The sequence below is a fragment of the Mizuhopecten yessoensis genome, unplaced genomic scaffold (assembly GCF_002113885.1).
Source record: "Mizuhopecten yessoensis strain PY_sf001 unplaced genomic scaffold, ASM211388v2 scaffold716013, whole genome shotgun sequence".
Classification (NCBI taxonomy): Eukaryota; Metazoa; Mollusca; class Bivalvia; order Pectinida; family Pectinidae; genus Mizuhopecten; species Mizuhopecten yessoensis.
This window is the reverse complement of record NW_018479904.1, coordinates 42665-108278: the sequence shown is the minus strand read 5'-3', so window position 1 is coordinate 108278 and position 65614 is coordinate 42665. Positions and strand designations below refer to the sequence as shown.

The following is a 65614-nucleotide window of genomic DNA, read 5'->3' as shown; positions in this document are numbered from 1 at the left end:
CTTTACACTTAAACCATGCTTTTCTGGTACCATTCCAGGCAGTTGGCAAGCGCACCCATAGTCCTGTTGTTATAGTGCGGCGATACAACCTTCTAGTTCGGGGATATGGTGTCTGATCCTTCAGGGTGTTTAGTATTGAGAATGTTGTCGATAACATCTTCGATTGTCGATATTATTGAAGTTGTCGATAACATCTTCGATTGTCGGTAGTATCAATTCGGCAGTTCGACGGTAACTCGTCGGCAGTGGTTCGAACTACAGATATCGACGAGATTTTACAGTAGTACTAAGTAAGTACTATCGAAGTACAATATAGTGGTTATATTTACCCAATCGTAGTAAGTACTATCGAAGTACAATATAGTGGTTAAATTTACCCAATCATAGTAAGTACTATCGAAGTACAATATAGTGGTTAAATTTAATCAAGCAACGCCAGTACTATCGAAGTACTATATATTGGTTATATTTACTCAATCAAAGCTAGTACTGTCGGAGTACAAAATATTGGTTATATTTGCTCAATCAAAGCTAGTATTATCGGAGTACAATAAAGTGGTTACATTTACTCAATCAAAGCCAGTTTTATCGGAGTACAATATAGTGGTTATATTTATTGTATATGAATGAATGCTAGTAAAACCACTCCAAATCATGTAACAAAGACACCTGGACTGACCACTGACAAAAACAAGGTAACTCCTATATTGGGAACAATTATCTTATATTTGTAATAGGACTGTACTCTAAATGTTATGTGTCAAATGTTAACCATGGTTCGAATTGAGTTAGTTCGCCCGAGGTTCCGTCAAGTTTAGGTAAATGAAATAAACTACTCAACAAAAGATATACAGTACAGGGTAGATACTTTTATTGCACCCGCAGATGCTGCTCAAATATTCGACATGTTTCCAACACTATATAATACAAAACATAGGCCCTACCACTGGTTACCGTATCCTAACCCTACATAACTAACCCCACAGTCAGGAAAGATAAATAGAAATAGGTAGAGAGAGAGGTGAGCCTACCAGCAAGTCAGTGCTATTATAGACTGCTGAAACATCGATTGATTGATTGATTGGTTGGTTGATTGATTGATTGATTGATTGATTGATTGATTGATTGATTGATTGATTGATTGATTGATTGATTGATTGATTGATTGATTGATTGGTTGATTGATTGATGGATTGGTTGATTGGTTGATTGGTTGATTGATTGGTTGATTGATTGATTGGTTGATTGATATGTTGATTGGTTGATTGATTGATTGATTGATTGATTGATTGATTGATTGATTGATTGATTGATTGATTGATTGATTGATTGATTGATTGATTGATTGATTGATTGATTGATTGATTGATTGATTGATTGATTGATTGATTGATTGATTGATTGATTGATTGATTGATTGATTGATTGATTGATTGATTGATTGATTGATTGATTGATTGATTGATTGATTGATTGGTTGATTGATTGATTGATTGATTGATTGATTGATTGATTGATTGATTGATTGATTGATTGATTGATTGATTGATTGATTGATTGATTGATTGATTGATTGATTGATTGATTGATTGATTGATTGATTGATTGATTGATTGATTGATTGATTGATTGATTGATTGATTGATTGATTGATTGATTGATTGATTGATTGATTGGTTGATTGATTGATTGATTGATTGATTGATTGATTGATTGATTGATTGATTGATTGATTGATTGATTGATTGATTGATTGATTGATTGATTGATTGATTGATTGATTGATTGATTGATTGATTGATTGATTGATTGATTGATTGATTGATTGATTGATTGATTGATTGATTGATTGATTGATTGATTGATTGATTGATTGATTGATTGATTGATTGATTGATTGATTGATTGATTGATTGATTGATTGATTGATTGATTGATTGATTGATTGATTGATTGATTGATTGATTGATTGATTGATTGATTGATTGATTGATTGATTGATTGATTGATTGATTGATTGATTGATTGATTGATTGATTGATTGATTGATTGATTGATTGATTGATTGATTGATTGAATGATTCGTTGATTAGTTGATTGATATTGTGATTAGTTGATTGATTGATTGGTTGATTGATTGATTGATTGATAGGTTCAACGTCCGCTTCACTACCTTTAGTTCGGTTATCCAGCAGACGAGGAAAAGACGGAAAAATGAGTAAAGGGATAGAGTATGGAATGAATAACCTTTAACACCGAATTCCTTTTGTAACTCTAGTGATAAGTATGCAACACAAACTGTTATTTAACACGACATGTGTTAGCGATTCGCCCCAGGCTGTTTATAAACGGATAAAATAACACAGAATCATTATCACGTACTTATTATCAAGTATCAAAGAGCAAAACCAGCACCTGCCATTGACTCATATTTATTATAAACTATCTATCACGTAGTACAGTCCCGAACCTGGTAGCTGTGTTTTTCCCTTATCAAGATCCTTTGTGATTTTCGGTCTGTGTAAACAGTTAATATTAAGTAGGTGGTATTTTTTCCCTACACCAGCATCTCGCGTCATGTTGTTTAATCTCCATGGAAACATCGTAACTTATATCTTATTTGCCATATTCCATTTCGTATTCATAACAAATATGGATGCCAGCAGAAAGCTGCTCAATGCACATATTTACCATATTTATTTCAAATATCATAATAAATTTCACATGGCTGAATACCGATAACTTTTTGCGTCTGACTAGAAATTCTACGGTTTCGACTGCATGACCGTACAGCAACAACAGTGAGTCCTGCACACCGGGACAGATATAGTTTTGTTTATTTATTACAGTATCAGAATATCATTTTTATCAAGTTGATAGAATCCAACAGCAAAGCTAAATAAAAGTAAATATTTTTAAATCATGCCTTATACTGGTAGAGAAAAAATAAAAATAAAACAAAGAGATGTCATCAAAACAGCAATTCGAACTCGAATCGATTAAACTATGGCAAAATGTGAAGAAAAAAAAGATAAAAAAGAAAGATTATACCAGGCTTGTTTTCCAAAATAAGTGCTAGTAAAATGGAAAAAAACGTTCACCTTCATATCACGAAAAATAAATGTCATATTTTCGAAATAAAATCAAAATGGCCACCATAAATCGTTTTCCTAATCTTCCTTAACCTACGTCTTTCGAAAACGTGTTGTAAATCTGGCACTGAGCAGTCGACATATATTACAGAAACAATGTATTTGGAGCAGTTTACTGAATACTGAATCAACTGCTACATGTAAACACTTAGACATGATCAGGAAAACTTATCTAAACGCTTGATTATAGATCGGAGGTCATCCACACTGGACGATACTTTATAACAATAACATGCTAAGTACAGTTATACATGTAGCGCTACTGTTTTGATTGCCATGAAAACGAGATTTCTTTATAGAATCACCCACTCACCAATTCCAAATTAGTTGTCATTAACATCCTTGACGCCGAATAGGAAATATATATTAAAAAAAGGAAGAGAGAGAAAGGTTCAGACATATTTTGGAGGTGGAATTTTTAAACGTGTTCAAATGTTCCTTCATTGGTACACATCACCCGTTCGACAAAGGTCGTAAATAATACAACATTCACTCCCCTTATTTTGATGTTTCCGATTACATATTCCCCCGTATCCCATTATTAGCTGCAACCACTTTCATTTCAGTTTCCGACTGCATTTGATATCGTTTAATAAGAAATCATATTCACACAATTACAACCAAATAGGATTCAACTAGCTTGGTATATCCATGACCGACTTCAACTTCAGGCTAGAGATCGTATCAGAAGCAGCTAGTTTCTTATCTATGTTCCACTGTGAGATCAAAGCCATACGTTGTCGTTGATTACAGACCTGTATTTGGTTTGAGTATGAAGTAATTTGCCACGAATATTGTAATTGAATATTTGTTAGACGCCATTTCTATCCTATCTCCTTTTCTCCGTGTTCCGTGGTGGCACGAGTGTGACCGTTACAGTTGTTATCACGTATCGTTTCACTGCAACATTGCACACAGCTATATACAAGCAACACATTAATGGTAGTGTGTAAACCATTGCAATCTCTGCTTTAATAACAAATTAATCGGTTTTCTGATTTTCTAAAAGTAAATGCTATGTTTTTAACTTGAGGTATAACATAACGTTTCAGTAATACATTAACGCACCACTCCATTGATAACGTGCAATGTTTTACCTCCGTGGTGTGAGCTCTTATCGTTGAGCTAAAAGCTGTAGCATCGGGTTCCTTGCAGATATGTCATGTTGACCAATAACTTGCTCCACGAGAATGTTCTTGTTTGTGTACAATGCTTTTGAGTAGAATTATGATAAGGGGAGCTGCTTGAAGCAGAGGAAACACCTCCCCTTCTGGTAGTTTGGGTTTCCTCCCAAATCCTTTGTTCCATTTTTTATCGAATTATACTTAAAATTTGGTCGCTCTGCTCTGATTATTACATACAGGTTTTTTTTCTCTTCAAACAGACAAGACACAAGGGGAAATGTCCCCGAAGCAAAAGTATATTTTCGTTTTGTCATAGTCTTTTTTATTTGTATATAGAGCACTAGGCAGACGATCCTTGCTTAGAAATGTACGTCTTCTCAAAAATATTCCTACTGCCATAAGACACATTAACGTTACCAGAGACTGTTGCACAGATAAGTGAGCTAAGGCCTTGTCAATAGCCGATGTATTAGTTGTTTCATCAATATGATTACTGGTTACATCAGTTACATGAAGAGTTTTCCTCTTGGTGACATATGATAGTGCCATACAAGTTTTACTAAGTTTTTCCCTGTAAACTGCAGCCTTTGACCAGGACCAAAAAAATATGAAAATGAGATAATTACATGAATCTGTACTTAATTCGATATTTTAACGTCTCGGTGTCAGCTGTACTGGGATAAATCGGTATGTAAATACAACACTTCAAAGAAATCTGCAACCACATCTGAAACGTTCCTCCGTGATCTATTAACAAAAGTCATTATGCTCCTCGTCATCTAAGTAAGCAAAATCTTATTGTATGTTAATCATTGATATCAAATTGATATTTTGAAAGATTTGAGATTTAAAGATGATCCGGCGCTATGTTCTTCAGCTCTGGAGGTCTTAACACCTTTCCAATCCACATCTGGAGTTATAAGTTTGTTGTTTTGAAATCACTTACCTGAGAAAAGATATAAACTGCAAAAAACAAACACTGCATGTGGTCCAGCGTTGGCAGTTACACATTTAATAATATATAACAGCTTTGCACGTGGTACAATGGTGACATTTTCCCTTACATAATAATGTTAGAGATTGCTGTCGCTCTACCTGAGTATTCATTCATTCCGGTTAAGCAACAACTATATTGTCTCGTACTTCAGACAAAGTTCAGCTTATTATTGTAATACTAAGACATACTCCTGTATAATTTTAACAACCTACGCTTTCAGGTATGTTTATAATCTAAGCCTGCCAACTCACAATGTACACATGTAACGGACAACAAAACACATGTCTTCCCGTTTGTAATTTTTTGAGTAACAAGTTCAGACCGCTCCTTTGAAGAATACACCAAACCACCCATCAGCTACAATGTATAGTACATACATTTGCTATACCCCCATGTTATAATTTACTGTACATTTTCTCAACTACAATGAACATTTTAAAACAATTTAAGCTGAACTGCACAAGTGTGCGGGACATAAAACAAAATCAGCAATGAAGAGAACGTAAACAACCTCAGTGTACAGTACTCACAAACTATCAACAGTATGTACAAAACCTCAGAGTTGAGTACTCACAAACTATAGACAGTACGTACAAAACATCAGTGTACAGTACTCACAAACTATAGACAGTACGTATAAAACATCAGTGTACAGTACTCACAAACGATAGACAATACGTATAAAACATCAGTGTACAGTACTCACAAACTATAGACAGTACGTATAAAACATCAGTGTACAGTACTCACTAACTATAGACAGAACGTACACAACCTCAGCGTTGAGTACTCACAAACTATAGACAGTACATACAAAACCACAGTGTACACTACTCATAAACTATAGAAAGTACGTATAAAACATCAGTGTACAGTACTCACTAACTATAGACAGAACGTACACAACCTCAGTGTACAGTACTCGCTAACTATAGACAGAACGTACACAACCTCAGAGTTGAGTACTCACAAACTATAGACAAAACATACAAAACATCAGTGTACAGTACTCACAAACTAAAGACAGTACGTAGACAACCTCAGTGTACAGTACTCACTAACTATAGACAGTAGGTACAAAACCTCATTGTACAGTACTCATAAACTATAGACAATACGTATAAAACATCAGTGTACAGTACTCACTAACTATAGACAGAACGTACACAACCTCAGTGTACAGTACTCACAAAATATAGACAGTACGTACAAAACCTCAGAGTTGAGTACTCACAAACTATAGACAGTACATACAAAACATCAGTGTACAGTACTCACAAACTATAGACAGTACGTACACAACCTCAGAGTTGAGTACCCACAAACTTTACACAGTACAAACGAAACCTCATTGTACAGTACTCACAAACTTTAGACAGTACATACGAAACCTCATTGTACAGTACTCACAAACTATAGACAGTACGTATAAAACATCAGTGTACAGTACTCACAAACGATAGACAGAACGTACACAACCTCAGTGTACAGTACTCGCTAACTATAGACAGTACGTACACAACCTCAGAGTTGAGTACTCACAAACTATAGACAGTACGTACACAACCTCAGAGTTGAGTACCCACAAACTTTGCACAGTACAAACGAAACCTCATTGTACAGTTCTCACAAACTATAGACAGTACTTATAAAACATCAGTGTATAGTACTCACTAACTATATACAGAACGTACACAACCTCAGTCTACAGTACTCGCTAACTATAGACAGTACGGACAAAACAGCAGTGTACAGTACTCATAAACTATAGACCGTACGTATAAAACATCATTGTACAGTACTCATAAACTATAGTACGTATAAAACATCAGTGTCCAGTACTCACTAACTATATACAGAACGTACACAACCTCAGCGTACAGTACTCACAAACTTTAGACAGTACATACGAAACCTCATTGTACAGTTCTCACAAACTATAGACAGTATGTACAAAACCTCAGAGTTGAGTACCCACAAACTTTACACAGTACAAACGAAACCTCATTGTACAGAACTCACAAACTATAGACAGAACGTACACAACCTCAGTGTACAGTACTCACAAACTATAGACAGTACATACAAGACATCAGTGTACAGTACTCACAAACTATAGACAGTACGTACAAAACCTCAGAGTTGAGTACTCACAAACTATACACAGTACATACGAAACCTCATTGTACATTACTCACAAACTATAGACAGTACATACAAGACATCAGTGTAAAGTACTCACAAACTATAGACAGTACGTATAAAACATCAGTGTACAGTACTCACAAACGATAGACACTACGTATAAAACATCAGTGTACAGTACTCACAAACTATAGAGAGTACGTATAAAACATCAGTGTACAGTACTCACTAACTATAGACAAAACGTACACAACCTCAGCGTTGAGTACTTACAAACTATAGACAGTACATACAAAACATCAGTGTACAGTACTCACAAACTATAGACAGTACGTACAAAACCTCAGAGTTGAGTACTCACAAACTATAGACAGTACATACGAAACCTCAGTGTACAGTACTCACAAACTTTAGACTGTACATACGAAACCTCATTGTACAGTACTCACAAACTATAGACAGTACGTACAAAACATCAGAGTTGAGTACTCACAAACTATAGACAGTACATACAAAACCTCAGTGTACAGTACTCATACACTATGGACAGTACGTACACAACCTCAGTGTACAGTACTCACAAACTATAGACAGTACGTACACAACCTCAGTGTACAGTCCTCACAACATATAGACAGTACATACAAAACCTCGGTGTATAATACTCATAAAGTATAGACGTTAGGTACAAAACCTCAGTGTATAGTACTCACAAATTATAGACAGTATTTATAAAACATCAGTACACAGTACTCACAAATTATAGATAGTACGTACAAATTCTCAGTGAATAGTACTCACAAATTATAGACAGTACGTACAAAACCTCAGTGTATAGTACTCACAAACTATAGACAGTACGTACAAAACATCAGTGTACAGTATTCACAAACTATAGACAGTACGTACAAAACATCAGTGTACAGTACTCACAAACTATAGACAGTACGTACAAAACCTCAGTGTACAGTACTCAAAAACTATAGACGATACGTACAAATCCACAGTGTACAGTACTCATAAACTATAGACAGTACGTATAAAACATCAGTGTACAGTACTCATAAACTATAGACAGTATGTACATAACCTCATTGTACAGTACTCCCTAACTATAGACAGAACGTACACAACATCAGTGTACAGTACTCACAAACTATAGACAGTACGTACAAAACCTCAGTTACAGTACTCAGAAACTATAGACAGTACGTATAAAACATCAGTGTACAGTACTCACAAACTATAGACAGTACGTAAAAAACATCAATGTACAGTACTCACTAACTATAGACAGTACGTACACAGCCTCAGTGTACAGTACTCACTAACTATAGACAGTACGTACACAACATCAGTGTATAATACTCATAAACTATAGACAGTACGTACACAACCTCAGTGTATAATACTCACAAACGATAGACACTACGTATAAAACATCAGTGTACAGTACTCACTAACTATAGACAGTACATAAAAAACCTCAGTGTAGAGTACTCACTAACTATAGACAGTACGTGCACAGCCCCAGTGTACAGTACTCACAAACTATAGACAGTACGTACAAAACCTCAGTGTACAGTACTCACAGACTATAGACAGTACGTACACAGCCTCAGTGTACAGTACTCACAAACTATAGACAGTACGTATACAACATCAGTATACAGTACTCATAAACTATAGACAGTACGTACACAACCTCAGTATACAGTACTCACAAACTATAGACAGTACGTAAATTGTACATACCCTCAGTGTACATAACTCATAAACTATTTACAAACTGGATATTACATAGATGGTCAACGCTAATTGATAACACACCCCAGCATCAATGAATGGGTCACTGAACCATGACATAGCCTTTTATACATGTACGTCTAGTGATTTCGATATAAATCAGGAAGGATTATGAACAAGTTATAAAACAATGATAGCACTTTTTTGAAAACATACTCAAATCTGATCTTGAGGAAAAGAAAGATCCAAGAACTCAGAGCAGTTATCATTTATGGTTTATTTATCATTTTGTAAGACAGAATTACACACACACACACACATATACATGTACGTATCATCTCTACGGTATTCTTTATCCATAGATCATCTACTACTAGATAGGTGATCTGACAATATCATGAGTTTATTTTGAATGGAAAATAATAAACACTTTTTAGACATTTTTAAAGTTTATTCTTATATTTTATTTTCATAGTAGACATGTAGTTAAATATACTTCCGTACTACATGTAGAAGACCAAACACTTCCTTGAATTTTTTTTTTTTTTTAATTTATCTATTTTTATCTGAAAGTCTAAAATTACTTAATAATTTAAAAAAAAATAAAAAAAAATGGGGACAATTGAAGAAATAATGGCATCCCCCTGCTAATACATATCTTTGGTGCATCTTTGGTGCATAGGATATCTTTAGGGTCAGGAGCCTCCAACCCTGCGTTTGCAGAGATTGAGAGAGAGAAACATGGTGTGTATACAGTAGTTGATCTTTCCTCCCCCCTACCTTCTACTCAGATTTGACCGCGGGGCTCTGATGAGGAGATAAATGTGATTTGACATCAGCCCCTATACCTAGTGTAAACACACACCCTCAGGACATTTCAACCCCTGCAGTTTCTCCTGTTCTAGCTACAGGTTTCACACAGGTTAAATTTACCTGTAATTATTTAAAAGTCAAATTGGATACATGTACCTACATATTTTTTTTCTATAAATAAATATTTTGTTTGAAATCAGATCTACATTCGTGTAACCACAGTGCATAGTTACCCATCATGAATGGGACAATAGCTATATTTAGTACATAGTATTTTTTCTTATTCACAGCACATGTAGTTACCTCTGCATTCTATCCTAACCCTTGATATAAATAATTACAAATAGCTACGCTAGTCATGTATGAGAGATACATCCAATGTGTTGACCCCTTGCATCGCGGGTGTGTGTAGAGGAGTGGGTACGTTCATTTATTTAAAACTATTGTATGAAACCTAGGTAACAGAGGTACCTTTCATTCAAGGAGCTTTTTTGTAACATATGGAAATAACATTTTATTGATCTGACTAAATGTTTTAATAGGCTCGATAAAAAGACACCAGATGTGATTTCAACAAAAAAAAAAAACCGACTCATTCTGTAACGCGCTGATTTTATTTAAGATACGACCGTATTATTTGTTCAGCACTTCTAATCAGTACAATCCTCCAGCACGACGTTATAAGCAATCTGTGCATTTCCGTCCTTAACTCGACATTTGGTAGCTTGATGTAAATCAAAAGATTGCAGAGCACTATCGGGAATATTAAATAATTAATAAAGATGTACTTAACTTGACATTTGGTAGCTTGATGAACATCGCCAAATTAAAGAGTACTATCGGGAACATTAAATATTTAATAATGATATACTTAACTTGACATTTGTTAGCTTGATGTAATCACCAGATTAAAAAGTACTATCGGGAATATTAAGTAACTAATAATGATGTACTGAACTCGACATTTGGTAGCTTGATGTAAATCATCAGATTAGAGAGTACTATCGGGAACATTAAATAAATAATAATGATGTACTTAACCCGACATTATAACCAGGGCCTTCATAAAAAAATACCACTTTAATGAATTATAAGATAAATTCAAAAAGGTATGGGCATATGAAGCTTAAATCAGGAACAGTTATTTTCAGAATTCATTTTATGACAAATGGGACCTCATTGACTTACACCTGTGTAGGTGTTAAAGGTACGGTAATACAATTCCTCCTAGAGCATTTAAATGACCCAAATACCTTAACATTATATCAGCGTCGTGTGCAATATATCCCAACTGTTATTGTGATACCAAATATTACACTATTTCAAAAAAGAATTGTTCTCTTTATTGAATATTAAAGCAGAAAAGCATGTGAAATTTCATTACTAATGAGAACATTTCCAGGTTTGACAGGTTAATTTACATAGTTCTAAAACGAGTCTATTTTTCATACTTGCTTGAAAGATGGCTACCAATAATAAGTTTCAACACTAGGAATTTCAAAAAAAAAATGATAGCCGGTAAATTTGTCATATAACATTTTTGATACAAAAAAAAAGAGAAAAACATAGCTTTCTTTCCACTTTTCCTTTAAGTTGTGTTTCTTCATGACCAAAGATCATTGGGTCTTGATATTTGGCAAGTAGGTTGTTCATGTGTATGGATTTCAGTTTTGTAAACATTGATGACCTTGACCTTCGTTCAAGGTCACAAAATCTTTGCTAGAATAAAATGTCTGCATGGGGAGTCAGACAAGGATATTTTTCCTTGCTTTATTTGTTTAGAGTTAACGATATAAAATAATGTAATTTTCCTTCATATTTTGATTAGTGAATGGGTAATAGGCAAAATAAAATAATAACTAGAACTGTAAGCCAAAGGTAACTACTACCACCCGCTCCTATATAAACCAGAACTGTAAGCAAAGGGCTAACTAAGACAAAGCATAGCAAAGCAATCCATAGTCACCCATCGGTAATTATTTAAGTATATAGGTCACTGACATACTTCCTGTACTCCCTTCCAATGCCAAACATTCTTACATGACCCCACCTTTGTATTATTTTTTGTTGATAAATGTTTATTGATATATATCTTCTCTGACAACGTTATCGTTGTTTTTTTTTGGGGGGGGGGGGGTTGGATGGTTTTGGGTGGTTTTTGGTGGGGGTTTTGCTTTAGAGTGTTCTTACACAGAAACATTAAATATGCGTACACATATGTGTGTCATACATAAGACATGGCCAATACTGTTACAGTTTAAACAAAGAAACATTCACACACACTAATCTTCATCACTCTAACAATTGTGATATACATTTGTTTATTTTGAGTAACTGGTTGCTCCAGTATAAACCGCAGTATTATTATTATTTCATCGTTTTTGGATTATGGTTTAAATGCTTTGGGGTTTTTCGTGGTTCCTGTTTTTGCCTTTTCATATGAGGGTTAGTTTCCGATTTTGTGCTGGTATTTTATAGTCAACAAATCGACACGGCAATCATTTGCAAAACTGTTCTGGGAAATGCAACTTCATTAGCTATCCTGGGCGTGCAGCATTGATCCTACAGTGTTTGTGCTTCACTGTAGGACACGACATTCATGGTCTCTTGCTGTGTTTGTAGTGTTGGCGCGAACTATACGCATCAGTGGTACATGATTGTGGAAATAGTTCGGAAGTTATTTTATAGGCTTGAAATTCCCTCCAGAAAAGTAGGCTTTCAGTATCTGAAATGAAATAAAGGATTCACGGGATAAATCCGTAGGTATTACTTCCTGTCACCGGGAACTCGTACAACCTTGAAATCATTATATTAAAGGGTAACCCACTTTCATTTAGACATCATAAAAGCTTTGTAGTAACAGTATTGACTAAAGTGATGATCAGTATTTTTGTCATAAGACTTAACGACTTTTCTCATTGGCATGGTTCGTTTGTCACATATTCGTGCGTTATCATTGAAGGAATTTAGGAGATTATCTGAAATGTTCTCTGCTCCTTATACATAGTACGAGATGTTTGCTAAAATTAGGTATGCATATGTTACGGTTGTATTGACTGACTGTTATACAGACGGTTTAGCCCAGCTTTAAGTAATAGGTATCGTTAGCGCAGCGTACACACATGTTGGTTTAACTACTAAACTTTCACCAGTGGTGTTTGCAATTGTTTTTTTTTAGAAATATAAATCAATATAGAAAAACATGTAAAAATAGAAAGAAATGATGATGATGATGAGTCGCATTTTTTATAACAGAAAGTTTGAAACTGTATTATGGAATGTCCTTAAAACGGCTATAGGTTATTGGATGTCACCTTGAACTAGGTTTCCCGCACAAATGGCACCAATATAATTGAAGTTAAAATAGTTAACCTGATATATCGGTTGCTTTGTTTATTGATTTTTGCTCTTTATTACAGTTTGACGTAAATGATATGGAATGGAATGAAATCTGAGAGTGCTGTCAACTAGACAATGGCTTTGTACAAAGCTCTGATGGAGGAGACGCCATTGTCGCGGACCAAGGAACCGGATAGTGCAATAGATGATTCCACTGAAGTCCTGTCCAATTCTGAGGGTATAAGTTCATTAATTACGCGAAAATATTTTGACCCTGTCACGGACAACAATGATTCAGAGGCGTCAACAAATGTGTCAGAATTGCCGTACACTGTGTTAAATTCATCGCGTGATCACGAGAACACAACCTGTGGAAAGTCATCGTCATCACTTACAGACCATAATATCTTTTCGGAAATACCATCGTCTTCGGCACCAGAAAATATTTTAACTGAAATAACAACGGAACTTGTGTGTGATACTAGGCTAACTGAGACATCATTCAGGCAACAACCATCAAGTGAGGAAAGTCCGAGCTTAACGGGCGTGAGACGTGATACACTGGGTGATCATGGTGACAGTAGCACACAAGCTATTGGCGATGATGGAGGTATTAACGTTGACCGGTATCAACCTGGACCGCGGGTAACTGTGCACAATCTACACCAGAGTGTAAGTTGCGTCATTTGTCAAATACACCATACTGACAGCGATATAGACAACAGAGGGGAACAGTTTATGTATAGTGACGCTGACAAATTATATTGTAAGAGTTTAACGCAAAATAAAAATACACCTGCTTACAAATATTCTAATCGGAAAACGGACGAAATTACAGACAGACCGTTTCGTGATCAACCTACAAAAATCAATGCATGCTCTAAAGATAATATTTGCAACAAAATGTCTCAAAATAACGAACGGAGTATCGACCAAGCTATAACGGACGAAGGACAAACACGTGGACATTGTTTGTATTTATCGAATGAAGCACTTAATACTGACAAATGTAATCAACTATCAGACCATGTAACAACAGACTTTGTTCAAATGATAACGAAGAATGGACACAAGTATGGTGATGACTTTAGCAGAATTAATCCGAAAGCCGATCGAAAAGATAGATGTCAAGCGCTTAACGAACAAGACAAAACCAAAAATAATAGCCGATTTCACGATACCGCTGATTTGAATATTCAAAATATGGATGCATCGCAAACCGATACTTTGCTGATAAAGATAGTACCCGACCCCACTGTCAATACAGAAGCAAATCCTGTTTTAGCCGAGGTGAGCAAACTGATGAGTGATTTTTTGGCAAAAGCATTTGCTCTTAAAAACCTGTTAATATTTCTATTACACTGTATCTATCTACATTCATAACATAGATCCTCAACATGCTTATTTTAATAATGGTTTTAAACAAACGTCAGTTAAACGTTTTAGATATAGTTCTAAGACGTATTTCCAAACATTTCCTCCCGCATGAAGCATATGTTGGGGTTTGCGTATGTCTATTAGTTTATATATGTGTATGTCTATAAGTGTATGTATGTCTATTGATATATATGTATATGTCTATAAGTATATGTATGTCTATTGATATATATGTGTATGTCTATAAGTGTGTGTATGTCTATTAGTATATATATGTATATGTCTATAAGTATATGTATGTCTATTGATATATATGTATATGTCTATAAGTGTATGTATGTCTATTGATATGTGTATATATATGAGTATGTACATGAGTATGTGTATGTCTATTAGTATTTATATATATTTATCACATCATCGGTCTGTTATCCAATGAATTCGCCCGTGTAATATTTCTACATATGTCACTAGTGTAATATACCCTGGAGCGTTTTTCATTGGCTGTGCCAGTCAGAAATCGATTGTGAGGTCATAATATGGACAATGACGTGGCGTCATAAATTGTGAATGGCGCAACAAAATGGCTGTCTCCGTTTGATTAAGCCCTCTGCATTTTGGCTTTAAAACCTGTCTCTTAATATGTGTATGAGTATGTCTATCAAGGAGGCTCCACCCTTTCGCAGTTAACCAGCAGAATTCAATGCACTTGCATTTTATAGGGATCTTGATATTTTACAAACCACTATTTTCACAGAGTTATTGTAATTGCATTTGTGAACCGATTTATAGCTGACAGAGCGTAACTCGCTGCTCGACTAAAAAAGTCGTAGCCACCAAGAGCTTGTGAACTACTGTTAGCACGTGATACGTACAGGTGAGGTCGGTAAACAAAAACGCATCAGTCTGCATTCCATGCGCCTCATATACGACCTTCTTGAAGTCGCCTGCTCGTATGTCAGGGTTTTCCTTTGAGTTAATTAATATCTTTGTATCATAAGCTTTATTTATGAAGTACGTGTGATTACACATGATTTCCAAATTATTAGTAAGTCTCGATATCGGGTGTTGACATACCATCGTCAAGCACGTGTACTATTGTTTACCCGGTGTTACTATAATTTACACAACGGTAATGGAATGCCCGATACGCAATACGGAAAGGACGACACGAAAATACGACAAGATAACATGTGTATTACGAAGGGTGGGAAGAGCATGTCTTCCATAAAACCACGCAAAATGGGAAAAAACGTCCAGATGGGTGTTTCTAATATAACGCAAACAGTTTGTTTACTGTAAATGATAGCATATCAGAGTTAGAAATAATCAATAAAAAATCATAAATTATGTACAGTTGTGGGATCGCACAACGTTACACGATGTGCGGTGTGCGCACGATGTGTGCACGGTGTGTGAACGGTGTGTGCACGATGGGCGAACGATAAAAAGCTGGACGATCATTGCTTGCGCACATATGTACGCACGATGGACGGACGTTGTGCGATAACAATCGTGGTTGGTGTAAATTGAGGAATGCCTTAACAATTTATACGGTTTCATGTTTAAACATATAAACTTGATGTTTACGTATGTTTCTATATTCTAGCAACATCTATAAACTTATCTTTCTGTCTATACATTCTTATATTTAGAAATTGTGTTTTCTGTGTTTTTAAACAAACTTAATCGACACATGTAAAATTACAACACAATCCCGTATACAGGTAAACATAACCACTTTGTACATGTACCTGGACCGTAGTTTTCTCCCCGCCTGGGGCACTTACGTAACTCGTCGGGTAAGGCCGGGGGTGTGAAAATCCAGGTGAAGGGGAGCTATAGGCAAACGAATGCAAATAACAAATACTATTCATTACGGTCAAACGGTATCGCATATCAGCTCTGTGTGTCAGGCACTGGTCAGGTAAAACTCCGGACACTCATCAAATTGTTATTTACCTGTTCTGTTACCTTGGAGCCAAACCCATTCTTGACAGCCTAACGGTCGCTGTAATACTGTGTAACACGCATTGTGAAATTGTATAATCTTGATTATTGTGATGAGAAATTACAGAAATATACACAGTGTACATTATCGCATACAAGCCTTCCGTATTTTTGTCATTCCGTAATTTTGATCTACAAATGATACCAAATCGCACAATTGTGCGGAGAGAAGCGCACAACGGGGCGAACGATTGCTAAATCGCACAGTTGTGCGCACCATGTGTGGACGATGTGCGGACGGTGTGTGAACGATGTATGGACGGTGTGCGCACACTATTTTTGGTGCGTTGTGCGGTCCCACAACTGTATCTATTTTTAGTAACAGTTGATATACGAATTAGTTGAAAATCTCAATTGAACTTGTCAAAAATTGAGAAAAAACATGGTAATAAAAGTACCTTGGAAAAATAAGTCAAACTCAAGACTTATTGTTCAAACATAATTGAAGAGTTAGATGATTGTTTGCAGAACATTTATAAATTAAAATTAAAAAAGAAATTAACGGGCAACTTGTGTTAACCTTTCAAAAATTGGCATTTTGCCAATTTTTTAAAACTTTTAAAAATCATGCGACTACTTTTAGCAAAATGTCTTAAGGTAGTTAATACAAATGAATGGAATTAATTGCTTAAAAAAGATAAGTTATTAAAGTAAATAATATAAAAAAATTAGTGATGGCAAATGTATTTCAATATAGCAATTTATGGATGAAATGTGCATACATTTGCACTGAAATTTCACCTTTATTTGTAACTTAATAAGGATTTAATGCCACAATTTTGACATTTTTACAGTTCAAATAATAAAAAAATTATCGGGCTTTAAAATAAGTTTATGTTCTTTAAAAAATAACTGTGTTATTAATTTGATTCTTCAGACATATTTGGTATTTTATTGATCCTTTTGATGTTGCAATAGTGTGTTATTTGGAATTTCATGCTTAAAAACCTTTATTTATGAATACATTTGATAAGAAAGTATAAAAAATAATTCAAATGTAAAGGTAAAATAAGATGTGGTGTCTAAACAAATATTCGTAAAAAAAACAGTGTATTATAAGAAAAGAAATGAGCAACAGTATTTGAGTGCTTTCAAAAAGAGTTATTTCCCTTTCCGGAACTCTTCAAATACAGTGGTGCAGAGGTAGCAGTGTACAGAAGAAATGGCTTGACCCTAAATATAAAGGGCATGTCTCACATAAACATGGATAGTGAATTCAACCTGCACAACACACCTATATATATACATATTATTAAACTACATCTTGATTTCATTTTGTTTAGAAGACTATTTTTTTTTTCAACAACTGTTTTCCCCAGATTTGGGACTTGTTAAAACCATGGTTACCACATTAAAAAACACCAAAATATGCAAACAAATATGATTTTTAACTCAAAATTTGACCCCCGCAAGTAGAATTGTTTTTCTTAAAACCTGTCTGAAATTAAATATCGCCTACTCGGTAACAGAAATACTCAGGTTTTAGCATAGGTCATTCCGGTAAATTTTTCACAATATTTACACATGTGCTGAGTACAAAAATGAACTACATGAAAAGTTAGCTTTTGTTGTGTAGACACAGATTTGTCAATGCCCAAAACTGTAGTCTCAAACCAAACCAATTTTTTTTTGAAAAATTATTTGCTGAGTAAGCAATTTTTGAATATGTGTCATATTGAGATAAAATATTTGATGACTATAAAAGCTTATACCATTTGATAAATGTATGATAGTGTACGACAAAATGACACAATCAGAACTGAAAGTCTTTACAAAAGTACAACAGTGCTTACATCACAGTAAATAAAAATACATCATTATCATTGACAAAAATATCGACAGGCGAGACCAGGCGCTGTGGGAGAGGCAGCGCTCTGTGCCAACGAACAAAGCATAAACGATTTTTGTGACATCGTGAACAATTGCGATAATATTATTATATACCTTTTCTCAAACTTCCGGTTGATCTAAATTGGTTCTAGATTTATGCGAAATGCGAACATAAATGTTTTAACATTTAGAAGAATTCCGTTTCTTGTGAATCAGAGACGAAAACAATGTTTGGAAATATTTTTTAAAGCAGCATTTTTTTCGATTAACCAAACCAAAAGATAAAAGAAGAACGAGACAAAACACAAATTAATTTGGAAAAAATAACGCCCATTCATGTTTGTCGTGAAAAGGAATCATTGAAATAGATAACTGCGGTTTTTGCAATCAAATCTATCTTTATTTCCCCCAAGAAAACGTATTATATTATAACTATGCGACGTGTACTGTTATACTGTGGGTAAACTCTATTCAATACAGTGTGTATATAAACTCTTACGATAGGCGGAACGTCCCACAGTAACTTATATAATACATAGTGTATACACTCACTATTGATAGGTGAAACGTCCCATAGTATCTTATTCAATGCAGAGTGTATACACGCTCTATCGATAGGCGGAACAGCGTGTATATGCACTCTACGATAGGCGGAACGTCCTACAGTAACTTATTCAATACATAGTATATATACTCTCTATCGATAGGCGAACGTCCCGTATTAACTTATTCAATACAGTATGTATACACTTTCAATCGATAGGCGAAACGTCCCATCGTAAAATATTCAATACAGTGTATATACACTCTCAATCGATAGGGGAATAGTCCTGGTGTTACTTGTTCAATACAGAGTGTATACACTCTCAATCGATAGGCGAATAGTCCGGGTGTTACTTGTTCAATACAGAGTCTATACACTCTCAATCGATAGGCGAATAGTCCTGGTGTTACATGTACTTGTTCAATACAGAGTGTATACGCTCTCAATCGATAGGCGAATAGTCCGGGTGTTACTTATTCAATACAGTGTATATACGCTCTCAATCGATAGGCGAATAGTCCGGGCGTTACTTGTTCAATACAGAGTGTAAACACTCTCAATCGATAGGCGAATAGTCCTGGTGTTACATGTACTTGTTCAATACAGAGTGTATACGCTCGCAATCGATACGCGAATAGTCCTGGTATTACTTGTTCAATACAGTGTGTATACACTCTCAATCGATAGGCGAATAGTCCGGGTGTTACTTATTCAGTACAGTGTGTATACATTCGCAATCGATAGGCGAATAGTCCTGGTGTTACTTGTTCAATACAGTGTGTATACACTCTCAATCGATAGGCGAAACATCCTGGTGTTACTTATTCAGTACAGTGTGTATACATTCGCAATCGATAGGGGAATAGTCCTTGTGTTACTTGTTCAATACAGTGTATATACACTCTCAATCGATAGGCGAATAGTCCTGGTGTTACTTGTTCTATACAGAGTGTATACACTCTCAATCGATAGGCGAATGGTCCGGGTGTTACTTGTTCAATACAGAGTGTATACACTCTCAATCGATAGGCGAATAGTCCTGTAGTAACTTATTCATTACAGTGTTTATACACTCTCAATCGATAGGCGAATAGTCCTGTAGTAACTTATTCATTACAGTGTGTATACACTCTCAATCGATAGGCGAATAGTCCTGGTGTTACTTGTTGAATACAGTGTGTATACACTCTCAATCGATAGTCGAATAGTCCTGGTGTTACTTGTTCAATACAGTGTGTATGCACTCTCAATCGATAGGAGAATAGTCCTGGTGTTACTTGTTCAATACAGTGTGTATACACTCTCAAACGATAGGCGAAACATCCTGGTGTTACTTATTCAATACAGAGTGTATACACTCTCAATCGATAGGCGAATAGTCCTGTAGTAACTTATTCAATACAGTGTGTATACACTCTCAATCGATAAGCGAATAGTCCTGGTGTTACTTATTTAATACAGTGTGTATACACTCTCAATCGATAGGCGAATAGTCCGGGTGTTACTTATTCAATACAGAGTGAATACACTCTCAATCGATAGGCGAATAGACCGGGTGTTACTTATTCAATACAGAGTGTATACACTCTCAATCGATAGGCGAAATGTCACGTAGTCGGGAACGAATATAGCGTTTAAAATTCACCACATCGTTGTATTTATGTATACTGCACAGTTCGTTTACTCAGTCATAGATTGACAAAGGGACCAGTTGGCATCGAAACGTTCCGATACGGTATACTTTTTTTGTTATTAAGAAAAGTTTTTAGCCATACATTTCTACCAACTGATGAATCTGATTGAAGGACAACAAATCATAGAGCTTCCCAGGTTCTAACTTGATTTATGAATTGAAAAAAAGAAACTGCGAATGGCGAGCTCATAAAAAAAAGATTTCTGTTATTTATATTATAAATCAGGCGGATATACTCGTAATTACGAATAACATATTAACGACTGTATTACCTGATGGTTCGGGATAGGCAGATGCTAATCTGCCTGATATAAGCTCTTAACGGATGTTTATCATAAACCATTGCTAATACTATGATGTAGTAGCAGCTGTCTATTTATTATTTATGGCCCGGGCTTGCTGTCACATCTTGGTCTCCAGTATACAAATACAGTATTCCACTGATATACTATTAAGGATGAAATTCAATGGAGAACAACAAGTAACCGACATCTATATACAGGTTAAGTACACTAATTCAACCCATAGATCTCGTGAAACACACGGTCTTGGCCCTTATTTAAGCTTTTTGTAACCTAAATTAAGATGTTATCACATGTCTTACAATTCGTAAAATTACGGCGAGGTGATGCTCATGCGTCTACTCCAGGATAGGAAATATCATAAACCGAAGCTTGCTCTAAATTTCCTATGTTGATCAATCAAAATTTGATAAAGTAGGCCATATTCACGATAGTTTCGTGAACAAAGTACATTTTACCTTTTCTATTGGCTAGCTTGTGTCCGGACTATTGGCTAACTTGTGTCCGGACTATTGGATACCTTGTGTCCGGACCATTGGCTAACTTGTGTCCGGATTATTGGCTAACTTGTGTCCAGACTATTGAATACCTTGTGTCCGGACTGTTGGCTAACTTGTGTCCGAACTATTGGATACCTTGTGTCCAGACTATTGGTTACCTTGTGTGCGGTCTATTGGTTACCTTGTATCCGGACTCTTGGATACCTTGTGTCCAGACTATTGGATACCTTGTGTCGGGGATACTGACTGGTTGGAGTATGTTCTTAGGCACTGTGCTATAGGATACCTTGTGTTGGGGATACTGACTTGTTGGAGTATGTTCTGAGCCACTGTGATATAGGATACCTTGTGTTGGGGATACTGACTGGTTGGAGTATGTTCTTAGGCACTGTGCTATAGGCTAGCTTGTGTCCGGACTATTTGCTAACTTGGGTCCAGACTATTGGATACCTTGTGTCCCGACTATTGGCTCACTTGTGTCCGGACTATTTGCTAACTTGTGTCCCGACTATTGGATACCTTGCGTCCGGACTATTGGATAACTTGTGTCCGGACTATTGGATACCTTGTGTCCGGACTATTGGATACCTTGTGTTCGGACTATTGGATACCTTGTGTCCGGACTATTGGTTACCTTGTATCCGGACTATTGGATACCTTGTGTCCGGACTATTGGCTAACTTGTGTCCGGATTATTGGCTGTTACTGCTTGGTACGGGTAAGGTCAAGAATACATCGTTATTTAGAAAACGTCTAATTTTCTGCCAGACCACATATATGCAAATTACATCAAGCTAAAAAAACATATTAAAACAAAAACAGACACAAAATGCAAAATCCATCTTAATTTTTTTGTTTGGATTACAACTTGATCTGTTATATCAATATGATATTTGGTAAAACACAAATTAAACAGCTACATGCAATACACTAAATGTTTTCAATGTTTTTGACGAAACAGAAATTACTCGTTCAAGATTAAACAAATAATGACAGTTATTATTGCATTTAAAAATGAAACAGGGCCTTGCACATGCTTTTCATTTAATGAGTGAAATAAAAAGATCAACCCTAACAGTTCTTGGAACAGAGCAAGGATTGTTACTCGTAAGTGGGAGTATAGGGTTATAGAAGCACTACTGGCATTCCAGTGACGGCTTACGTATGTACACTAACTAAATGTTGTTCAGCAGCATCAAAACACCATCGCTCACCATTATACCGGTAAGCCTTGGTCGTGTCGACCAATACAGCAAACATGCAAGGAATCTATACCTATATATATATACGTCGTTCCTCTAAACATTACTGCTTCTTTACCCCCTAATATAGAATTTATAATTTAATCAGTTCCAGACAATGCAAACTTCATTAACATCTATCTAACTGGACGTAAGGTTAACATTATATACACACGTTACGCCACACGAACGATCTAGCTGATCCTGATGGTGAAACAACATTACATATATATCAACACTGTTAAGTCATTGACTGTAGAAATGCAGCAAAACGTTCCGTCTATCGACTTATATTAATCAGAATTAAATTGAAACGTGCACCTTTCCCACACACATTCAGTATACTTTTAATCTCATTGACCGTTTTGCTCTTAATCACATCCATGGACACTCATTGCTGTCGTTTATAACTTCATCATAAAAACCATTCCACTCCGAATTGTACTCCGTCTTTGTAGTGTTTTAGGGTGAAATAAACAAAACAACATTGAATTTATTGAAGGTTTCTTCATAAGACCAGGTGGCATGTTGGTTTTCTTTTCGGAATCACCAATATATTCAATAAATCAGACGATGTGATGATCAATTGTTATTTCCATGTCCCTTTTTTGTGCTAACACAGAGCTAAAAAGAAACTGACTAGGAAAGTAGAACTCTCGAAGCATTTTAAATTTCAACACAGATAAACCGCCCGGGGTGTTGGACCTCGCCCAGTATCCTCCTTGTGATCATAACTGTTCATTAAGGACTCGAACAACTAAATCATTTACTATATGTTATTGCTAAGCTTTTGAGCTAATAGCGTTAATGTTTGGAGGTCAACACTAGATTCACAGATACATAATTACAAAGGTTTCTAAATCATTTTTTGGTCAATTTAGTGGCATATAAGAGCGCTACAGGCGTCTGTTTTTTACAACCGGAAGTTTACAAGCCAAACCGCTGAAGTGGGACGGGGACACCCCCTGAAATTTGACCCCATATCAATACGCCATTACATTTTTCTAACATTCAATATCTGTAGATTTCATGCAATGTAAAATATGTCAACAAATACCTATTTAAATTACTTATAGGCACTGTATTAAACCGGAATAAGTTTTAGATAGGGATTACAATCGTATCAAACACTTACTGATTGGCTAATTTAGTTGTGTGATACATTAAAGTGTTATTGTGTCAAATTTGTAGTGCTTCACTTTTGTTGTCGGCGTTGAACTGAGGTTGTCATGATTGTAGGCTTTCAGTTAGTGTGTTTAGGTCTGTTTGCCAGTCTCACACAACTTTCCAGAAATTACGCCATCTAACAGCAGCATACATGTGCGTGCTTTTGTGTTAGGCCTGTCATTGATATATACAGCGCCAGTTGTTAAACGTTACTTTGAGGACATGCACTGTTTGCCATCCTCACGTCAAACTCGCCGCTGTTACCTCGTTGAGGTCGTGTTTGGTCCCCTGTTTTATCGGAGATACCGACTGGTTGACGTATGTTTGAGGCAATGTGCTATAGGCTACCTTGTGTCGGAGATACCGACTGGTTGAAGTATGTTCTGAGGCACTGTGCTATAGGTTATTTTATCGGAGATACCGATTGGTTCGGGTATTTTCTGAGGCACTGTGCTATAGTTTTTTTTCTTTCTGAGATATCGACTGGTTCGGGTATTTTCTGAAGCACTCTGCTATAGGCTATTTTATCTGAGATACCGACTGGTTCGGGTATATTCTGAGGCACTGTGCTATATGCTAATTTATCGGAGATACTGACTGGTTCGGGTATGTTCTAAGGCACTGTGCTTAAGGCTATTTTATCGGAGAAACGGACTGGTTAAAGTATGTCTGAGGTACTGCGCTATATAGTCTACCTTGTGTTGGGGATACAGACTGGTTGGAGTATGTTCTGAGGCACTGTGCTTTAGGTTATTTTTTCGGAGATACTGACTGGTTGGAGTATGTTCTAAGGCACTGTGCTATAGGTTATTTTATTGGAGATACCGACTGGTTGACGTATATCTGAGGCACTGTGCTACGGGATACCTTGTTTTGGGGATACTGACTGGTTGGAGTATGTTCTGAGGCACTGTGCTATAGTCTACATTGTGTTGGGGATACTGACTGGTTGGAGTATGTTCTGAGGCACTGTGATATAGGCTATCTTGTGTCGGGGATACTGACTGGTTGGAGTATGTTCTTAGGCACTGTGCTATAGGCTACATTGTGTTGGGGATACTGACTGGTTGGGGTATGTTCTGAGGCACCATGATATAGGCTACCTTGTGTTGGGGATACTGACTGGTTGACGTATGTCAGAGGCACTGTGATATAGGCTACATTGTGTTGGGGATACTGACTTGTTGGAGTATGTTCTGAGGCACTGTGCTATAGGCTACCTTGTGTTGGGGATACCGACTAGTTGATGTATGTCTGAGGCACTGTGATATAGGCTACCTTGTGTTGCGGATACTGACTGGTTGACGTATGTCTGAGTCACTGTGATATAGTCTACCTTGTGTTTGGGATACTGACTGGTTGGAGTATGTTCTGAGGCACTGTGCTATAGGCTACCTTGTGTTGGGGATACTGACTGGTTGAGGTATGTCTGAGGCACTGTGATATAGGCTGCTTTGTGTTGGGGATACTGACTGGTTGACGTATGTCTGAGGTACTGTGATATAGGCTACTTTGTGTTGGGGATACTGACTGGTTGACGTATGTCTGGGGCACTGTGATATAGGATACCTTGTATCGGGGATATTGACTGGCTGGAGTATGTTCTGAGGCACTGTTATAAAGGCTATCTTGTGTTGGGGATACTGACTAGTTGACGTATGTCTGAGGCACTGTGCTATAGGATACCTTGTGTCGGGGATACTGACTGGTTGGAGTATGTTCTAATGCACTGTGCTATTGGCTACCTTGTGTCGGGGATACTGACTGGTTGGAGTATGTTCTGAGGCACTGTGATATAGGCTACTTTGTGTCGGAGATACTGACTGGTTGGAGTGTGTTCTGAGGCACTGTGATATAGGCTACCTTGTGTTGGGGATACCGACTAGTTGACGTATGTCTGAGGCACTGTGCTATATTCTACATTGTGTTGGGGATACTGAGTGGTTGGAGTATGTTCTGAGGCACTGTGATATAGGCTACCCTGTGTCGGGGATACTAACTGGTTGGAGTATGTTCTTAGGCACTGTGCTATAGGCTACCTTGTATTGGGGATACTGACTGGTTGGAGTATGTTCTGAGGCACTGTGATATAGGCTACTTTGTGTTGGGGATACTGACTGGTTGACGTATGTCAGAGGCACTGTGCTATAGGCTACCTTGTATTGGGGATACTGACTGGTTGGAGTATGTTCTGAGGCACTGTGCTATAGGCTTCTTTGTGTTTGGGATACTGACTGGTTGGAGTATGTTCTGAGCCACTGTGATATAGGATACCTTGTGTTGGGGATACTGACTGGTTGACGTATGTCTGAGGCACTGTGATATAGGCTACTTTGTGTTGGGGATACTGACTGGTTGACGTATGTCTGAGGCACTGCGATATAGGATACCTTGTGTCGGGGATATTGATTGGTTGGAGTATGTTCTGAGGCACTGTGATATAGGCTACCTTGTGTTGGGGATACTGACTGGTTGACGTATGTCTGAGGCACTGTGCTATAGGCTACCTTGTGTCGGGGGTATTGACTGGTTGGAGTATGTTTTGAGGCACTGTGATACAGGCTATCTTGTGTTGGGGATACCGACTAGTTGACGTATGTCTGAGGCACTGTGCTATAGGATACCTTGTGTCGGGGATATTGACTGGTTGGAGTATGTTCTGAGGCACTGTGATATAGGCTATCTTGTGTTGGGGATACCGACTAGTTGACGTATGTCTGATGAGGCACTGTGGTATAGGATACCTTGTGTCGGGGATACTGACTGGTTGACGTATGTCTGAGGCATTGTGATATAGGCTACTTTGTGTTGGGGATACTGACTTGTTGGAGTATGTTCTGAGGCACTGTGCTATAGGATACCTTGTGTCGGGGATACTGACTGGTTGACGTATGTTCTGAGGCACTGTGATATACGCTATTTTAAAATCAAAGTTAGTATCACTCGCCGGTTAACCATTGTCTAGTAGTTTACTGAATTGACTCACGTTTGATGCCGGTCTTCTGTCTAGTGATGACTTCCTCCTGTGTCCAGATACTATTTGCTTACTTTTACTCTCGGCTATGTTCGTCGACGGACACAATGATATTTTGTTTACATATAAGAACCAAAGCTTCACTATTAAACTCAATTATTTAGAAGCTTTTAACCCACTTCCCACTGTGTCGAAGTTTCCCAGATATGCTAATCTATCTGCGTGGTTTAGTGGTTTTGTTTTATTTGTTTAACGGCCTATTAACAGATAATGTAATTTAAGGACGCGCCTCTATGTGTGTAATGTACGCATGCTTCTGTGAATGTGTACTGAATGCAGAGTATGTCTTTGTATTAGCCACTTTGTGATAACGCGGATCTGATGCCGACTTTAGAGTGCTACTTCACTGCAATGACACGCGGAAGGCATCCAGTACAGTATTCCATCCGGTCACATTATAGTTACATCTGATAAACTAGTTGTTGCGATAACCATATAAGATCTGCTGTCCGTTTAGCAGGAATAACAATTATCATTTTAAGGTCGTTTGGTATGTCCCGGCCTGGGTAGAGAACCTATTGCCTATCCCACTTGGGCGAACGCTCAACATTAAGGCCAGCATTGCCATTAGGTAACAAAACGTTTTTTACGAATAGCAAAGCAATCAAATATCCAAAATATTGCTAAAGGGACAGCAGATCTAATGTGTTTTTCAGTGCCCCCTTAGTAGAAGACAATGAAGAAAGCCCTTGATTCTGCAGCGGCCCCGTATTAGTGACTATTTTACGACATGTAGTGGGATACATCAGGGCCATTTCCCCTGAATCTGCAGGGGACGGCTTCCTTGATGGAATCAAACCACAAATTCTACTTGTTTTGAACAAGTGATCCTTTAATGATAAAGTTCGATTTTTTAAACAAAATAAAAACAAGTAATACTCCTGATAATTACATGTAATCACCCACCACACAATTTTGTTTGACGAAAAATCACAAAAACCTATTCACATTAATTCAAAAATTATCACAGAACATCCAAATGACGCAAATGAGCTCCTTCGTTTTGTAATGTTTCTGTATTGAATATGTCTGTGGCATGACACTATTAACATTAAGATGTACGGGCTTAAATCTGCTCTTTACAACAACAGTAATCTCACGGACTGTTTTTTTATGGAAATGATTATGTTGAGTATATTTAATATGTACACGTGTTACAATTGTTTTGTCTTCAATCATACATGCACGAATATAATACGTGACAGTAGAAGGAAACAGCCGATTATAAACTTTTCCTATCATGCAAGGCCATTTCTAGAAAAAAAACCATACCTGTATTAGCTTCAAGCTAGATACTTGTAGGTCATTAATCGATACATCCTTCATCTGTGCAACTTGCAATGAACCGCAACCTGTACAGTACAGCTACAGTGTACACAATGTAACACTGTATGCAACCTGTACAGTACAGCTACAGTATACACAATGTAACACTGTACGGAACCTGTAACGTACAGCTACAGTGTACACAATGTAACACTGTAAGCAACATGTACAGTACAGCTACAGTTACACAATGTAACACTGTAAGCAACATGTACAGTACAGCTACAGTTACACAATGTAACACTACACGCAACCTGTACAAAACAGCTACAGTGTACACAAGTAACACTGTACACAACCTGTAAAGTACAGCTACAGTGTACACAATGTAACACTGTACGCAACCTGTACAGTACAGCTACAGTGTACACAATGTAACACTGTAAGCAACATGTACAATACAGCTACAGTGTACACAATTAACACTGTAAGAAACATGCACAATACAGCTACAGTGTACACAATGTAACACTGTACGTAACATGTACAATACAGCTACAGTGTACACAATGTAACACTGTACGAAACCTGTACAGTACAGCTACAGTGTACACAATGTAACACTGTAAGCAACATGTACAATACAGCTACAGTGTACACAATTAACACTGTAAGAAACATGCACAATACACCTACAGTGTACACAATGTAACACTGTACGCAACATGTACAATACACCTACAGTGTACACAATGTAACACTGTACGCAACATGTACAGTACAGCTACAGTGTACACAATGTAACACTGTACGCAACCTGTACAGTACAGCTACAGTGTACACAATGTAACACTGTACGCAACATGTACAATACAGCTACAGTGTACACAATTAACACTGTAAGAAACATGCACAATACACCTACAGTGTACACAATGTAACACTGTACGCAACATGTACAATACACCTACAGTGTACACAATGTAACACTGTACGCAACATGTACAGTACAGCTACAGTGTACACAATGTAACACTGTACGCAACCTGTACAGTACAGCTACAGTGTACACAATGTAACACTGTACGCAACATGTACAATACAGCTACAGTGTACACAATTAACACTGTAAGAAACATGCACAATACACCTACAGTGTACACAATGTAACACTGTACGCAACATGTACAATACACCTACAGTGTACACAATGTAACACTGTACGCAACATGTACAGTACAGCTACAGTGTACACAATGTAACACTGTACGCAACATGTACAATACAGCTACAGTGTACACAATTAACACTGTAAGAAACATGCACAATACACCTACAGTGTACACAATGTAACACTGTACGCAACATGTACAATACACCTACAGTGTACACAATGTAACACTGTACGCAACATGTACAGTACAGCTACAGTGTACACAATGTAACACTGTACGCAACATGTACAGTACAGCTACAGTGTACACAATGTAACACTGTACGCAACATGTACAATACAGCTACAGTGTACACAATTAACACTGTAAGAAACATGCACAATACACCTACAGTGTACACAATGTAACACTGTACGCAACATGTACAATACACCTACAGTGTACACAATGTAACACTGTACGCAACATGTACAGTACAGCTACAGTGTACACAATGTAACACTGTACGCAACATGTACAATACAGCTACAGTGTACACAATTAACACTGTAAGAAACATGCACAATACACCTACAGTGTACACAATGTAACACTGTACGCAACATGTACAATACACCTACAGTGTACACAATGTAACACTGTACGCAACATGTACAGTACAGCTACAGTGTACACAATGTAACACTGTACGCAACATGTACAATACAGCTACAGTGTACACAATTAACACTGTAAGAAACATGCACAATACACCTACAGTGTACACAATGTAACACTGTACGCAACATGTACAATACACCTACAGTGTACACAATGTAACACTGTACGCAACATGTACAGTACACCTACAGTGTACACAATGTAACACTGTACGCAACATGTACAGTACAGCTACAGTGTACACAATGTAACACTGTACGCAACATGTACAGTACAGCTACAGTGAACACAATGTAACACTGTACGTAACATGTACAATACAGCTACAGTGTACACAATGTAACACTGTACACAACCTGTACAGTACAGCTACAGTTACACAATGTAACACTACACGCAACGTGTACCGTACAGCTACAGTTACACAATGTAACACTGTACGCAACCTGTACAGTACAGCTACAGTGTACACAATGTAACACTGTAAGCAACATGTACAATACAGCTACAGTGTACACAATTAGCACTGTACGCAACATGCACAGTACAGCTACAGTGTACACAATGTAACATTGTACGCAACATGTACAGTACAGCTACAGTGTACACAATGTAACATTGTACGCACCATGTACAATACAGCTACAGTGTACATAATGTAACATTGTACGCAACCTGTACAATACAGCTGCAATGTACACAATGTAACACTGTACGTAACCTGTACATTACAGCTACAGTGTACACAATGTAACACTGTACGCAACCTGTACAATACAACTACAGTGTACACAATGTAACACTGTACCTAACCTGTACTGTACAGCTACAGTTGCACAATGTAACACTGTACGCAACCTGTACATTACAGCTACAGTTACACAATGTAACACTGTAAGCAACATGTACAGTACAGCTACAGTGTACACAATGTAACACTATACGTAACCTGTACATTACAGCTACAGTGTACACAATTTAACACTGAAAAAACATACTAAATGTAGTTATGTAATCATCACACAAATTATTTGTTTAAAATGGTCGAATCTTTTGTTCATTTACCGTGCTACCATTAGTTTTTGTATACTCCTGAAACCAAGACTAGCATTATTTGTTATTCTATTGGGAGCATAATAGCAAATTTAAAAATATGAACACAAGAGTTTTCGATGTTGCTCAAAAGTGTGGACATGCGAATTAACTGTTTGATAGGTCAGCTTAATTGGAAACATTACATGGTGGATATGAACTTACTGTTAGGATATCTTACTTAACACGTAATTACACATTATTTTGTTCCTACTTTACAATCATGTTTTATGCACTTTTAACTGCGTATACAATTTGTTTTCTTATATTGATCATAAGGAAGGGAAGAATTTATCTACTTTATATAATGAATAAGTCTATAAAAACTATATTAAGGAAGCCTTGCTTTTTTACAGTAGAAATCAACGCTCTAACTGGCCAACAATGTCTTGTCAACTATACAAGTGTGCTACTATACCTTACTGTTGATTGTAGTGTTACTTCTGGGAGTGGCTCCCACAAACACAAACAAGAATAGAATATCTTGTTATTAGGTAAAGGCATGAACAGTTAATATATTGGTATTTCCAGTGCACTTGCATTGTGTAACTGGCAATATTTGAGCATATTAGAGTATACCTATATTTAGCTGATTTTTTTCCGAAAAGATATATATCAATAGCTCCATGTATCGGAGTAAAGCGCAAATGATATGAAACTTCTTTACCTATTAGTGATTTTCAGAATTTTCCGATAAACTTGCAATTTTGAATACATGTACCAGTTCCTTCCAGGCAATTCTCAACCAAGGATAGTATTTAGATTTATCGTTGTAAAGTGTTGCATTAAGCATAATTTTGCACATTTGACAAAGGACACCCCAGGCCACATTTTCTTTGACGCTGTAGTATCACTCGATAAATCTGTCAGATAAGTAATTCGACAGTTAATTGTGAAGAAAATAAATCATAATAGTTCTAATTTCTGAAATGAAGATACAATCGACATTTAAGGTGTATTAAGGTGGAATAGATAACGAGGGAAGACAAACTGGTAGGGGAAATAATTGACAAAGGCCAAATCAGTTAAGTAATATTATCTTCAATAATATAGAATCCTGAGTTACATGTATATATTTCACCATACGCTCATTATATATATTTTATTGATTTTTCGTTTTAATTTCACCAATAAAATATGCATAAGATATTCTTAAAATACTAATGCAATTAAAAGTATTTGTCTTGTAGTTAAAATAAATCATTTGAATCTCTGTCAGCAAATAAAAAGGGCAATGAGTAACACACGTACATATCAACAATACATATCATTCTGCATGTTAACGATGCACTGCAATCTAAGACTTCTCGAGATAGCAGTGTTTACTAAACTACACGTATTTTTAAATGTTTATGTTTTTGTGTTTAAGGCACTGGCACGACGGGATGAAATGGTGAAGGACCTCAGTGTGGACGGGTCTGGTTTAAAAGTCATGTGCTGTCTGCTTGGTGTCATTGTTGTATTCGCCATCGCAATAATATCCATTGTGGTAACAGGATTATGAAGGGACGCTCTGAATGGAACATTCAATAGAAATGAATGGCAAGCAAAAGACTATATCTGGATGTTGATGGCAACAGCTCTTTTAAGATCTAACACTTCGCCCATAGCTTTTTTGTTTATACATAATATATATTACATTTATAGTTTGTGTGTTTTCATTTCCACATGTGTTTTAATACAGTCCATTGGTTGATTTTATCACTAGTTACGACATTTCCTATCTTATAGCAGCTGTTTTGCAGGAAGTATAATAGCATTTGTAGAGAATAATGTACTTGAGAAACTGATTTTATTAACATATAAATACTAATGGTGTGATATCCGCCAAAAGAAGGAACTGTTTTTTTTATTACTTTTGAGTATCAACTTGATATACCTGTGCCAATAAAAAAACACCACATATCTGAAAGGTTTTATTGCGTCTGACATGACATGGAAGCATGGTCGTACATGTAACAATGTTGGTTAGGAAACTTAACCATTTTGCAGGAAATACAACATGAGATATGAAACAATGATGATCCTGTCTGATTTCTTACGGATTTAAGAATGTGAAATTTAACCATGAGATTTGAAACAAGATAGCCAACTCTGATTTCTAACGGACTCAAGGAAACATCATAACAGGATTCGGTGAAACCCGCGACAGAAATATGAGTACGACATTAAGGATAGTAAAACTGTTGGAATACAGTACCAATCTTGTAATAAGCCCAGAGAGACCACTATGAAGTATGGGTTCACGCGTGTAGGATTGGCTTAAGGAACAGATAAATGTTTTATATATAGGCTTAAAGAAGGGATACAGTTATATTGATTGAAAGAAGGTCAAACGCTATATAGGCTTATATAAGAGATAAAGTTATATTGAATGATAGCAGGGTTAAACGTAAGATGGGCTTATAGAAGGAATAATGGTAAGATTGTCTTATAGAAGGAATAAAGGTATATTGATTGATAGAAGGGGAAAAGAAAGATTGGCTTATAGAAGGGATAAAGGTATATTGATCGATATGATGGATAAAGGAAAGATTGGCCTAAAGACGGAATAAAGGTATATTGATTGATAGAATAAAAAAAGGAAAGATTGGCTTATAGAAGGGATAAAGGTATATTGATTGATAGAAGGGGAAAAGAAAGATTGGCTTATAGAAGGGATAAAGGTATATTGATCGATATGATGGATAAAGGAAAGATTGGCCTAAAGACGGAATAAAGGTATATTGATTGATAGAATAAAAAAAGGAAAGATTGGCTTATAGAAGGGATAAAGGTAAGATTGGCTTGTAGAAGGAATGAAGGTAAGATTGATTGATATAATGGATAAAGGTAAGACTAGCTTATAGAAGGAATAAAGGTAAATTGATTGATAGAAGGGATAAAGGTAAGACTAGCTTATAGAAGGAATAAAGGTATATTGATTGATAGAATGGATAAAGGTAAGACTAGCTTAAAGAAGGAATAAAGGTAAATTGATTGATAGAAGGGATAAAGGTAATATTGGCCTATAGAAGGAATAAAAGTATATTAATTGATAGAATGAATAAAGGTAAGACTAGCTTATAGAAGGAATAAAGGTAAATTGATTGATAGAAGGAATAAAATCGTATTGGCTTATACGAGATATTCCATAAGTATAAAGCCGCTGTAAAGGTCGGGTGTGTTTATTACCGTACAGGATCTTATTCCGGGATAATTACGGTATTCAATCAAAGTTTTAATAATGAATGGAAGACAAATACATGCGGTCACAACACACAGTTGTCTTGTATTTTCAAGACTCGTTGCATTTTGATTAATTTGATTAAACTGCAAAAATGCAGAATCTTAAGATCATTCTTGCCGAGAGGAATTGGAGTAGAAAGTTGAAAATGTTTGCACAAATTATGTAACAGGCGGTCACATGGTCTTGTTGATAAACAGTTTAAAAAGTTATACTGCATACGAAATTGTTTTATTGTATTTCAGAATGAATTACGATGACTCAAAATCAAAATGTTTAATACTTATAATGCCGTCGAAAACTTGTACCACCTATTGTACAAACACACTAGCCAAACTGAAGCAATACTTTGAGATTTTGTTAATATTTTCATGCTGTAGTCACCCAATGATTGAACATATATCACCGTGTGTAGATGTAAAGTTCTTTATTACCAGTGGGGAGATTTTATAAAAAATAATCACACAATGGTTTAACAATTTAAATAAAAATTTCCTTTGACTTTGTTGTATGACATTGAAGAGTCATAAGTTAATTCTAACTTCGGTGACCACACGTTACAGGATGGTTCTACTATAGTAATTTGTTTTTATCATTTGATATCTTACAAACACTGAATTCATGTAAATATATCATATATATATATTTAAATTCCTACTCAAGTTGGACTCAATGCAACTACCAAACGTAACCTGTTTCATTTGCCGATGAATTTTACCAGATTAGCACTGCCTGTGCGTATGATTTTGCGAAGGGAGAAAACTATTTACATGTTTTAAAACAAAGAAACCACTTGATGAGAATTCACATTTGTATTAAAGCAACACAAGAAATTGTTCAAACAACCAAAAACGATAATTCAGTAAAATATTATCAGTTCACGGTTGCTAGCGGTAGTGACAAGTCATGTACTACACTAGAAATTCTCCCTCCAGCTTCCCATTCTGCCTTTTGTAAGTATCAACCCCCTGTACAAATTGAAAACAACGCATATCCACAAGGGTTCGTTACAGATGTCTGAAATACACATATCATGCTATAACTGATATGGGTCACAGCACACATACATATACATACATATGTATGTTTATGTGTGCTATGATCCATATCAGTATAGCATATGTGTATAATTGTAAGCGTATGTGTGCTGTGACCTATATCAGTATAGCATATGTGTATTTCAGACATTTGTAACGAACCAGATTAGCCCTGTGGTAGATCCATGTGGTCCCGTCTTATATTCAAAATACCGTCGAACAGCCGAATGTCATATCAAATGTTTCGTCCTTTCAAGCCACATCTGGTTTCCTGTCTAATTCGACATTCAATTACTTCAGCTTCACATTCCAGAAAATCTCGAACCTTGAAATTTAGCGCATCTCCATATCGAGCTAGTAAAAACATGGCTGCCGTCGATTCGAAGCTGAGCCTGTGCACTGCGTCTAAACATTATTCTTCCGCGATGACGCATCAGAAAATGTGATATCTTATGAATTTATCAACAAAAAATTAAATATGACATTTAAAATATGTTTTGTGTTTTGTTTTTACATAATTTGGCTGTATTGAACTATCAACGTATACCATCATGTTGTATGATGGTCCTTCAATGACGGACTATATTGTATTTACATTACGGCAATACGTAGACTTGCACAAGCTCCAGAACCTGGGACAAACGATCAGAATGGACTTCACAAAATAGGAAAAAAAACCACATTGATTGAAATATAAGGATTGAATCTTGCTTTGGTCGATTTCATGGGGTGATGAATTGAGTTGCTTCGCAGTTCATTAAATTGGTTTCAAGAACAACTCAATTCATCACCCCATGAAATCGACCAAAACAAAAGTCAATCCTTAAAGAATATATACTTGTTACAAGTGTTATTTCTATTATTTCTTTACAATATTTTTAAATGTTTTCTGTGTCCAACACCTTAACTTTTTAGGCTAACTCAACAATTAAATAATTACAGTTCGCTACATTATGAACAATGCTATATTGCGTCAACGAGAGGTTCAGAAACAGCTTCGATTTATATTTTTACTATCGACTATAAGACGTATATATTTTAAATGATTTATACAGTTTCAATTGTCAATTGACAATCAACCCTTCCATGATTTCCCCCAGCCGTGGTAGAGGTATATTCGAATTATCTCCCTTCCTTCCACTTTTCGGTAAATATCGATAACATGCGAAATCACATAACCTTTAATACTTGTTAATCGTCTTCGAAACTGCCAGGATCATACAAGGACGTAAATATAATGCATAGAATTTGCATATCGATCCTTCTGTTTACATTTAATATAACAAAGAAAACGCAAATTTAGGATTTATTAATTTTTTAAACACTAAAACAATGATTTGCTGCTATTTATATCTTATTTTTTCAAGTTATCAATTACATATACCTTTAAGATAAACAAAATCACCAGTTCTGGGGTGATGAGATTTGTAATACTTGCTTGTAATATTTGGTTTCGTCGTTTGGTTTAGGTTTAACTACTGGTTTCACCCGACACTGGTGGCAGAACTGAATTTAAAAGATATGATATAGTTGGGGGAATTGATTATCACGAATAAAATGGCGTCAACGTTTGAAGCACAGTTAAATTAATTAACAAACTTCTGATACTTCTACTTATGATCATGATCTCTACCAAAACGTTTGTAATTTGATAAGCATGCGTAGAAATCTGTATAATTTGTGCTCGTTCATCAATGCCAGGTTCCAGTTAATGCACTTTGCTTATTACCTTTATGCCTTACATTACACATTTACGCATTAGGTTTGTTAGACTGGTAAAAAAAAACCACAACACTTCAATAAATTAAAAGGTCAAGTTAATCAATTACACATTGATCTATTCACATGTGTTATGCGTCTCCTTTAAAATGTAAGTTTCACTTGAGATCAACGGGTCATAAATATTTGAGTTTATTATTATAAGGGATATGAGACATATATGGAAGCTTGATTATAGGCATTTACCATTTAACATCCGTTCACAATATCAGAGGCGAAATTTCAGTCATGTTCTGCCGTTTATTAGTCTTAGTTGTTCCTGTTGTTATCCTCCTCGATATACATTTGCATTTACGTTTTTGCTGAGGAAACTGTACACTATACATAACCCAGCCTTTGACACAATGTAGTGCATTACATCGATATGAAATAGAATGAGAACAAATACTAATATCAAATTTTACTTTATAGAAAAACAATATACGTACATTGTATTAAACGTGTCGAAACAATTCCATCTTTCCAATTTGATAAATCTTATTGAAGATATTAGAGCAAACATATTCTAACACTACGTACCATGCACGCAAACGTATAAGTTTGACCTCCTTCAACAGTCATCTTCTGCCGTCATTCCACCATCCATTTAAACACAACCACAAAAATCTGCCACCATAGAAAGCCGACATATTGTGAAATGTTCGTAAGATGTTTGTAGCACCCATCCTGTGTTTAATATCATGATATTGTTTTGTTAATTGTTAAGAGCAGTCGAGCTTGATTAGGTGTTTCATACGTCAGTAATCTAAATTTCTTATTAATACTAACCAGGGATAAGGGGAATTATGTTTAAACTTTCTAGATAACCATATCTTGCATAGTTGTACTGTACTGCAGGTTATACTGAACAAGGTGAATTTCACGGTGAAAAAAGTTCAACAAAAACGGATCATCACGTGACAATAAAATTAGGAACTACGTATATAATCAGTTGGACTCCAATTTGTGTGACGTAGTCTATTGGAAATCACACTTCAGATTTATCAATAGGGCTTAGGCAAACTTTAAATATATGTCAGAGAAACACTGCCCACCATGAATGCTGTCAAACCTTTGCAGTTAAAAAAGGTTAAAAACAAGATTGCTGTTGAAAGGCAGGATGCCAGAGGTACCCAAAATTCTATTTTTAGGGAAACAATTGTAAACTATGATAATTTCGATATATTCAACTGTGCTGAAACTTTTTGGAGAGAAAATAACCATTTTAATATTGAAGGTTTTATATGTATATTTAGTAATAGAAAAGTCAGTACTAACGCTAGACGAGACTTTGGAGGTCTTTGTGTATTTATAAGAAATTCATTTTACCATAAATATAAGTGTGTTATACTGGATGATTCGTGCGAAGACTCGCTGTGGCTTCAATTTAAAAATGATAAAGAAGTATTTGTTTTATGTATATGCTACCTACCACCAAAGAATTCAACAAGAGCTTCAGATGCAGAGTCTTTTTTTCAGTAACTTACTTGAAAACGTCTATACGTATCAAAACTTAGGAAATATTTACATAGCAGGCGATTTTAATGCAAGATGCGGGGACCTCACAGATTATGTGGAAGGTGTTGACGACATAGAGGACCGCCAGGTCATTGATAATAATATAAATGACCACGGTCATCGTTTAACTGATTTTCTATCCGATACGAATTATTGTATAATAAACGGAAGAATAGGTACCCAAAACGTTACCCAGGTTTCATCGAAAGGAAAGTCTGTAGTTGATTACTTACTCGTACCACATGAACAGATAAATACTATAATCGATTTTAATGTTAAACTCATGTCGGAGCTGAGCGACAAACTGTCGCTAAATCATATTGACCGTATCCCTGACCACTCGTTATTAGATTTTAAAATTAAATTTAACAATAGTGCGGATATCCAAACAAAACCTACGGAAACCGAGTGTAATAGAACTCGTCGATATAATACACGTAACATCCCAGAGAATTTTATGAAAGACGATGAAGCAATGAGGAAAATTTTAACAACAATTGATTTATTAGAACATGACTTAGAGGTCTCATTAGACATAAATCAGGCCTATAGTAATTTCTTAGAATTAATTGTAAGTGAAATGGAGGTTAAACTTCCAAAGTTGAATATTAAAACTGGTGCAAAAAATAGTAACCCAACACTTCGCCGTAAACCTTACTGGAATACAGAACTACAAAATTTAGTTGACAAACGTAACGGAAGTGAACGGGTATGGTTAAAATGCAACGGCCCTGCTAATGTGAGGCGAGCACTGAAGAAGCAATATATAAATAATCGCAAACATTTTGATAATGTACTTTGGCGTGAGAAACGACGATATCAAAGAATCAAACAAGATGAACTCCTTGATATGTGTAATAACACCCCAAATGATTTTTGGGTAAAAATAGGTCAACTAGGAATGCACAAAGATCGACATAATATAATTCCAGACAATATGAGAGACTCAAATGGTAATATTACTACTGGTTCTGCCGAATCATTGAAAGTGTGGTACGAAGCATTTCAACAACTTTATAACCCTGGGACTCCAGAAAGTACCCATACTTCAGATGGAAACACTATCATGGGACCTAACCTAGATATAGATAGTAATATATTAAATACACCAATTACTCACAAGGAGGTTGAGGACTCTGTTTATCGTGCCAAGTTGAACAAAGCAGCTGGCATTGACAATATACAGAGCAATGTTCTTCGAAATCCAGCTTGTATAAACCTATTACATACCATTGTTGTTAATTGTTTTAATTATGGCAAAACTCCTGACAAATGGTGTCATAGCATTATTAATCCCATTTTGAAGGCGGGAAAGACCCATTAGACCCTCTTAGTTATAGAGGCATCGCACTTATATCTGTTCCGTGTAAAATATATGCTGATATTTTAAATCATCGCTTATCTAAATGGTTAGAAACTAATGATATACTTGCTGATGAACAGAATGGTTTTAGAAAGAATAGAAGCTGTCTAGACCACCAGTATATATTGTACTCTATACTTAATAATAGGAAAATCAAGAAACAATCTACTTTGGTATGTTTTGTTGATATGAAGAAAGCGTTCGACAGTGTAAACAGAGATCTTTTATGGTGTAAACTAGAATATTTTGGCATAAATGGTTATTTTTTAAATGCAATCAAATCTTTATATTTTAACTATGAATGTAGTGTCAGAGTCAACAAACTTTTAACCCCACCGATTACAGTGCATAATGGCGTAAAACAAGGCTGTAACGCCTCGCCAACAATTTTTTCCATGTATATAAATGATTTAGTAAAGGAAATTAATGATTTGAATTGCGGTATTAAAATTGATGACACCTGTATGATTTCTATGCTTTTGTATGCGGATGATATTGCACTTATTGCTCCTGATGTTAACTCGATGCAACTAATGCTAAACATGTTAAATAGGTGGTGTAAGAAATGGAAACTGGAAATTAACCCAGATAAAACGAATATTGTCCATTTTAGGAATAAATCCATAGATATCACTGACCACAATTTTACATGTGGCGATACGCCTATTGTTTTGAACAGCAAATATAAATACCTGGGCCTTTGGTTTGAGGAACACCTAGATTTACATTACGCTGTTAAAGAACTATGTAAATCAGCAAGTAGAGCACTTACAGCTTTATATGTGAAATATTCACATGCTGGTGAAATGTCTTATGAAGTCTTCAGCAAATTATATAAAACTTTAATTGAACCTGTACTTTTTTATGGATGTGGTATATGGGGCGTGAATAAATACAAAGAAGTCTCTGTCGTAATGAACAAAGCCTGCAGATATTTTTTAGGTGCCTCTCGTCGAGCAAGTAACTTGGCACTACGAGGCGATATGGGATGGCACTCTTGTAACGTAAATCAGTTTTTAGAAACAATACGTTTATTTTTAAGAATAAAATCTTGTGATGATAACAGACTCATGAAAAAGGTACATACATGGTCAGTAGGCCTGAAGAAATCTTGGGACTCTAGAATTTTAAAAACGATTAATGATAAGAATTTAAATGACATTGTTAACTCAAATTTTCTGTCAAACACAGGATTGGAAACTTGAAAGAAAAGTTAAATATTCTAGATGCTGACGAATGGTACAAATCGGTGTGGAATGCTCATATGCCCGAAGGAAATTGAAGGAGTCGGTAAGATTCGTGCTACCAGTCCTGATAAGCTTGTCAATATATATTTACCTCATATAAAAACAAGAACAAATATACCTAGCGAGGAACCCAATATTTCACATCCTCTCTATACTAAATTTTGGGTCTTTGTCGTTTTTCTAAAAAAATACGCTTCAAAACAGTATATTTACATTTGCATGGCATTGTCACTATATAGCCTATTTGAAAGCTGTGTCGTTGATGGGACTTTAATTACCATGCATCACGAGACACAATTCTTAGCGTATTAATACAACACTGACCGGAATTACAATATCCAATATGAATAAACATGACGGCTGCTGAAATATCGCTGGGCATTGTGAGATTTGACAATGTCATTGTAAATTTATGAGCAAAATAAAAAATAAAATAAAAAAAACTTTTATTACAACGAAATCAAGACCAAGGTCTGCAATATCGTACAAAATGCACATCGGTTGAAATCACCAATGCCGGAAATGGAAACAATTTTAACGCTCATGCAATTTATCAAAAATATCGTGTGTTATACTGCACTGGTCAACAGGGGTTCATTACAAATGCCTGAAATACACATATTCTATAAACCTACTGACACATATGTTACAGACCTATTGATGAGTCACAGCACACTTCAGACGCTATCAGTTTCACGCGTCTCGCATCCACGGTTCCTCAGTTTCTGACGACATGTCAAATAACGAGGCTGTTATAGAATCTACCTGACTGTTGTAAGGTTCCCATACAATCACAGGATTATTGTAATATATCAGTTCCTGATTAAAAATACAGACTAAGTTCGTTTTGATCACAAACAGGACTTAAAATTTATATTGCGAGCTGTTTCCTTTGTCAAGCAAAGAGTGTACAATTTGTAAATGACCGGTGTTTCGACTCCAAACCGCAGGAAACAACTTGCTAGACCACAATGTGTCGAATCGATAAAGTCACTAGTCAGTGTATATTTGCTTTATTGAAACTGCAGCGAAGTATGTGCGCTGAGTTTGTACGTAAATAAAACTTTGTCTCGTTTGACGTATAAAAGTGTTCGCAATTGTTGAGATAAAATGTCCTTTGTCAATCGTGTTTCTATTTTCATGAGGCCTATATTGTTTGGCTGTGAGTGAATGCATTAATTTTGTTGTTGAAGTAACTGATAAAAACATAAGAGTCGTTGTTTGTTTACAGATAGATATTCATCGTGACGTACGTGGGTTTCATTTTTTTTTTTTTTTTTTCAATTTTGCACATGACTCAGTACATGAGTTTTTGATAATATATATTTTTTTAATTCACTATGAACAAATACTGATCAAGCATGTACTCCTTTTTTACATCTTAGGATTACCTTGAGATTTATGGGTATACTGGGTAGTATAATATTTTTTTCTGAATCGAAAGCTTGGCGATTCTTCCTTATGAATTGACCTATAACATTTTTCAGACTCTGATCACTTAAAAAAATAGCACGAATGTTACATTTTTCACAAAGTTTTTCAAAGCTGTATAAAGATCTATATTTTTCAATAATGTTGTGGATAAAATGTACCCCTTTTTGTACCATGTATTATTGAAGTTAACTTTTCGATCTATTTTTATTTCACTGTTAAACCATATTGGATTTACACTAATATTTTTTTATATATATTGTTTGCATTGATAGTTTTATACCAGGCATCCAAAATATCTTTCTAAAATACATTTCGTTGATATTTCTTTCAATTTCTCAATTCCAATATTTGCTTATTTCTGTTTATCAAATAACGATTCCACAACAAGACCCCAATTTCCTAGTTTACTATATATCCGTCTGATCCAAGGTGCTTTAAGAGCAGTTATGAAAGATTTTAGATGCATCATTTTAAGCATTTGTACAATGAATTGCTAATTTGTTTAATATATAAGTCATCAGGATTGGGAAGCGATATAAACAAATGATTAAACTGAGATATTAGTAGAGTTTTGATGACAACTATTTTACCTATTGGTGTAAGTATTCTTTTGTTTCAGACCGATATTAAAGACTTCAGTTTTGCAAGCTTTTTGTCAAAATTCAGTTTGATAATTCAGATTATTCTTTAGTGATGAAGAAACGTCCTGCTTTGTTTGTATTTGATACAACGAAACCGTTATCAAACTTCTAAATACCATTCTGAGCACTATAAAACCGTCTTACAATCAAAGTTTGATAATGTCTATAAAAACATGTAGTTTTACTTTTTGCACTACACTATCATCGTAATATTAGTGTCAAGGCTCATCTTGGAGAGGCTTTTCAAAAACAAACGAATGACAATGCTATAAATATAAGGTTGTAAACTGTTTTGAAGCGTATTTTGTTAGAAAAACGACAAAGACCCAAAATGAATGATAGAGAGGATCAGAAATATTGGTATCCTCGCTAGGTAGATTTGTTCTTGTTTCTATATGAGGTTAATATATATTGACAAGCTTATCAGGACTGGTAGCAAGAATCTTACCGACTCCTTCAATTTTCTTCGGGCATATGAGCTAATAATGACTGTAAAGTTATTTAAAGACCCATCACTCTTGTTGGCCTAGAACTTAGCGCGCATGGCGTCTTATTGTGGGAGGGAAACTGGAGTACCCAGAGAAAGCCCATATGGTTGGGAAGGTGATCCCATACCGTTTTACGTCCGATCGGGAAATCGAACCCCGGCCGTCTTGGTGAAAGGCCATTGAGATATCCACTGCGCCAACCAACCACCCATATCGTCATTTATATCGTTCTTAAACCGACGCTTTGCCATTAAAAGAACACAATGAAGCAAACACTTACAGGCTTTTGCTCCTATTTTATCATAAATGCATGTCCGTACAATAACGACAAAAATTCCCTTTTTCAATACAGTTTTGTAACGTAACTGTGGTGTTCATTGCAAAACGTAATGATGTTAATGTTATACATGATAAGTCAATAGATTTTAATGTGTAGAATGCATAAAAGTACAAAAGGTTCAAGAGATGGCTGGATAATGCAGACGCCCCTCCCCCTCCCCCCCCCATACACACACAAACACACAACAAAGATAGATAATGTGTGCCAAAAAGCTACACGTTTCCTGTAACATACTGAATTGAACTAAATTATTGGAATTTAACGATTTTAGTAGGTCGTTCAAAAGATGCTTCCAATGTATGATTAGCATTGTTTCTTATTATTGAAATGTATATCAGACATAACTCTACGAATTAAAATTAAATGAAGAAAAGAGCAAAACGTGTAATAAAGCTAAAAGCATGCAACATGGAGAGTAGACATTCACAAATCTGCTGATCCATATATTTGTTGGGTATCAGTAAACCCAGCTTTAAAACCTAAAAAGCAAACCATATACACGGACTAGTATTAAACATCTCTGTTAATTGTTAAAAGTATATTGTGTGTTAAGAAAGAGTTTGATTTTCTTAACAGATTAATTGGTAACGAATGGCAAATATATTTTGGGCTATTTCTTCGCGGGTTAATGTCAACTGCAGGACTAGTAATGTTTTATTAACATATACCTTATAACTCCAAAGTAATTTTGACAATTCCTTTAATAGGTGCCGCTTAAAATATTGTATGTCGTGTACCCTTAAGTGTATGATTGTTTTATATATAAATCAGATATTATTGTATTTAGCTAGCATATATTTAAGAAATAATCAACATATGTGCGTGCATTATGGTGGAATATATAACGAGGGTGAGACAATGTTGGTAAAATTATTTTTCCAACATTTTCGAATCTATGCGCGTGCAAGATTTATCACGTGATCGTGTTGCCTCGTTTTAACTTGATCAATGTCGCGCCAACATTTCTCAGTGCGTAGGGTTGGGATTCCCGGATTGCGTTTACTTATAAAACCATCATCATCGTACCGATATCAAGCGGATTTTCCTGGAAGTGCCAGTGATACAACATCATACGAGATGCCTGACAAGAGTTGGCATATTTAGTTGGTTGCCATGACGTTATGGTAAGTCGCTGACCGGCTGATCATGACGCGACATTCACCTTCACCGAATTCACCGGACAGCTGTGTTTTGCAACCACTGATCCTCCTGACTACCCCAGGGACGTATGTTGTCCTCTGGTATATCGTCCAAAAGTTGGTGAAGAAAAGCCCGCCTGGTTTCGCCACTGTACATAGACTTCACCACAAATTGTTTGGCAAATTGAGGATTTGTTTGGTGAAAGTCCACAACCCGACACACTTCCCCACAATAAAACACCATGTCTCCGATTTTTTGTCGTAATACCAAGGAACTTGAACTTGAAGCCATGTTGATTTTTTGGAAGCAGACTACGTTTTGCAGACCAGAAACAACTGAACACGTGTGACGTCAGATTTGATGTTATTTCAATCAATCAAACATTGGCACGCTATCGACATCGTTCGTCAAAACATGAAATCAACGCTTGACAGTACATACACACACTGCACACATCATGAAATGTACGCCACTACCCAGCGAAGTAAAATTAATAATTAACCATTTTGTCTTCAGACCTGTACATTTTAGATGTCAATAATTAATAAACCATTTTCACTGCACGGACCCACATACTTTAGGTCTATAGATCCGTGTAATCTTTTGAATGGCAGGCTTGTCAAATATTTTGATCCCGCCTGACAGTTATGCTATTTTTGTTAATTCATGATAAAATATGGGGAGGTTGTTGGAACAGCATGCGTGCGCACTATTTCACGTGCATTGGTTATTGGCACGCGCATGGCATATCGCTCAATAATGCACTCTTTTTAACCAATGAAAACCGTCGTTACATCACAGACGTGGTAGAATATTAAATAATCACTCTATGGTTCTAATAGCTCAAAACAAAATGAAGAAGTAAAACAACAATAACAGTTTCTTGTTTTTATTTGATCTAAAAATATATATGCATATACTTTTGTTCATAAAAATTACGGTTAGACATAATCTACATACGTACGTACTGTTACTGCTAGTGTATTATAGAATATCCAACTTTCGATTTTCATTAATGCAACACGCCATTTCAAGAAATATTTCACACAATATTCTACAAGCGTTAATAGGTGTCTCTATATGTCAGCACCAATGTCCTGTATTTCAAGGCAAAATGTTAAATTAGTCAAACAATGAAATGTTGATATCGTTAAGCAACACAGCTGGTACACGTTTTGGGTAATAATCAAGGTCCTTGTATCCCACTTGTTTCTCCTTAATATTCGCCGCATCTGTTTTACACAACCTGGTGGAGATCATCGGAACATGTTGTCTGTTGCCTGTTATGATTCTCTCATCCGTGTTGCTCCGGCCCCGATAAGATACCACACTTAGCATTTCATTGTGGTTATTAGAAGGAATCGTTATGCTATCAGTGTTCACTCTGTCTCTAAAGTCTCCATTCACTGGACCGTCTGGAATAGCCAAACAGTCTGAGGTGGGACATTGCCCAACTTGAGAGCGATCATGCGGAGATGGTTTGCACGTTTTGCATGCATTGTTTGCTTTTGAAAACGATGAGAAGTCGGATTTTGCTATAACATTTTCTTGTGTCATATTGCATATACAGTTCAATTTTTCAACACTTTTCGATGCATTAAAAATAGTAGATAGTCCCATGTTGGCTACAGATCGTCCCTGCCTATCTTCAATGGTAGGATCCGCGCCATGTTTGAGTAAATATAGGAAGATCTTATACCTGGCAGACGATGTGTCGATGGTTGGCGTGGAAGACGTGTCCAATTCCAAATAAGCCTTCATCAGAGGAGTTTGTCCATTTTTGTCGACGGTGTCTATATCAGCTCCTCCGTCCACAATAATCTTCACTGGTTTATACTGGCCCTTCATTATAGCCCTGAACAGAAGTTTGGAGGTGGCTCTGTCATCCATTATTCTAGTTTGATATTCAGTTAGCGATGAAGCGAGAAAACTATGAAATATTTAAGATGAGCTGACAATTTATAGTTAATTTTTGCTATGACGTAGTGTGCTATACTATGCGTTATTCACAGTTTTGTATCATTTGCTCAGCGTATCGGGTTACAGAGATGGTTTTGACATGCACAGGGTATACTGACTCTAATATTTTGTTGATAGCTTTCTTTTCTTTTGGAACACGATTGGTTGAAAATTAAATATATAGCGCTGTTGGTTTTATGTTTGTGTATTCCACGTGACTCTGGATAGTATATATAGTACAAAATTGAACTTCTTGAACGAATAACATTAATCACTCAGAAATACTGATCACATACAATATAGCCATTGCATACGATTCTGAGACAGATGCTCTAATCGTTCACGTTAGATACGACATGCTAAAACTTATTATACTGACTCATACAGTTTTTTGTTTACGTGTTTGTTTAACTTCATTATTGTTGGACACATTGGTGATGCCAAAGGCCTAGCCGGCAGAAATTCTTAACCGATTTACACTAAAATCAATGTTAAAAAAGTGAGAAAAACTGATGTTTCGACAACTGAGTGGAAAATGCTGCCTTTTTATTTTCGAGTAGGATTAGACATTAAACAGTCCATGTTGATATTTTGTGTTGCATGATAGTATTATAAGCGATTCTTTACATTTCCTTTGAAAACGTGTTTCCGTCTGATGGCCATGACACCGTCTCGGGTGGGAATCATCACCTGTCCAAAATGGCTAATGGAAGTATACTGAACAAAGAAATGACTTATATGATAAGGTGGTATAATTACAAAATAAAGAATAAAGTTATTGTATACTAGAATAGCCTATAATACCTTACTGCAGTGAGAGACATAGGGGAGTAGTCATCATTACCAAAATAATGTGAACATTAAATTTAAATTGAAGACGATATTTTAAGAGAGTTTAAAATAGTAAACAAAACTATGGATGATGATTTTATATTTATATTCTCAGAAAATTGAGAAGTGGTTACTTTAGTAACATTAAACACAAAAATAAAAATATATCGGAGTTAGAAAATTATTTATTTAAAACTGTTTTCATTATATAATCTGTATGTTTCGGATATTTAAAACAAATTTTCCAGAAGGCCACTTGATTATTTTAATAATACAAATTACTCAGATAGGGGTATATAATTTATTCACTATCATTGAGAGAGCGACCACCATTTTCTTTCTGAAGTAACAGTGCTAAATGGTAACACATGTTCAGAGTGTCACATGCGTCAATAGACAACCTTTCTGAAACGCCACCATATTTATCTGCTGTAAATCATCACTGGTGAGAGGCCACCTGCCTTGATACGTTATTCTCCATTTTGAATACGCCGAAACAAGTAGATTTATTCTCTAGTTGAAACACCAATTCTATGTGAATGAACTCCTTCTTCAAGTTAAAATCCAGCTAAGCCTATGGTCGTCTGCCTGAACCATGCCATTTTTTTTTTAATAATAATCAAGGTAATAGATATGCTTTACTGATCTGTATCACAATCCACCTCTGTGGGGTAGGTGAGACAACTCCCATAACGCATAACTTAAATTAACGAGTCACTGCTTGGGAGCTCTGATCGATGACTTCTGTCCTAAATGCAGAAAAAACTTATTTCACAATAAATATATTGAAATATACATTGTCCATACCATAGGAAAGGGCTTGTATAGGCATTGCGCCTGTTGCCCAATTCCCTTGGAAATTTGTATAAGATGCAATATTCAATAATATTTTTGTGAAATGAAATTGTAAACATGATTATATAAATAACGCAGTCACAGTGAGTTCAGGATCAATGACACAGTTAATTGTATTGCATGCCTATTTTTCTCTCGTCATTTTGAATATACGAAATATACTGATAGGAAGGATTTTATTTATCATAATTATTGAATGTAATTGTTGTCATTTGCTAGTGGGATATAACTGCATAGTAGACATTTTAATATTGATCTAAAATCAACGTCTGTTGAGCGTCAAAGAACTTAATGGGTAGTATTTCATTGTATATATCCTCTGTAGAATTTATGGCATTTCAATGAGGTGTCACTTATATTCCTTGAAACTGGAACGGTCCGTTCATCACTTGACACCGTCTTTATATCACCCTAGCGTTTGTGAGGACGAACAATATACTTTATTATACCTGATCAAAGTATATTACGTTGATAAACAAGTAGATTTATTCTCTAGTTGAAACACGGTAAGAGCGATTGCAGAATGATCTTGAATTCAGCGTTCATCTCTCGGTTTTTTTCGTCTTAATTTGTTCAAAATAACTATTGTTGGGTATATTTTGTTTATTTCCATTTTTTTCCTCCATAAAAGCCCTTCAAGTATGATTTTCATTTCAGAGAGTTTTTTAAAAGCTATGATCATGCAAGAATAATTTTCGATGAGAAGTGATGTTTGATAGTTGTAATTACTAGGACTATTTCCAATGTATAGCTACAGTTTTAGGGAGTTGCAAGGTTCTCCTTAAATCATAAAAAAGAACGGGAAAATCAATATCGACATATGTTGTCGTGGCGCTGGTGGGACAAACTTCTGTCATGAAGTACGTGCTATCTCTACTTCCATCAGCATCGTCGTTATCGATAAAGACGAGACTCACTGTGCAAGGTTGATGAACGTTCAGAAATTTATTTAACACTTCTGCAATATTGACAATGCCATGGACGCACCGACGCCCTTTAAAATACCTTATTAGTTTGGGATAGAAATGTGTCATTTGCTGACCAGATTTGAAGAAAGTAATGTAACTCGAAGTCCATTCTCCCTCGTCGCCTTACTGATTGAACCATAAAATAGTCCCATCTGACCATGCGTATGTAAGCCTTTGGTTTTCTTTCTAACTTCATTGGACGTTGTGGACCGTTAAAGCGCAGAAAGGGTTTAGTGGAATCTGGGATATTGTTTCAACAGCTTTGATTAACTTCATTATGTATTTTGAAAATATGTACTGAAAGAGATATACCTGCTATTACCCACTGCGTTGTTAGTAAGACGGGACTGAGCAGGGAGACAAATAAGACTTATCAAAGTTAAAACTTCTGTTCTCTTCTTGCCGTTCTCCTTTTAAAGTCGACAGTACAGACTAGGCAGACCGTTGTCAATATAACGTGACTGGATAAAATACCAGGCTACCTTAAGTTATTCGAGCTCGGACATTTTGTTGAGATGGCAGGTTAAAGTAACATTATCATCTACTAGACACCGTGTCCATATCACTTTAGCTGTTGCAATCACGTAAAACCCAGAAACAAACATAAGGCCACTGAACGTCTGTGCGCTTTAAACAGGGAAGGGAAATAATATGTATAATCAAAATTGCTTACATAATACAACACAGTGTGTGCGCTATTGTTATTTAAGCTTTCAAGTTTTTAAAAATCATAAACATCTGGTTGAATTTAAACATAAAACTCCTTAATCCTGTTCGCTAAAATTTCCTGCAAGGAGATATATATTTTATTAATAATAGTAATATCCACTGTAGTCGTTATCTCTCTTTATGGAAAGACCATCACAAGTTTCCTGATTAAAAATACAGGCTAAGTTCGTTTTGATCACAAACAGGACTTAAAAGGTTATATTGCGAGCTGTTTCCTTTGTCAAGCAAAGAGTTTAAATGACCGGTGTTTTGACTCCAAACCGCAGGAAACAACTTGCTAGGCCACAATGTGTCGAATCAATAAAATCAGCTATCAGTGTATATTTGCTTTAATGAAACTACAGCGAAGTATGTGCGTTGAGTTCGTACGTGAATATCGCTTTGTCTCGTTTGATGTATAAAAGTGTTTGCAATTGTTGAGATAAAATGTCCTTTGTCAATCGTATTTCTATTTTCATAATGCCTCTATTGTCTGGCTGTGAGTGAATGCATTAATTTTGTTGTTGGAGTAACTGATAAAAACATAAGAGTTGTTGTTGTTTGTTTAAAGATATAAATTTCAGCGTGACGTACGGGGGTTTATTTGTGTTTTGAGTGAACGAACTGCGAGTCTACGTGGGTGAGTTTGAACGCTCTCACTTAGCTTGTTAGTATACGTTGTCGTTTCAACGGAGCCTTTCAAATACTATTTCTAGTTGTTTAAGTGAGGAGCATTTTTCTGTCTAATTGCCGTCTGTAACATACTGCTATTTTGTAGTTCCGAAGGTTTGTCATTTATACGTTAAACATTTAGAATGGACACGTTTTCTGTTCCTAGTTTGCTGGAACAATACTTTTGCTGGACTAGTGAGATATGGTGCATTAGTTGACACGTATATTAAATAGTATTGTACATTTCTCTATACTATCTCTATACTTATTCTAAACGATAAAACCTCTTATCAGTGTTTTACATATGACGAAATACTATCTAATCATATTTTGTATCACAAGCTGTCAGATTGTTCTTTATTGATGAGGACACGGCCTTTTGTGTGTGTGTTTGATACAACATAACCGTTATCAAAACTTCTAACTACCATGCTGAGCACCATAAAATCCGTCTTACAATCAAAGTTTGATATTGTCTATAAAAACATTTTACTTTTTACTTTTTGCACTTCACTATCATCGTAATACTAGTGTCAATGCTCATCTTCGGTTCACCTATCGATAATCTGTTCAAAAATAAACGAATGGCAATGTTATAAATATAAGGTTGTAATTAAGCATTGAACTGTTTTTGTATGGTATTTATGATCTATTTGAATGACACAGCTTTGCAAGCAAACAACATAATGCGCACTAGCGCATTATGATTTGTTTGCTTGCAAAGCTTTTTAACTTATAATTTATATTTAAAATTAAAAATGCTCACCTTATCGACAGTCCACACAATTTCGTTCAATAGTTTGAACAGCGTATTGTCGCGTGCTGATTGGCAAACAAAGTAGTACTTTGAAATTTTAACAAACACTTCAATTTTATTCCACAATTCAGTATCAATACAATTGCGTATGATATGTCTATAGGGTGATTTAAGTTTATCAATAGAACTCTGAGCTGAAAGTGAGATTTTGAATTCTTTCGATTTTCCCCCGGAACAAACTTCGCGCATGGACAAATACAGTGAACACCGTAAATCCGACCTCACGAGGGAGTTATTTTTGGAAGTTTTTTGAAGAATTCAGGCGCGAATTTATTTGTTGATTCTATGGGAAGCTGACAACAGTCGGTAGGTTCTATAACAGCCTCGTTATTTGACCTGTCGTCAGAATTAAAATGAGGAATCGTAGATGCGAGACGCGTGAAACTGATAGCGTTTGAAGTGAGTGATCTTGCGACGGAGCACAGGTTCGTTACAATGTCTGAAATGTTTATGTGTGCTGTGACTCATATCAGTAGGTCTGTAACATATGTGTCAGTAGGTCTATAGAATATGTGTATTTCAGACATTTGTAACGAACCCCTGTCAGACATTTGTAACGAACCCCTATTGATCAGTGCAGTATAACACACGATATTTATGATAAATTGCATGAGCGTTAAAATTGTTTCCATTGCCGGCATTGGTGATTTCAATCGATGTGCATTTTGAACGATATTGCAGACCTTGGTCTTGATTTCGTTGTAATAAAAGTGTTTTTTATTTTATTTTTTATTTTGCACATAAATTTACAATGACATTGTCAAATCTCACAATGCCCAGCGATATTTCAGCAGCCGTCATGTTTATTTATATTGGATAATGTAGTTCCGGTCAGTGTTGTATTAATACGCTAAGAATTGTGTCTCGTGATGCATGGTAATTAAAGTCCCATCAACGACACAGGTTTCAAATAGGCTATATAGTGACAATGTCATGCAAATGTCAATATACTGTATTTTGTTAGAAAAACGATAAAGACCCAAAATTTAGTATAGAGAGGATGTGAAATATTGGGTTCCTCGCTAGGTAGATTTGTTCTTGTTTTTATATGAGGTAAATATATATTGACAAGCTTAACAGGACTGGTAGAACGAATCTTACCGACTCCTTCAATTTCCTTCGGGCATATGAGCTAATAATGACTTTAAAGTGCCCGGTTAAAAATCCATTACTCTGGTTGGCCTAGAAATTAGCGCGCATGGCGTCTTATTGTGGGAGGAAACCGGAGTACTCAGAGAAAACTCTTATGGTTGGACAGGTGATCCCATACCGTTTTACGTCCGATCGGGAAATCGAACCCGGCCGTCTTGGTGAAAGGCCATTGATATATCCACTGCGCTATACAACCACCCATATCGTCACTTATATTGTTCTTAAACCGACGCTTTGCCATTAAACGAACACATTGAAGGAAACACTTACAGGCTTTTGCTCCTATTTTATCATATATGCTAGTCCTTTCAATAACGACAAAATATATATTTTCCCTTTTTCAATACAGTCTAGTAACGTAACTGTGGCGTTCATTGCAAAGCGTAATTATGTTAATGTTAAACTTGATGAGTCAATAATTTTTATTTGTAGAAAGCATACAAGTACAAAAGGTCCAAGAGATGGCTGGAGAATGCAGACGCCCCCCATACACACACAAACACACAACATCGATAGTTAATGTGTGCCAAAACGTTACCCGTTTCCTGTAACATACTGATTTGAACTAAATGATTGGAATTTAACGATTTTAGTAGGTCGTTCAAAATATGCTTTAAAGGTATGGTTAGAATTATTACTTCCTTCTATATCAGACATAGATCTATGAATTAAAATGAAATAAAGAAAAGAGCAAAACGTCTTATAAAGGTAAAAGCGTGCAACATGGACAGTAGACATTCACAAATCTGCTGATCCATATATTTGTTGGGTATCAGTAAACCCAGCTTTAAAACCTAAAAAGCAAACCATATACACGGACTAGTATTAAACATCTCTGTTAATTGTTAAAAGTATAAACAAATCGTTAATTGTGTGTTAAGAAAGAGTTTGATGTTCTTAATAGATTTAATTGTAACGAATGGCAAATATATTTTGGGCTATTTTTTCGAGGACTAGTAATGTTTTATTGACATATACCTTATAACTCCAAAGTAATTTTGATAATTCCTTTAATATGTGCCGCTTAAAATATTGTATGCCGTGTACCCTTAAGTGTATGATTGTTTTATATATAGATCAGATATTATTGTATTTAGCTAGCATATATTATTAAATTATCACCCTATGATTCAAATAGCTCAAAACAAAATAAACAGGTAAAACAATTAAAGTTTCAAAATTTCTAGTTTTTATTTGAACTAAAAATGTATATGCATATACTTTTGTTCATATAAATTACGGTTAGACATTATCTAAATACGTACTGTTACTGTTAGTTTATTATAGGATACCCAATTTTCGCCGATATTCCTTAATGCAACACGCCATTTCAAGAAATATTTCACAAAACACTATATAAGCGTTATTATAGGTGTCTCTATATGTCAGCATCAATGTCCTATATTTTAAGGCAAAATGTTAAATTAGTCAAACAATGAAATGTTGATATCGTTAAGCAACACAGCTGGTACACGTTCCGGGTAATAATCACGGTCCTCGCATCCCACTTGTTTCTCCTTAGTATTCGCAGCATCTGTTTTACACAACCTGGTGGAGATCATCGGAACGAGTTGTCTGTTGCCTGTTATGATTCTCTCGTCCGTGTTGCTCCGGCCCCGGTAGGATACCACACTTAGCATTTCATTGTGGTTATTAGAAGGAATCGTTAGGCCATCAGTGTTCACTCTTTTTCTAAAGTCAATATTCACTGGACCGTCTGGAATAGCCAAAAAGTCTGAGGTGGGACATTGCTCAACTTGTGAGTGATCATGCGGAGATGGTTTGCACGTTTTGCATGCATTGTTTGCTTTTGTAAACGATGAGAAGTCGGATTTTGCTGTAATATTTTCTTGTGTCATATTGCATATACAGTTCAATTTTTCAACACTTTTCGATGCATTAAAAATAGTAGATAGTCCCATTTTGGCTACAGTTCGTCCCTGCCTATCTTCAATGGTAGGATCCGCGCCATGTTTGAGTAAATATAGGAAGATCTTATACCTGGCAGACGATGTGTCGATGGTTGGCGTGGAAGACGTGTCCAATTCCAAATAAGCCTTCATCAGAGGAGTTTGTCCATTTTTGTTGACGGTGTCTATATCAGCTCCTCCGTCCACAATAATCTTCACTGGTTTATACTGGCCCTTCATTATAGCCCTGAACAGAAGTTTGGAGGTGGCTCTGTCATCCATTATTCTAGTTTGATATTCAGTTTGCGATGAAGCTAGATAACTGTGAAATAGTTTAGATGAACTCACTATTTATAGCTAATTTTGTATTATGACGTAGTTTGTTATAATGTATGTTTGTCACAGTTTGTATCATCGGCTCGGCGTATCGGGTTGATGATATGGTTTTGACTGGCACATGATATAAACCTTTTTTTACCTTCAATTCCTTTGGAACAAGATTGTTAAAAAATAAATATATAATACTGTTGATGTTATTGTTAATAAGATTCCTCAGTTTGGAAATTTGTGATATCAAAGTTTTACTTTCTACACAAAGAATTTACGTATTAAACGTGTTGCAACGTTTCAAGACCGACTGGTCCCTTTGTCAAGCTATGGCTGATTGAGCGGTTTTAATTTTTTACCCGGACAACGATGTGACGAAATTGTATATTTTTATGTCACTCGACCCGGCATGTTTCGCCTAACGATAGGGATCGTATACACACTACATCAGATAGGTTACATGTAGGGTGTAGATCTAGCCCCCTCTCCTTTATGTCAGGATTGGGTCATGCAGATGACCCAGTTGGTGTCCCCTCTCGTCTCTGTTCATGTTCTAAGTTTCCTCATTTTGATTGCTACTTGGATTTGTTTCGTTTTTGTGTGTTGTTCCCTTTCAACTATATTGGCATTGTCCCAATCGACGACGTGATTTTGGGTGTTAGCGTGATCTGTTAATCCCGATTTATTGTACTGGGTGGCGGATGTATTACGAGTGATGTTGCTTATTTTCTCTGCGTCCTTTTGATGTTGCTTCAAAACATACAAATGCCAAGATAGTCGAAAGGGAACAACACACAAAAACGAAAAATCAGGAAAACTCAGAAGATGAACAGAGACGATGGGGACATCAGCTGAGTCATTTGCATGACCCGATACTGACATAACAGGGGAGGAGGTTATATCTACACCCTACTTGTAACCTATCAGATGTAGTTGTGTATACGCTACCCATCGATAGGCGTAACGTCCCGGGTCGAGTGACATACAAAATATGCAATTTCGTCACATCGTTGTACAGGTACAGCAGTTTCAACATTTGTTTATTTATTTGCCCTTCACACCTGTAAGCCTAGCCATATATTGAAACTGATGGAAATGATCAGTCCAAAATACTGATCACATACAAAATAGCCATTGCATACAGACATGCATGCGTGCGTAGACAAGGACAAGGACTATTTGTTCATTAACTAGAGTCCCAAGGGAAAGTGTTCCTTGTTAATATTTTGTCCATCATACATATTCTCAATAAACGAATTAAGGGTCAGTGAAAAAAATACAAACTACCATATACATCAGCGAATCTATACATTTCCTTTGAAAGCGTCTTTCCGTCTGATTGTCATGACACCGTCTCAGATGGGGATCATCACCTGTCCAACATGCAACAGATTGGTGTCAATAACCCAAAATAGGATGGAAATGCCACAGTTATGGCTAATGGAAGAACACTGAACAGAGAAATGACTTATATGATAAGGTGGTATATTTACAAACTATACTAGAGTAACCTATATAACCTTACTACAGAGATTGACAGGGGAGTAGTCACCTCTATCTTGTAGGATGTAGAATTATCCAATTGAAAACAAATGCTTTTCCACAGGTAAGTGAAATGGAATCTGTTGATAATTTCTTTAACATTTCTTGTGATACAAATATACTGAACTATTTTGTAACACTGTAGTAAGGGGTGACTGCTTCCGATTTTCTCTCCCTTGATAACTGTACACGGCCAGGTTTTGTAATGGAGACATAAATAAGCTGTGTGCCAGCGTACTATACTTTGTGTGTCACTGTTATATTTTATGTGATTACAAGCTAGCTATAGAAAAAGGTCACAGGCGCTAGGGGAAGTAAATTCCGTCTTTCGTTAATTAGTCTTCAATTGTACCTACCTACTATTGCAGCTTGTTTAGGATAATTGAAGATAATTTAATTATATTTTATTATGACTTTTTTCGTTAGTTGAAACAATTTACATCATTAGACTGCGAGAAAGTGTAAGACAACTGTTATAGTTGTTACTGATTATCGAGTGGTTGTAACTGATTATCGAGCGGTTGTAATTGATTATTGAGCGGTTGTAACTGATTATCGAGCGGTTGTAACTGATTATCGAGCGGTTGTAACTGATTATCGAGCGGTTGTAACTGATTATCGAGCGGTTGTTACTGATTATCGAGCGGTTGTAACTGGTTATCGAGCGGTTGTAACTGATTATAGAGCGGTTGTAACTGATTATCGAGCGGTTGTAACTGATTATCGAGCGGTTGTAACTGATTATAGAGCGGTTGTAACTGATTATCGAGCGGTTGTAACTGATTATCGAGCGGTTGTAACTGATTATAGAGCGGTTGTAACTGATTATCGAGCGGTTGTAACTGATTATCGAGCGGTTGTAACTGATTATAGAGCGGTTGTAACTGATTATCGAGCGGTTGTAACTGATTATCGAGCGGTTCAATTGCTGAAACATTGACTTTAAATGCTATACATATACTTGTGAACCAACCTCATTACCCCCCTGAATTGACATGTAAAACTAATATTTCCTATTTTGATGTGTATATTAATAAGGATTTATATATATAGTCATGACTTGATATATAATGTGGATTAAATAACTCCCGATGTATATCACACATGCCAGTTTTAAATGCTGTACCGCATTTATATTTTTTATTGACAAAGAAGTGAACGATTTGTCCTGTAAATTTATGACTGAAAAACCATTTTTAATTTATAAATATGTTTTTCTTCTGATGTTCATGTATGTAAGCAAATTTTAACAAAATTTATAAGTTTTAAAATTTCATTTTCAAGCAATTTATCTTAATGTCAAAAATTCAAGCCTGTTATAATTTTGCATGTTTTATAACTGTCGTATATAAAAACGCTAATCCGGACATTGCGGTCCGTCTTCCGTTAATTTTATTTCAAATTAGACACCACCGTGGTACTTCCTTTTAATCACTGTTTTTGAAGAAAGCGAGGACGACAAATATTTTGAGGCTGCAATTTTCAAGTTAGCAGGAGTAAAAGATACCAAAGGTGGTAGGTTAAAGGTATTGAGGTGGCGGTAAGTCGAAAGATACACTCTAGGTATTGCTTAAGTGTGCATACCGGAATTTTTACAGCTTATTTGGAGACAGAATGTGCTTGGGTGTAGGGCCATGTGCTCACCTCGTGGCAGCCATATTGTTTCCGATACTGCCGAATGTCGTATTATTCATACTTGAACTTTTTGATCCTTTCGCAAGCTATGATAATTGTGTTAACGGTTTGGTTGATCGAGTCAAAGTGACATTATCGTAGCGATACTATAACTGATGGCTCTACGGAGATATGGTAATACTGTGGTATTTGTCACGAACTACTCGAAATGCGTATTTGAATTTTAATCAGGTGCTATATGTTGAGTATTAATATCGGGGTATCCCTGCCATAGCATTAAGAATTTTGAATGGGAAATTTGCAACGTATGAGTATTTGAGTAGCAAAAAAGCTGGCAGTTAAAATCAAATTTGAATTAGAATAAATTAATGATAATTAAGTTTGAAAAATAATAATGTATTAATGAATGAAATATATATGTCGATACACTGCATAGAGAAATAAAAAACAAAAAAATAAAATAAAAAAATTAACAATTATTTCCATTTATTGAGTCATAGCCATGCCGAGACAAGGCCGAGCAAGGGGAAAAGCCAGGGGTCGTGGGTTGCCCTACACAAGGAATGCCCAACAGATTCCGGTTGTGCCTCCCGTCCAGCCTCAACCTCCGGTGGTACAGCCCCAGGCCCAGATGGAACCTGCTGTCATCCCGGGCAATCTACAGGAGCCTTCAACGGCCATGGTCGAGTCTCTCATCGAGAGAATCACCCCCATAATTATGCAGCAGGTAGCACAAGGTACTGAGTCAGGTTTAGTGACATCTGTATTAACACACTCTGTTGGGCAAGTGATGAGTTACACAGATAGGTTGGATTGGGGTATAGATGTGGCAGTAAGGGCTAAAATTATGAAGGGTGATTATGTTGACTTAAGTCACCTGCTTAGAAAGCCAGGGGAGGTTAATTCAGAGGATAAACAGTTTTGTGTGGTTGATGGGGCTATTTTAATAAAAGAGAAGAAAAGTCGAGTCAAAATAACTGATTTGGATATGTGGACTGATGCATTCTTGAAATATATGTCGGTTTATGTATTGGCTAACCCAGAAGCAACACAAGGGATGTTGAAGTATATGCATAGTGTGCGGCTGGGGGCAAAGAGAGTTGGTGGTTTAACTTGGTACGATTATGACGTGCAGTTTAGGCTTNCAAAGAGAGTTGGTGGTTTAACTTGGTACGATTATGACGTGCAGTTAAGGCTTAAGAAGGAAGCAAACCAAAGTATAGACTGGGGGTGTTGGACCAGGAACTATGGTTAATGTACATGTATTCTGGTAATAAGGTGCAGGGTCCTAAGGTAAATGTGCAGAGGGCCACTATGAAATCTGGACCGAAGTGTTACGAGTTCAACAACACAGGTAGTTGTAAAAGGTCGTTTTGTAAATTTGGGCACTTTTGCATTGAATGTTCAGGTAATCACCCTAAATAAGGTGTTATTCTACCTCTAGGTTCACAGGAGCTCATAGATCGGGAAATACGGGAGGCAGTACCACCAGTCTGGCTAAGTCGGGCCAGGTGGGCCAAGCCACTGTCTCTCGGACAGTCACCAATAAGACTTGAGATGTTGGAATATGCCTTAAGCAATTACCCAAATGTAGTTGACAGGGAGGTTTTGTTAAAGGGTTTTTCAAAAGGATTCTCGTTGAATTATGCTGGCCCTAGGGGGCCAACCATGTGTAAAAACTTAAAATCCATCTTGGGTAATGAATTGTTGGCCTTGAAGATTGTGTTAAAAGAGGTTATATTAGGTAGGATTGCAGGGCCCTTCCTGTTAGCACCAATACGGCTAAGATTGTCGCCAGCTGGCTTATGTCCAAAGAAAGATGGATCCATGCGTCTTATCCAACATTTGTCTTACCCGTCTAATGGTAGTGTTAATGATTTTATTGACAGGGAGTTTTGTACAGTTCATTATTCTCCCTTTGATAAAATGTTAGAAAATATTGCAAACTTAGGTAAAGGGTCTTTAATAGCAAAGATGGATATCAAATCAGCTTTCCGGCTTCTTCCAGTACAGCCGTCGGATTTTGAGTTGCTTGGTTTCAAGGTGGCAGGGTTATCATTTTATTACAAAACATTACCTATGGGTTGTAGTGTATCATGTGCTTTGTTTGAAAATCTTTCTACAGCTCTTCAGTGGATAGTTATTGATCAAACAGGTTTGGAGTCCTTAGATCATTATTTGGATGATTTTATATTTGTTGGTGCTCATGGTACAAATGATTGTGTGTTTCTCATGTCGGGCTTTTCGGAAATTTGTAAAGTGCTCGGGGTACCCATTGCAGGTGATAAAACAGTTGGGCCTACTTATATTTTAGAATTTTTGGGCTTGGAGATTGACACCATTGAGATGGTGGTTCGAATCCCGCAGGATAAGCTGTTAGAATTAAAGGTTTTAATTACTCGTATGCTTGGGAAGAAAAATATTTCTCTGCATGAGCTGGAATCAGTTGCAGGAAAGATTATTTTTTGTGCCAGAGCTATCCCCTCAGCTAGGGCATTCATACGGCGAATGTATGATGCTATGATTGGTATTAAAAAATCCTTTTATTTGATTAGGTTAAATAAGGAAATTAAGGAGGACCTTTTAGATTGGCTTAAGTTTCTGGACTTGTTTAATGGAACTTGTAGGTTTGATGAACTTGATTGGGTTGAATCTCCAGATCTAGCTTTGTACACGGATAGTGCTGGTGGCGATGGGTCAAAAGGTGGAACAGCCTACCTCCATCCCCATTGGGCCTTTTTATCATGGCCAGAACATTGGTTAGGTACAGAGATCATGAAGGACATCACATTCTTGGAACTTGCCCCCATAGTTTTGGCTTTTCATTTGTGGTCAACTTCATTCAAGGATAAGCGTATAGTATTGTTCACAGATAATTTAGCACTGGTGTCAGTCTTGAATAAAAAGTCATCAAAATCCACTCGAATCATGCAGTTAGTGCGGCCGTTAGTTTTGTATGCTATGTTGAACAATATAAATTTTAAAGCTCGGCATGTAGCAGGTGTCGAGAATGGTATAGCTGATAGCATTTCTCGTCGACAGTGGCAGCGATTCCGTCAGTTGGCTCCAGAAGCAGACAGGGACCCATCTCCAATTCCAGAAAGTTTTCAAGAGCTGATCTTCAAAATGAAAGTGTGAGGCTGCTTGACAGTTCCCTGTCAGCCAGCACCAGAAAGTTGTATGATGCAAGTGTGCAGAAGTTTGAAGGTTTTAGGGCTGAATATGGTATCAACGTATCAGATGTGATTAATTTTGTGTCCTATTTATCGCTAATAGGTTTTGCAGTTAGTTCCATTCGGGCATATGTGTCCGCCATTGCCTATACATGTAGGATATCTGGATTGTTGGACCCACCACAGAACTTTTTGTTTCAAAGTTATTGCAAGGTTTGAATAGGACAAGGCGTTCTAAAGATGTTCGCTTGCCAATTACTCCTTCAGTACTTGCCAGGGTGTTACTATCACTGCCAAGAGTATGTAAAACGTTGTATGAGGTGAGTCTATTTAGTCTGGTTTATTCTCTTGCCTTTTATGTTTTTTTCAGGGTTGGGGAATTAGTGGTTACTCAAGCAGAGCATGGTTTCTCAGTGGTGAATCTGAAAACTTGAGACTTCTTAGCCATGGTAGATAAAATTGTTAATATCTATCATGAATTATTTACTAAGAAAACTGCTTAATCCAATATATGTTTTGGTATACGAATGTATGTGCGAAAAGCTTCAGACGACCAACGCCCATATGCCTTAAGCTTATCCTCTGTTACTGAATTACCATAAGCTGTAGTAGCCGCCCCGACCCGAAAATATGCAATTATATAGCAGCTGGACCCATACAAAAAATGTAGTTTTATATGTAAGGATGCTTGATTGTAGTTGCCATATAACAAACCTACTGGAAAGGTCGGTAACAACTTTGGACAATCAAGTTTAATAATTGCTGTGTTTTTCATGTATGGGTCCTTCTGCACTTATTGTATTTGGGGGCATTTATTGTTGTGGCCAAAATTATATATAAATCATTGTCAGTCTCCATGGTTATATACTTAGTTTGCCGAGCGGTTTACTGAATTTTATTGGCTTGAAAATCAATTACAAGAGGGACTGAAACAGGTTCTCTCGCATTTCCTCCACCAAGATTATATTTTCGGTGGCGGAGCTAGATTAGTAATCTAGCTTTTGGTATAAATTTGCGATCACCTTTTTCTAGCTCAGCTCAGAGGTAAATTGACACACCTCAATTTTCAAGTTTGCTATAAAGTTTTTTGTGTGATTCAGTGTTCCCACTGGTCACTCCAAATTATTTTGTATACCACGACAATAACTTGCCAAACCAAATAAATATAAATTCAAGTGTATTTCCTGTGTTTCTTGATTTGTGACTATTTGATAATAAGTTTTAAAATTTCATTTTCATGCATTTTTAATTTGTAAATATGTTTTTCTTCTGATGTTCATGTATGTAAGCAAATTTTAACAAATTTTATAAGTTTTAAAATTTCATTTTCAAGCAATTTATCTTAATGTCAAAAATTCAAGCCTGTTATAATTTTGCATGTTTTATAACTGTCGTATATAAAAACGCTAATCCGGACATTGCGGTCCGTCTTCCGTTAATTTTATTTCAAATTAGACACCATCGTGGTACTTCCTTTTAATCACTGTTTGAAGAAAGCGAGGACGACAAATATTTTGAGGCTGCAATTTTCAAGTTACCCACCCTCCCTTCCCAATCCAGGTACTTTTTCTGGCGCCAGTTTTATTTCTAATTACAGTTGCTGTTTTGAACACTGATCGTCGTGGTATTGGACTTGAGCTGATTCCTTCGGTCAAGCTTGCGGAAATAGTGTCAAGAGACTGTTCTATGTCTGGTTTGTATGCCTAGCATGTGGCATAAATTCGCGATCACCTTTTTCTAGCTCAGCTCAGAGGTAAATTGACACACCTCAATTTTCAAGTTTGCTATAAAGTTTTTTGGGTGATTCAGTGTTCCCACTGGTCACTCCATATTATTTTGTATACCACGACAATAACTTGCCAAACCAAATAAATATAAATTCAAGTGTATTTCCTGTGTTTCTTGATTTGTGACTGTTTGATAATGACAATTATTAAGTTTCTATTGCTCAATTTTAAAATTTATGTTTTCAAGGTGTTTTTTTTGACGATATAAATCGACACCTGTATATCACATATCGGACACGGTCCTATACACGCATTGCAATGTTTTAATATCTATCTTTGATGCATGCATCTTTAATGAACTTTAGAGTTACACAAGAGTTGTCTCGCTTTGTGGAAATCTTGTTATCTTTACTAAACTTNCATCTTTAATGAACTTTAGAGTTACACAAGAGTTGTCTCCCTTTGTTGAAATCTTGTTATCTTTACTAAACTTTAAACTCATTGCCAATCCAATTATATTAATGGCAAACATAACATTGAGAAAAATAAACACTAATCTATATGCTCTCTTTGATAGAAATTGGAGTCAGTCAGCGAGAAAGGGTGGATCGAGTGGACAACAGTAATGGGTGAATTATGTAAGGTCATCACCATCTTTTAACACTTTTAAGCATAGAGCAATAAAGCACTACTTTTAGATCAAGAAAACAGTTTTTAATTTATGCTATATAGGCGTATATCCTGGCAATTTTTATACTTTTCTATATTAGCATGAATGTATGTAAGGCTCCGGCCATTTAACTATTATCAGACCTTCAAAGCATTTTTATGCTTTCTGTGATATTTGATGTATTGTACCTTATAATTGCATGTAATATTTTCAGCAATCTCATAACTTATATTTTAGATGTCATTTATCTTGAAGTTATCTTACTATGTTTTAAGAAATACTATGTAAAACTAGCACATCTTATTAATATAGAGGACCCTGAGGGATATTAGCCTTTGGTTAAATCAGGTTTGTAATCCTCAATAAATAAAGTTTATATAAATATTTATATAAAGGTAGACTATGCAGTTCAACAGCAATCAGATATAACTATCTGTATAAAGGTAGACTGCGCAGTTCAACAGCAATCAGATATAACTATTTATATAAAGGTTTACTTTGCAGTTCAAAAACAATCAGACATAAATCTCTATATCAAGGTAAACTGTGCTTTTCAAAAGCAATCAAACATAACTCTCTATATAAAGGTAAACTGTGCATTTCAAAAGCAATCAAATATAACTCTCTATAAAAAGGTAGACTGCGCAGTTCTATATCAATCAGATAAAACTATCTTTGTAAAGGTAGACTGCGCAGTTCAACATCAATTATATATTGCTATCTGTAAAAATGTAGACTGCGCAGTTCAATATCAATTAAATATAGATATCTGTATAAATGTAGACTGCGCAGTTCAATACCAATTAGATACAACTATTTGTAAAAAAGTAGACTGTGCAGTTCAATATTAATCAGATATAACTATTTATATAAAGATAGACTGTGCAGTTCAATATCAATCAGATATAACTATTTATATAAAGATAGACTGTGCAGTTCAAGTTCAAGTTCAATTTGTTTATTTAAGTGTCACATATCACAATTACATTTATGTTCATTAATACATATAAAATACTTGTACAAAATATAAATCAATTCGATTGGTACATATAAAATACTTGCAGTTGGCTGTTTCCTAGAACTTAAAATAGTTTGTTTAACATAAAAAAAAACCCACTTGTAATAGGGATCAATATCGGCATTAGATTATTGTGAGACTACCCTTCTTATTATTATTAACATGTAGGTTGCAGTGACTCAAAGTGCGCTACCTTAGGGTTGGGGAGAGCCCTACCAGCGAAGACAGGTCACTCTGCGCCACTGCAATCA

At 36.0% G+C, this 65614-nt stretch overlaps 3 protein-coding genes across 3 annotated transcripts; all 3 read left to right on the top strand.

Moving 5' to 3' along the window:
* The first annotated feature begins 13416 nt into the window (after positions 1-13416).
* LOC110441518 lies at positions 13417-33198 on the top strand. Its single transcript, XM_021484690.1, has 2 exons — positions 13417-13988; positions 32577-33198. The coding sequence occupies exons 1-2, from the start codon at positions 13452-13454 to the stop codon at positions 32709-32711; spliced, it is 672 nt and encodes a 223-aa protein (XP_021340365.1). The 5' UTR covers positions 13417-13451; the 3' UTR covers positions 32712-33198.
* Positions 33199-58433: 25235 nt separating this feature from the next.
* Positions 58434-60223, top strand: LOC110441520. The gene is made up of 3 exons (XM_021484692.1): positions 58434-58680; positions 59276-59915; positions 59970-60223. Exons 2-3 carry the CDS (start codon positions 59278-59280, stop codon positions 60028-60030), a joined length of 699 nt encoding a protein of 232 aa, XP_021340367.1. The 5' UTR covers positions 58434-58680; positions 59276-59277; the 3' UTR covers positions 60031-60223.
* Positions 60090-61913, top strand: LOC110441519. Its single transcript, XM_021484691.1, has 3 exons — positions 60090-60129; positions 60220-60286; positions 61331-61913. The coding sequence occupies exons 1-3, from the start codon at positions 60090-60092 to the stop codon at positions 61911-61913; spliced, it is 690 nt and encodes a 229-aa protein (XP_021340366.1).
* Positions 61914-65614: the final 3701 nt, after the last annotated feature.

Coding starts and splice junctions, on each gene's coding strand:
- LOC110441518 (XM_021484690.1), top strand. CDS start 13,452: ATGGCTTTGTACAAAGCTCTGATGGAGGAGACGCCATTGTCGCGGACC. Junction 13,989..32,576: donor TGCACAATCTACACCAGAGT/GTAAGTTGCGTC, acceptor TTTGTGTTTAAG/GCACTGGCACGACGGGATGA.
- LOC110441520 (XM_021484692.1), top strand. CDS start 59,278: ATGCCGAGACAAGGCCGAGCAAGGGGAAAAGCCAGGGGTCGTGGGTTG.
- LOC110441519 (XM_021484691.1), top strand. CDS start 60,090: ATGAAATCTGGACCGAAGTGTTACGAGTTCAACAACACAG. Junction 60,130..60,219: donor TTACGAGTTCAACAACACAG/GTAGTTGTAAAA, acceptor TTCTACCTCTAG/GTTCACAGGAGCTCATAGAT. Junction 60,287..61,330: donor GTCTGGCTAAGTCGGGCCAG/GTGGGCCAAGCC, acceptor TTATTTGATTAG/GTTAAATAAGGAAATTAAGG.